Below are 72,089 nucleotides of genomic sequence, written 5' to 3'. Positions count from 1 at the left end.
GTAAGCCAAACTATTGTTATGCTAGCTTGTTGAATCATAATCATATCATCAGCAACGATGGAGAATTTTAACTGACCTCATCCACAAAAATGACACTAGGTGCAATTTTGCTTGCAAGTGAGAACACAGCTTTCACATATTTTTCTCCCTCGCCAAACCACTGTTACAGTTACACGTAAGAAAATATTGTACTACAAAGAGAGCAATCTGGATGAGTATCTGTTATGGGAAAACCTTAGAGGCAATGCTTGACATTGATATGTTGATGAAGTTAGCACCAGCCTCTGTTGCAACAGCTTTAGCAAGCATGGTCTTCCCCGTACCAGGTGGACCAAAAAGTAATATTCCTTTGCATGGCTGGTGCAAAATAAACAATCAGAACAACATTTGAACACAAAGGAAAAAATGACTGAGAAAATAATATGATCCAGCAGTAATATTCCTTTACATTCAGTTTGAAGGTATTCTTGTTGATTTTTCAATTAAATTTGTATTAACTAGAAACTACAAGGAATAACTGCTGCACGCACACGAAGCCAATTATATACAAAAAAACTCACAAACGTATAATACATAAAAGTCAAAATAAAATAATAATGTTAGAAAGCTCAAAATAATTGTGATAATGGACAAAGAACATGTATGGGCAACAGGCAAAAGAGAGGGAGAGATCTTACTTCAAAAGGAAAATGGCAAAATAAAGAGACATTGTTACAGGTGGAAACAGATGACTCAGAGAAGGAACATGTAGAGAGTATTTCAACAAATAGTAAGCAAACTTTTGAAGCTCTGAGAATGTCTCTTACCTTCATAAGTTGTCCCTTGGAGAACAACTCTGGCCTTTGTAATGGAAGCATCACTAATTCCTTCAAAGTGTCCTTGACATTCTCTAGCGCTCCAATGTCGTCAAAGGTAACACCTATCTCATTTGGAGGGATAACATCACTAAGAAGCCTTTTTCAAATTCATTCTCCGTGGCAACATCCTAAGAATGACAAAGGATGTATGTAAGTCACATGCACCATTAACATGATAAGGGCCAGAGCCCAAATAATATTTCATTACCAATACTTTACTCCTGGCTTAGTATCAATCTTAAAGGTCAAGCCCAAGCTCAGCCTGACTCACCTTGAGTGATTTCTTTGTGTTCTTTTTCTTATGGTCATTTTGCATGCTTTCCAACAAATCAACCCCATGCTGAAGGCTGAAATATAACAATTGCAGTAAAATAAACATCACAAACCAAAGAACTTTTTAGCACAACAGTGTGAAGTGTACAAGGTTTTAGAAGAAACCTTTCACCAGAAAGAGCAACAATCGCATCCTTTCCAGGAGTTGGAACAGTACAATTCATAACTTCATGACTCAAAGTGTAACCAACTATTTTATCAACACCTGGAAACAAACATAGTAGACATATGATGCTACATGGAGTTATACAGGAAAGAAACAACATGTAGGATTGTACTCACATTCGTTTGTAAGAGTTCGATCTTTAACACATAGTGTTGTCTCTACATCAGCACATTCCAGACCATGGCGAGTTAGAAACTGCATCCGATTGCAAGAAGATATTAGTGAAATACGAGCCATTAATTAATATATAGTACTCCCTCCGATCCATAATAAGTGTCGGGGTTTTGTTCAAATTAGCTCAAATTTGAACTAAACCCCCAACACTTATTATGGACCGGAGGGAGTACATTATAGATAACTAAAATCACTTACAGATTGAACTTTTGAAATGTTAGCCTTTGCCTTCAGAATTTCGACATCACGATCTAATAGTTGTTTCCACCGTGATAATTCCAAGTCATCCTGTAGCATGTATTCAGAGTTAAACACATGGAGAGGACACTGCAATATAGATATCATTCTTGATTAAACAAAACGACAAACCTGCGGTGGCTGTATTGTCACTTTACTAGGGAAAACCTTAGTGACATGCTTCGCAGTCTTCACTGCTTCTTTGTTTTTATCATTCACTCGGCCAAAGCCATCCTGCATTGACATACATCAGACTGCAATAACAAAATGTGCAGTGTAATCAAAGCAGTGCATTTAAGACAGAAGCCATAGTTTAATTGATAAAAAGGTCCAGTAAGAAAAATAATACAGGATGCAGTGTAATAAGAAATACAGATATATATCAGAAATATATTTTTCAGTATCATAAGCTGACAATGTGGTGTAGTACTACAGTAAAATATGAATATAAGTGGGCAGAATCAGCCATCTTCTGTGTCTACATCTCATTATCAAGTTTGTTTCTTCCCCTGGTAATTCCTACAAAATCTCCTAATTTACTGTGTAGCAACCAGATGGCCAAGATCTGAATATAAATGATTATAGTAGTGCAACAAGGTACTTTCAGCAAAATCAGAAAGGGCACCTGGAGCGCAAGGTCAAGTATGGCTGCTTGGCTGTACTGGAACTTAAGGAAAGGAGACCCACTGTTCAGCTGTATATATATAAACAACTTGTTTGTTAGCTAAATGGAAATGAATGTATACTTCATAGTTATGGATTGGGGTATAGATTATTATATTTCTAGTAAGTACCTTGTCTTTCCGAGTGTCTGCCTGGGTCTGAGACCCAATAATAAAAACACCCTCTGGAAAACTTTCAAGCTTACTCTTTAGACCATGATACGAGTAACTGTTCCCACACACTTTTTCAACGTCCTTCAGAAATAGGATAAGAGGACCATGCTCGCGTTCTTCACAAACAAACTGTATCAAAATCCAAGTAAGTAATAGGGACAAAGTAAAAAATACTGAGAAAGTAAGGGTGGGAAGTACGTACCTCAAATATTACATCAAATGGATGTTTAGCTCTCTCTTCCCATCCTGGACCATCAAGGCACAAATAATCGACTGGAAATACAGATAAACATAAATAAGTGGTCAAGAAAACTAACAATATATGGCAAATATCACAGTTTATGATCTAGCTATAAATTATTAAGTAGATAGAAGCAGCAGGTGGAAGAAACTCGCCTGAACAGAAGAAACCGTGATCAACCTCACAACTGCCCCCAAGATCAATGCCGCCAGCAATCGGTTGGTCGAATCTGACTCCAACTTTTGAGGATGCATTTTCCTCAAAAGAAAGTCGCACTTCACCCTGTGAACCATAATCGGGAGCTCTGCAGATTGCATGATTTATCGCAAATCATTAGTAGATGAACGTGAAATATGCAAATGGCAACGTCGAGAGATGTCGTTTGAAAACAAAGGGAAGGAATGCTAACATAAAATACGTAATAGGTAATAATTCAGAAAAGCCATATACTACTGCGACCACTAGTCCAACACACATCATCACAGGTTAGACCAATAAGAAGAAACTCAAACCAGTGTGGTTCTTTTGTTCCATATAAAAGAGTTCGGGATGGTTTTTCATGATTATTTCATCAGCAAGCCCGTTTGGAATCCTGCATCCAAACAGGGCTAAATCACTTCTCTTTAGCAACTTATGTTCATTGTATGTTTCAAAATAGTTTTTGAAGATATGCACGATACAAATAATTTTTCGTCTGTAGACTCTCCTACTAAGAACTGCTTATACCATGAAAGGTACTCGTTTTTTTTCGAGAAAAGGCAAAGGACTTTGCGTTTCATTTCATTGAAAAGATAGTTTGGTTTACATCCTCCTAGGAGGCAGATTACAGGTTTGGAGGTTTAAAACATCAGTGCACATCCCAAGTGGGTGGCAGAATTACCCTTAACCCTGGCACCTGCCCGAGCCCAAAGTCTGATTTCTTCCTTGATGTTATGTGTCAGGACTTGTATGGAGGCTGGGCTCCCTCAAAGACGCAAGCGTTTCTGTGCTTCCAGGTCATCCAAGGGATGAGTAGGGTGGCAGAAGCTAGGCCTTTGCGAAGCGGCGTGGGCCTTTGCGAAAGGTACTCAGAGTAATCGATATAATAATAAATTAAAAACATCTAGAACATTCACATGTATCTCACCCTATCAATGGAATGAATGGGTGCAAATTAAAAAATCCAATATTAAGGCATGGGTCACACCTTGGTCCTTCAAGGATCTTTGTTGATTGCGAAGAACCAATGTATCTCACTCTATCACCTGACAAAACATCAGAAACATTTTACTGCTATATAAGGTGGTTCCATTACCATAATGAAATGTTATGAAAACAAATACTGGAGTCCTTTTGCATGTTATAATATACCAAGGAAAAATATAATGCCACCATACCCAATTTGACAGTTACAACATCTAGACTTAAACTAAAGACAAAAGCCCAAAAAATAGTGATGGTAAGAATTCAGTGTCCATACAGAAGCTGTGACCATCTTACCTTTTTGTACACCACTGATTCCTTTGACTTCGATGACTGTCCCTGAAAAGATGAAATATATTCAAGTTCCAAATCATTGAATTTAAGAAATAACAAAGAAAAGTGAGGCAAGATGACCACCCCATCCCCGGCCCGGCCCACTTAGTGTTATCTGGCTGTTGTTTATTCATAGATATACAGTTACATTTAGAAAGTAGTTAATAAAATTTCTGCTTCATGCCTTCATCCCTTTTGCACGCAATTCATATGTAGCCGCTGAAGCAAGAATACACTTACAGCGGTGGAGTAATTTACACCAGAACCAGATAGATCTAAATTACATATCAATTTTCATTAAACATGAGGTGCGCTAAAATCAAAATGAAAGATGAAACTGTGTCATGGGCCATGCCAGGGGCAAAAGGCCTGAGGGACATCATACCAACAACCTGGGACGTGCACTAACCCCCCCCCCCTCTCTGTAAAATCAAGATTGTAACCTCTTAGGAGGCGTGTAACAAATTCTATCTTTTCAATGAAATGAAAATTTGTAACATGAGGTGTCAGCGTATAATTAACTAATGTTACCCCTTTTGTGTGGTCCACTCTTCCCTTTTGGGCTGAACTCCTACCTCTTTTCAATATATCAAGACAGAATTCTTTTTATTTTTCTCAAGAAAAATAAACAGTAGCAATACTGTGAATTTATTACAATCCTGCGGTATAGCTTATTTAAAAAATACTAACTCAAAGAAAAAAACATTTCAAGCTGTCAGATAATAACAGCGGCATTACATAGATAGTACTAGCATGATTGCAGAGAATGTTGAAGTAGAATAGCGCAGGCATATCTCTCATCTCACAAAAGGAAGACAAATGTGTCATCTCACAATCAGAACAGTATCTCTCTCAGATAGAATTAATTGTGCTTTCTTTAAGAAAAGCTGAGGTGGCTCTGTTCAATATAAGCATTGTAGCTATGGTTAAGAGGCTTACACCCAACAGCAACGATGAATCTACGACGAGCAGATTAGCATTGAAGTATTTGGTCAGAGACTTCACCAATGTTTCTTGGTATATCTCAGACCCTACAAAAAGGAAACTGTTTTAGTGAACACTCCAAGCATTTAGCGTTGAACAAAAATACAATATAACTAACAGCAATACCCGTAATTTCGTTGAGTAAAAATGATACCTGCTGGACCAGATAATAATACTCGTTGAGAAATGAAAGATATCTTTTTTGTCCACTGCATGGCATTCTTACAACACAAATTTACATGTGCCGGTGTCAGGAGAGAACTTTTGGTATTCTCACTGCAAGGATGAGAAGTTATTAAAGATAGTTCTTAACCCGAGGACCAATCAATCAACATGCAACAGGCCAATTAACTGGGAAAAAAGCAGGTTGTACTAGAGTTATCAGTACTCACGAGCTAAATGCACGTGTGTTGCTACAGACAAAATACATTGGACTATTAGATATCCAATAATCTGCTACTGATAAAATGATTTTACACTACTCAAAGACCCAGTGATCGTTCATGCGCTTGATATTATATGTTAGTGCTCCTTGCTTCTTAACTAATACTAACTATGGTAAATTTTATGCTAATTTAGGTGGCAAGCAGGACCACCAACTCAGCCATTTGCAGCAGATTTAATGGGTCATATCAGGAGGAGTAGAAGAGATCCACGCACCGCCGCCACCAATTGAAACATTTACAGGAGTAAAGATTAGTATATTCGATGGTCTTGCACTATAACTGATCATTCTGTCTACCATTATGTCACATCTTATACTACCTGAAAGACCATATGACTTTAAAAATGAGATTTTACAGATTTTTTTTGCAATTATTTTCCAAACTTTTTCAACAAGATATGAAGTCAAGGAATAGTATGTATCTTACTGGGACTCTGGGACTCTGGTGCCACTGGGAGTCATGCAGTCAGCAAGGAAAACAAATTTGCATCTCTAAATTAAGCTTCAAACTATTGCATACATCTCCAAATAAATAATGGCAAACGATATAACAAAAGAGCTGCTCTTTTCAAGAAGAGAGTTGTAGTCTATATACCTCAGGTAATATGGGAAACTATCAAATGACTCTGATATATCACTTGCGCTAACAATTGCATTCTTCAGATCTTCTTTTAATAGTTCATGTTGAGCAAATGGTACATTTTCTTCAGAAGAAAACTGGCCCTGCTCCTCCATTGTTTTACATAAACTGCTGACTATCTCTGTATCTAATGAACAAAAAAGAGCCATTCTTTTAGACTCGTTTTTCTCTTGATGCATAAGAAGAAATAAAAGGTACCCAGATTTGAGGAAAACAATAGAAAATCCTCTTATGTTTGCTATTCCGTCCATATCACAAATAGATAACATTTTGGACATTGACGTAGTCTTGAAGATTGACTTTCACCACTAACTTCTACTATAATATATACTGTATAAACCACAGAAAAAATATTACATTATGAGTATATTTTTCGGCACAAATCTAAACATATGATTTACACTTTCCAAATCTAACTATTTGAAACAATATTTATAGTAAAAATTTCAAACGTTTTGACTCAATACATGTCCAAATCGTTATCTATTTGTAATATGGAGGGAGTAGCATCTCCTGTTATCTTGAATGCTATAAATGCTATGAACTTAACATATCACAAGTTCGAATTATGGCCTTAGGGAAGAAATGAAGTTGTCTCACCATGAGGAACTAATGGAGGGCGGCCATTTCCAAAACTAAATGGCACTGATAACTTGGTCCTTTTACATGATAACTGATCCAGTGTGCCTCCGATAACTGGATACTGCCCTTGCGGAAACACACACGAAGATGACAAGGCCGATGTGCTTGATTTTTCTTCTGGAAGCTGCTGAAATATCTGCCAACATGTTAAGGAGCTTCCACATCTGAAATGCATACTTATCCAGACAAGGTGTTTAGTTGCATTGCTAACCCCACATTTGCAAAATTTTCACATGGAGTCCCAAGTTAGCTCTCCACTCTTCCATGTGGGCAATGTTAGCATGTCCTATTTTTTCCAGTGTAGTTCACTATATAGTCCTAAATAAATATATAACTAAATACAATGCATTGAGCAATAATTATACTTTGTAGAAAACACACATTCATCTTATACTCTCCAGGCAAAGACCTAACATAGCCAGCCTTAATTAATAAAGCAAAGTAGCAAAACATCCAGACATGCCGCTAGTCACCAATAGGAGCAATACAAAGGTATTAAGTAGTTAGTGACAAAAAAAAGGATACGTAAGCATGCCTCCCAAGCGAACTAAAAATAACTTCATCGCCTCCAGTCAAGGTAACCTTAGAAGGCCTGTCTAAGGCCTTCCCATTTACATGGACAGCTTTGGATACAAAGACTTCAAGGGCAGCTCCCTCTGGTAAACAGGTGAAAATTGATAGTCAAAACCTCAAAACAATTAGTTCACGAAGAACAGAGTATCAGTATAGTAAACAAAAAAAAAAAAGAATGCAGCCTTACCCTAACATGCTTCAGTTTGCAAACAAGTGCTCCAGGATATGAGTCGGTCAGTTTCAAATCATGTTTGCCACCGTGGCCAACAGTAAAATGGGTAGAATAAATAGGGATCGACGGATGCTGAACAGCACAAAGAAAATATAATCATGAGCAAAGACAATGATTGAAAATTAGCAGACTACATTACTAATACTACAGAACTAAGTGGAGAATCAGAAAAATGGTAAGGTAGACTCCCTGGTTACGAAAAAAGATGTCAACATCTTTTTCAAAAGAAAATTAACTGTGAAATGTTATTATTTAAAGTAACAGTGATATACAAAAGCAAGAAAAAAGTCATCCAATCTGGTTGTCACTCAGAATGATAAAGAAAGAGATTAGAGCGCACTGATATGGTCCAAATCAACTTCCATGAAATTTCAGAGTAAGGTAAGAGATGTCTCTACTTGAAACCACAAAAAAGAAGTGCTCAAGATTTTAGAAAATGAGATGATTACACAACAGTAGTAATGGCAACGATTAGCATCATAACATGATGTCTGCCTAGTACACTAAAACTAGAGCAGGCAAACAATAGCGAACATGTAGTTACAAATGCATAGACTGGATATACTGAAGATAAACAAATATCAGGATGATGATTTTAAAACTGTGAAATGCCATTACTAGTTTACTAGTGCAAGATCGCAGAACCCACATTCAAGAACCAGGATGCTTGCTGAACTCTGACACAAAGGCATTATACATGTCGTCGACCGGATAATGACAAGAACGAGATAATGTACAGAGCCAGCACAGTAGCTAAACGAGAATAACTGCTCTATGACACTAGTTTCAGCTCGGCGAGCACATGATGGTTCAGAGTTGCCAGGTAAAGAGTCTGTGCATGATACGAAATGGAACTCACAGTGAAGCTACGCGGTCAATTGTGCAGTTCAATAGGAGGCTACAGCAGTTGAATTGCCCCGTTGGTTCTATAACTTGGTTATAATTGCTATAATGCTGTCACCAAATAGAACTGTAGAAATGCTCCGACACATCAACGGCGTTGTCCCAAACAAACAACATTCATTACCTGAACAGATTGGGAAATCAGTCTTCCCCAGGCCAAAGTCCGTCCACTGGCTTTATGCTTCGTCTTCCACTGCGCCATCTCCTCCGCGGTCGCCTCCTCTGGGGAGAGGAGGCGCCTGGGCGTCCTCTTCTTCCTCGCTGGACCAGCAACAAAACAGGGCAATCAGAAAACCGGCCCAAACCCTAGCGCCCCCGCGTCCGAACCGTGAACCCCGCGGGTAAGTGAGAGAAGACGAGGGGCACGCACCTCCGGTGGAATTGGACACCGTGGACGACGCCGGGACGGGCCGCCGGGTCGGGTCCGAGGCGCCGTCTACTACAAGGCCCGGTGCCTTGGTCGCCTCCGCCGCCGCCGCGTCGGTGGAGGGTTGCGCCGCCAGCGCCTTCTCGCCCTGGGCCTGCCACCGGAGTAATTAGTCAGATCAATCGGTTGCCCGCGCGGGCGGAAGCGGGATAGGGAGAGACGGGGGCGGGCGGGCGTCGAGACCTTGGCTCGCTTGCTGGGGCGGGTCCGGGGCCGGGAATCGGGCTTCGCCTGCCCCTGCGGGGCAGGGGCAGGGGCGGGCGCGGGGACGGGCGACTTGGCGGCCGCGAGCGCGTCGTCCGCGGCGGGGGGCGGCGGCGTGGAGGCGTCCTCCGAGGAGGAGGAGGCGGGCGGCGGGCGCTTCCTGGCGGAGCTCCGCCGCGTGTCGACCATCGCGGGCGCCCGCGGCGGTCAGGGCGAGGAGGGGCGAATCGTAATTTGGCGACGGTGCGGGGCGTGTGACGAGACGAGACGAGACCACGGGGGCTGGGTGCTTTGGTTTCCGTTTACGGATCGCGAGGTTGGTGGTGGTGGGGAGGGGGGGCAGCTTATTTATACGGCGCGGGCGTGTGGGGCCCGCTGGGGGAGCTGGCGGCCGCGTCAACGGGAGATTATTTACCGACGTTTTCACGCAAGGAAGGAAACGGCCGGCTGATCGGCAGGAGCCGAGCCGCAGCCTTTTCACCGCTTCAGCTTCTTTTTTTTTTCTCCCTTGATTGATTCTGGAAGCTGCCGACTCGCGAGGGAGGCGGCCGTGAGGAGACGAGACGTGTGCGGTGTGCGCCGTCGAGCGGCGCGACGCTGAGCTGTGCTGTGCTGTCGCGGGGTGGATGCGTGCGGTGGCTGTGGCCTGTGGTGGAGGGTACGTGCGGTGTAGAAACGGGGGCGTTTAGCTTGCGTCGGAATGGGTTTAGGATTAGGAAGTGTTTTGTTGTTTCTTTGGCGGCGTCTCCTCGTGTGATCTCTGCCTCTCCGGGGAGGAACGGATGGTTTTGGTTGATTTGGGACCAGGGTGCTAGGGAGAAATGCTCTTAGGGTATCTCCAGCGCATTCGTTTTGGATCGTTTCGGTGGCCGCGCGGACAGCGCCCCCCGCGCCTGCTTGTCTATTTGGATCATACGTTGCGTCCAACGCAGCGGCCACACATTGCCCATTTGGTCTATTTTTTGGGAAATTGGGCATTTGGCCACACATACTTATCAATAATATCAAAAAATATAAAAATATATCTAATAAATATAGAATAACAAATAGTATAAAATAATATCAAATAAAATGTAGCATGGTGAAGAAAACGAAATGTGCCATGGTTTGAACAAATACAAAAACTACAAATTGAGATTATCAACTCATTTTTTGCGCTCTAGGATCTCCTTCTGCCTCTTCTCGAACCAAGCTCTCTTCGGCTCACTCATGGTGGTCAAGTCGGCGTTCATGATCAGGTTGTCCTCGGCTTGCCGTTTCAGCTCAACTTCCTTCTCCTTCCACTCCACCTCTTTGGCTCTTGCCATTGCTATGAGCTCAATTTCTTTCTCTTTGAGCTCAATTTCCCTAGCCCTCGTCTTCGCCTTCACCTCTTCAATCTCAAGGTTCCTCTTTTGGACATCGAAGAAGTTCTTCCTGTCCTCTTCCTTCTCCCGGCGCCTCCTCTCATCCCTATTGTCCTCTTTCTCAGCATACATCTCCTTCAAGGTGCCAAACAAATTGCATGGCCGAAGCATCACGCTTCATGTCGGTCATGGTTGACTTGTGGCCTCGTGGACGACTTGCACGAGAAGCGGAGCTACCGCAAGGCTGGCCATCATCAAGGTCAATGACCGTGGGATCTTTGGCGGTCTTGTTGCCACTCAAGGTCGCCATGTACCCCTCGTACCCCTCCTGAAACTTGGGGGTGCCCTCGAGTTCCTTCCAGCAATGAGAGAAGGCAAAGGTCTTTCCTTCATTCGCCGTTTTGAAGAAATCTAAAGCTTGCCACACCTAGAGCAAAGCAAGACAACAATGACAAACATGTGTGCAAATAACGAAAGAACAAGTTGAGGTTAAGAACTATACCAAATCCTTTATGTCGATGCCGCTAACGGGAATTCGCTTCACGTGATCATAGGCCGCCCGGAATTTGTTGCATTCCGTTTGAATTGTTCCCCACATCTTTTGGAGAGACAACTCGCTGCGGTCGCTCTCAAATGGCTCCTGTCCGTACCTGCGATGTTCATGGAGGTATTGATAGATCCGGCGCCATAATGCGGTCCCCTTCTGCTCAACACCTGTCAATGCATCTTGCCCAATGGTCAACCATCCATCGACGAACATTTTGTCCTCCTGCGGCGTTGGTGGTGGTGGGGAGGAGGGCAGCTTATTTATACGGCGCGGGTGTGTGGGGCCCGCTGGGAGAGCTGGCGGCTGCGTCAACGGGAAATTATTTACCGACGTTTTCACGCAAGGAAGGAAACGGCCGGCTGATCGGCAGGAGGAGCCCCGCAGCCTTTTCACCGCTTCAGCTTCTTTTCCTTTTCTTTTATTTCTCCCTTGATTCTGGACGCTGTCGACTCGTGTGGTGGGGAGGTGGTTGTGGTGTGGGGTAGGTGCGGTGTAGAAATGGGGGCTTTTAGCTTGCGCCGGATAGGGTTTAGGATTAGGAAGTGTTTTGTTGTTTCTTTGGCGGCGTCTCCTCGTGTGATATCTGCCTCTGCGTGGAGGAACGGATGGTTTTGGTTGATTCAGGACTAGGGTACTAGGGGGAAATGCTCTTATCCCGTGCACGGAAGGTCACATGCATGTTTGTGTCATCGATTTCATGCTTTAAGATTCGTGCATCAGTGTTTCATCAAGTTTTATTGAGATTTATTGTGTTTCACTCTTGTCACACACAATGAAATGCAACGATACTTAATGAAATCATGCACGGGAGGTACTAGGCATCTCCTGCGGCCACACAAATGATCATGGTTGTTCGTTCGTACGGACAAGAGGCACCAATACACAGCCGAGCGGTTCAACGCGAATAGACCGATATATTCGCGACAATGTATTTGTCGTAAAGACCACCGAACCAGGAAAGCCAGAAATACATACTTTGCAACTTAAGCAGCAGATGTGGGCGATGGCGGCAGCAGCAACGTTCGGGTAATAGTCGTGTTTGGGAACACGTCATTGGACGACGTCGTGTGCCAATAGTCGCGCGTAAGCGCTCCCAAAAAAAACATGATTGTCCCTCACCCGTAAAGGTCTACTACGAGAATCATGGTTCTAGATGCCTACTGTCCCGCCTGTCGTAGCACATCGAAGGACGGGATGAGGAAAACGAAGAGGAGGTTGCTCATGTGTCTCGTACTAGCGGCTAGGGTTTGCGTCTGGGTTTATATAATGTTGAGAAGGTCGTACGGTGTAGCCTATGTCCGAGTCAACACAGCCACGATCCAGAAAATCTGGAACGAAACGGCTGCATTAACGGACGTCGTGTCGATGCCAGGCGGGCGGAGGAGGAGGAGGAGTGCGCGAGGTCTCTCTCTCTTCTCGCTCACTTACAAGATCGTACTACCACGGACCCCTTATAAACCACTCCACATCTCTCTCAACTAGCATGTGGGATTAAAATTTAGTTTTGCCTTTGCCAAATACGAATGGGCTAAAGAGAATTTCAAAATTTGTATAGGACTATGGGCTAAGGCCCAATGCCAAATTCCAACACATCAGTGGCGTTGGTGGTTCTTGATGTAGCAATGTGACATCACATGTATAATTCCTTTCGATGGAATATGTGGTACTCCTTGTAGTGCAAGGAGCTAGAGGTTCTTATTGAAGCAATGCTTGTGTGTTTTATTGTAGTCTCGATAATGTGGTTCCGTTCAACCGCCCTCCAACCTCCTTCCTCCCTGTCATGGTTTGTTCATGTGGCGTTGTCTATGACATAGCTCAGTTCTGGTTATCTTTTTTTTTTTTGTGTTTCGTTGTTGTGCTAGATTTTGTAGCATGTTATGTTGTATCTTGATTCGTCCAATTATTTGACATATGGTCCAAGTCGGCTATTGTCATCTAATAATAAGACATAGAGGGTGTCGAACTAGTGGTTTGATTCCTATGGGGTTGGAGATACAACCGCCATAGGGGCGGTGTGCAAGTAATCTATGGTATAGCACTCGGTATTTTCTTATGAACCGGTCCATGACTGCGGCTTTATCTTCAATCGAATGTTCATTTTCACTTCTTTTCTTTAAGAAGTGCATTTTCACTGAATTTTCTCACTTTCAATTCTTTAAGATTGCAAGTTTACCACGGTCTTTTTTTTTTCTTGAACATTTGTTTTACACTCGCTCTAAGCTAGTGTGGATCCAAAGAAGGGCCACTGCGGATCGAGGCTACCCGCGGTCGGCAGGCCGACTCGTTCCAATCGAAGGCCTTGCCTATAAGCACTCAAACGGCTGCATAAGGCCGAGCTGCAGGTATTTTGATTTCGATAGAAGGCCCAGCTATCATAGGAAGCCCTTGGTCTTTCGGTTTGGGCGGGCGGACCGAACAGTGAACGCCGGCCCAGGCCTGCCGTCGACCTCCGCCAGTGTGTACCCATGAGCTAGCATATTCAGCGCTCGAAAAAAAAACGTGATAGCATCGTCCGGTTGCTTACTTGCTTTGCCGTGCCGTGCCGTCGCCGCTGCCCACGCCATAGGATGAACTGAAAGCCGTGGCTCTGCCGTAGACGCCAGGGAGACCGGACGAGAGATCGATCCGTCCGCCGCCGGCGCATGCTTCAGGCACCGGCCGGCGCGCCGTGAAACATAAGCGCGGTCGCGTGGAGGCTATGCTCTGCAACACAGGCCTCGTCCGTGCACCACGCGCGCATGCAGAACGGCCTCACGGGTTGAGCGCAGCTCGACCGGTGACGGCGACAACTTCGACCTCGTGGGGCTGTGTACGTACGGTGGGTGTCGTCGCTCTGAAGGTGATGCGTGTGCAGTGAACAGAACAGGTTGATCGCGTGGGAGCTTATTCCGCCAAGAATACACTGACGGCTCAGTAACTTCGATCACACACGGACGCTAGGTACAGCTTGCGTGACAATGCGAGTGAGGCACGGAGAAGACGAGGGGCTTAGGTACAGCTTGCGTGACAATGCGAGTGAGGCACGTTTAAGACTCTGTTGTGCGCGTTTCGTAGCCTGGTTGATTTTGACCATTCTGTAGATTATGTGAGCTTTAGGCTAAAACAAAATGTGGACTTTGTTTGGCGGCTCGTGAAGATTTTTGTTGTTATGTGGATATTTAAGCTCAGGCTCTTTGGTTGCATGGTTTAAAGCCCATGGAGCAACCCAAAAGCAGGTGGATGTTGTTTGGTTATCACCATTATGCTGACTGATGAGTATGGAAACCTCTTCACACTATGGTGATGTTACTCAAACTAAAAAAAAAAAAAAAAGCACACATGTAAACATAGAAGTAATACGAAACGATCAGCACTAACATAGTTCAAACAGAAGACACTTCAGACACACATTAGTAAGCAACTACCAATTTTCTCTTCCATGATCCTCTTGGTAGCATCTCTATGATCCGGACACCTGGTCATTACCTCACAAATGTGATCGTGCAATGTATCTTTATGAACCATGGTACGAATGCCTTAGGGATTTGGCAGGTGCCCATGGTAGGCTCAAAGACCACACTCATTAGCTTCAGGCCATCCTCGTCATAGTACTGGCCAACGTTGGAAGGCCTTTTGCTTAAGTTCTCACCGGGAACCTCCACGTGAGCGCTGATATCCATTGCGTACACAAAAAATAATTGTAAATCAAGGCCTCGTGCAATCAGTCAAACTTAAAATCATGAAAGACCTCATATAAGCAATCACATGCAATGTCACGAATGATTCTATCAAATCAAGTACACTATGGACAATGAGAATTGTCTGTGCGACGCACAAGGTTTGATAGGATTATCGTGACACCAATATGGTGACACATTTTATTCATCGGCCATTGCATCTTACACAAGTCACAATTGGAAGCCTCGGCATCCACAAGCTAAGAGATGTCCTCCAAGATCAATGAGCACGCAATATCAATGTCTTTCTGCACGCCCCTAGGTATTGCTGGATCATCCTTAGCTCACATTGTGCTACTGAATTTAATCATGAGTCATTGCAAGAAAACAAAAGCCTAATGAACATATTTAGGCACTCATATTTACACTGGGCACACAAATCTTAGACATGGAGTTAGCAAACCTAATACATCACACCATTTGTGTATGTACAATGCTGATGGTTCGGTAGCTCCATCCTTTGATCATGTTATCCATGATTTAATCATCGACCAAATAAAAAATGGCATGTGATTAAGCAAAGTAGGGCTCACAAGAACATACCACGCGTGAATCACAGAGGTAGTACGCCACTTAGCAAGTACCAAACACTTGCTAAATGGTGATGATCCCAGTTGTACTAACATAGTGTTATCCTATAATCATAGGCATACAGATGAAGATAGCCAGCTTATGAGCAAGCAATGGATGAACGAGAAGACAATAGTCATCAAAACATGGGCATGCAAAAAACCCTACCTCCAACAATCTGCAACTGATTTGCAGTGAATCTGCCGTGCATGCGAGCAACATCTACTAGATCGAAATACAATATTACCTGACTACCAAAATCCAACATCTACTAGATCGAAATACAATATTACCTGACTACCAAAATCTCTACGCATCGCAAGAAATCGACAAATCTAACCTTACCCTATCATGCCCTAATAGATCTAGTCTGTGTGTTCGTTCAGATCCACGAAAAGGGAGCATCGGAGAAGATAGTGGTTGTGCTTACCGCCATTGCAAACGGCTGATTGAGGACGAGGACACGAGGTGTAGGTCGCCACAAAGTCCTCGCTCTTTCTCGGCCATGGCGGCGGTTGTTCGTCAGCAGCCATGACAGTAGTGCAACCGCCGCCGTAATATGACAGAAGAGTGGTGAGGGCCGGTGAGAAAGGGAAGAGTGAGAGGAAGAAGAGAGAGCAGTGATGCCATATATAAAGTGTGTTCCTAAAGGGACGGGACGTCGCCCGTCAACATATTTTTACCACGGCTAGAGGGCATCATACATATCTTTATGCAACACACACCTCTCAGAGAAGCTGGACCGGAATTCTCTTCTGGTGGTGTGCCTTTTCTCCCGATGAAAGCACACAGGGAATAGGCTGGTTGTTTCATCAGAATAGGCTGACGGCGACAGGTTCACTCCATCGACCCCGGAGGAAAACGACGAAGCAAAAGAGGGAGAACACTCCCCACGGTTCAGCTAAACCGTGGCCGGCCGCCAGCACTTTCGGGTGAAGGAGAGAGAACCTAATTACACTGGATTAAGACAGAGACGGCGACATCGAGAGCAACTTTGTACAAAAAGTATGCAAGGAGAATACAATGTTCAGCACATAAAGCAGAGCTAATAGTAGTAGAACATCACCATCATCATCCATGATCACATTATCTACGAGACTAAACCAGCGATACCACTACACACCTTCTTGTTGCACTGCCCAGTACGTAGCTTATTCAGTTGAGGCCACGAGCAATACAGTACAGACCTCGTTTATCAGGGCAGTGTAGGGGCACGGCGTTGCTACTAGATCAAGATCCATAGACTTGGCCGCCGGCGCGGGCTACTCGGCAGTCTCGGTTACTTCCACAGGCTTGGCCTCCGACGACCCTTCCCCGACGGTCTCGTTCACTTCCACAGGCTTGGCCTCCGGCGACCCCTCCCCGAACACCTTGGCGATGCGCTCGACGGGGATGGCCGGGAGGTACCGGGCTCCGGGGAGCCCGTGCTGCGCCGCGTAGACGATCACCCTGTTGTACTTCTCGCACCAGTAGGCGGCGGTGGGCACGGCGATCTGCGCCAGCTGCGGGAAGAGCGGCAGCCCGTTGAGCGCGCACCAGGTGGAGACGGCGAGGTGCTCCGCCGCCGGCTCGTAGCGCACGTACAGGTCCCTGGCCGCCGGCTCGATCCTCCCGTACGCGTCCTTGGCCACCGGCTCCACCTTGCCGTACACGGCGCGGGCCGCGCCGGTCACGCCCGACCGGCGCGCCTCGTCGACGATCTCCCTCGCCAGCTCCGGCGCCGCCTGGGCCGCCTCGTACGCTTTCGCTGACGCCGACTTGAGCGCCGACGGGAGGTGCCGGTCCAGCTCCTCCACCGTGCCGTCCACCTGCCATTGTCAGCGCGCAAGCAGTTCAGCAACAACAGGAAACTGAAAGACATGATGCTTGGTATTCGCCAAAATTGAAAAGACGTGATGCTTGGAATTTGCCAAAATTGAAAAGACAGGATGCTTGGAATTTGCCAAAATTGAAAAGACATGATGCTTGGGATTTAGTACTACTATAAGAACTACTGTTGCTGGATCGCCATGGCAAATACGAGTAGAATCGAAGATTTACTACTATAAGAACTACTGTTGCTGGATCGCCATGGCAAATACGAGTAGAATCGAAGACTCGAAGTTCTCCAAGAGCATGGTGTGATTCAGCACCTGACCATGCTTGGGTTTGCCAATTAATAAAGACAAACCATGGTTGGAATTTAGTTGTCACTTTGATCGATACGGCAAAGGAAATCAAATTTCTGCAAAAGAGCGTCGGCATGCGCTTCACAACCACTACCTCGGAGTCTCCGCCGAGTGCTAGCATATGCCGGAATCAGAGGAATCTCGAAAGCGAAACACGGGCAGATTCCGCGCACCAGCACAGGGGGCATTCTCCACCACACGGCTCAGCCACCAAACTAGTCCCTACCACAGAGAGCTTACGCACTGCAAAGCAAATCAGCGGCGCACCCAGGCCCCTTCCCGTGCTAGTACCGTGCGCACCATGGCACGCAGCTCCACCGGCGAGACAACCGCGCCGCGCGCGCGAAACGAGAGCGACCGTACCAACAACTGATCGACCCTACCGCGGGCGGAGAAGGAAGGAGTGGGGTTCTTCGAGCGGGTCGTACCTTGCGGTCGACGAAGGCGAGGAGGTCGAGGGGGATGCCGCGGAAGCGGGCGTAGACGGGGCCGGCGACGCCCCTGACGGCGGAGTCGACGGCGTCGACGCCGGGGCGGAGCGGGCCGGCGTGGTCCCTGGCGAGCGCGTAGAGGCCCGCGACGCACAGCGCCGCCTGCGCCGCCGCCGCGCGCACGAACTCCAGCCGCCTCAGCCTCGGCCTCTCCTGCAAGCAAACCCAAATTCCGGACCGAATCAGCACCAAATCGAGCCGAGAAGCAAGGGAGGGGAAGGGGGAGGGGTCGCTCCGCGACTCACCTGCGTGCTGGGCTCCGCCATGGCTCCCGAACCACTCGCGAATCGGACGGGGGGCTTCTAGAACCTGGTGGGCGGTTGGAGACGGCTTTTTTTTCCCTTTGCTGCTCCGCTGAAACGAGAACGAAATGACTCGAATGACGGGGGTCTGGGGCGGGCCCCTATATAGGCGGGGATGGGCGTCGCTGGGCCGTGCGATGGCGGGCGCGTTCGATCGGGACCGTTCGTTGTTGGCCGGGTGCCAGAAGAGTCTGGGTTACGGAGCGGGCCCGGCACGTACGTACGTTGGTTCTAGTTGGCGTGAGGGGCACGTGGATGTGGTGAGGGGACACGTCGCTACCGGCGGTATTTCTTTTCCTCGTCCCGTGTGCCGGTTGCGCCGTGACCAGGGAAGATGATGGTCCGGGTTTGGAGTTTTGTAGGTACTGCTTTGGAGGATGGACGGCTGTGGTGGCCGGAGTCCGGCGCCGTGGAGCGTGGGCTACGCCGGTGATGTCATCCGATCGATTCATAGGTATATTTTTTAATTTTTTATTATTATTATTATTATTATAAGCTTCTTCTACCACCTAGCGATGACTACAAGCACTTGAACAAGATGAAGACATATCACCGTTCTCGTCCTTTCTCACTCTCACTGGAGCCAGCCAAAGCTTATTGTAGTAGGTTCCAAAAAGCTAGCCCACAAGAGTACGCAGTCGATAAAGAGAAGCGTATATCAGAAAGACCATCAACCAAAAAAAAGTGAGGTCCACAAGAGACACCTCCACCTGCTCTTCGACGACATTGGAAGCATCGCCAAAACGGGGGCTAGGCGGGGAGGATTTTATTCCATCTACAATGAACTGCAGCCACGACTACCTGGTAGGACACAAAATCTGAATTGTGAAAAACTTAAAAAAATGGAGCCCTTCGTTCCACATTTTCTACCTCTATATCTATCTCTCAGGTATTTAAGTTTTGCAGAACCCCACAGATATACAAAAAAGAAATGTTATCCCACTACGACCAAACAGAACCACCAACCGACAAAGACAAGGATTCATCGCATCTCCATGACCCCAAGACCACAGGAGGCGAGGCAGATCGGTGGCACCGCTGACAGGAGGTAGAAAACCCCATCGCATGGTCTCCTGAGAGCCGGGAACTAAGGGGTTTGGACTTTGCATGTGATGTATAGTGGTCGTCCGCTTCCCTCTCCGCTTGAACGCTAAGAGTCTCTCCACCAGTAGACCCTATAGCAACCTCTATAGGGCTATTTAGGCCGCTACATGTTTTTGAGCCACACCGTGGCTCTCGTAAATCGTCGGCAGTAATCTGAGCCCAATAAAATGGCAGCCACTCTTGTGCAAGCCCCTATGGGCAGGGTGTCGAACGGGGTGCACCGACACTCCCCGCCACACAGGATTTCAAGGGTATGGCCAACCTAGAAGTGAGAGAAACAAGGGGCCATCATTTTTAATGACCATGTGGATAAGTTCGGTCCCCATCTTCATATGACGCGCTAGTTCCAAAGGTGAGCGTGTAGAGTGATGTGACGGGAAGCCACCCCTCGCTAGACGCGGCTACCCACACGATGATGACAAAGCTTCCGCGTCATCTTCAATGCGCACATTGACCTCCTCTATTAAAGTCGGCCTCCTCGGTGCGCCCGTCTCACCATTCGTACCATCACCTATTAACCCATCGCCAAAAATCCTAGCCACCGCCTCCAACTTCCCAACGATGGCGCATAACCACGAAGATGGTGGTAGCGGCATGTCGGCGATGAGGGCAAGTTCGAGCACCGACAGTGCAACCTCAATCTGGAAGAGGCAACAGTGCTGCATAGAGCTTGCCTCCATGCGCTACCGGATTATAGGTTGCCCCACGGCTACCACATGTCAAACAGCGGCTATGCCATTCCGCAGTTGCTGGAGGGGGGAGAGCTCCACTCCTGCATCGTGCAACGTCAGGTGAGCTGTCCCCAGCGGCATTATCATCCGGGAGACGCACGCATCGTGACTCTTCTTTGGCGTCGGCGCTCCTTCACCTAACGAAGGAGAAGGCAGCGAAGGAGGAGCCTCCTTCTCCTTCATAGTTGTGCGGGCGCCTATACTCCGAAAGCCCAAAGGAGAAGCTCGTTCTTCCCCCACCGGTGCCAAAGAAAGAGAAGGCCTAGTGGGAGTTCGAGATAGAGCTTCAGGCAACGTACTGTGCGCCGGATGACCCCGAAGACGCGTCGGGACATGCGGCATTCATGAGCCGCTCCTTCAACGTCGTCCCGATGGCCGCGAACGGTTCACGAGTAGTGGTCGGCAACGAACATCGGGTACGTCATCGACCTCGAGGAGGAGGCTCCCGTACAAGCGCCAGCTCCGGCGACCCCTGCCGAGGACGCCATCTTTGACGAGGGGTGGAGCACCGACAACAACGACAGCGGCGATGGCGATGGCGCGAACAACATGGACGACATCGCCTTTTTACCGGCAGTTAGTTTTTTATGTTTTAGGTTTAAATACCGTAAACTTTCTACAAATTTGAACGAGCTTCGGCGTCCTTTAAATTTATGAAGTTTTTTTTAAATATAGTTTCTTGGGCCGCCGTATTAGGGTCGCTGGTGTGAAAAACCCCTTCCTATATGTAAGAACGTTGCACTGGCATCTCAAATAAGAAACTGCTGGCGCACTGCTGACGTCTATTTAAAACGTGCCCGTAAAGATGTTGTAAGCTCAGATTATGTAGAAATATGACCCGCCCGACAATGCAAAGCTTATGTGCTAGCTAATAATGGTGAAACCAGCTTCGGCCGTCCAGCCTACCCAGAAAAATCAAAGAACAAGATATCGGGAGGAGGGATATTCCGGCGCCGGCAGTTTGATCCGCCGATACAGCGGGTCGTGTACATATGCCACAGAGCAGCTACAGTTCGTAAGCTACGGTATGTAATCCTGTCTCTTCATTTTTCATCCAACGGCCAAAAATAAAAAGGTATGATACTGTTCATCCAGCACTGGATCTCAGTCCGCACAGTTGTGCCCCTGCTCACGTAGTCACGTGTGTTAGATTGGATCCAGACATCCAGCACGTCGTGCGGGAACCAGATCTTTGCCACCCTGTAGAACGTAGATCAAAGGGGAGTAATCGACATATCGCGATGGTTCCACTAATTAAAGCCTCTGGTTCCAGCGAATGATGCTACAGAAACTACCAAAGCTAACCTGGAAGTGTCAGATTCTGCCGAAGAACAAATGAACTCCTACATATCGGATCCGCCACAACTGAAGCATATGGGCCATGTGAAATTAGACGCATGCCTAATCGAGAAGCTAATACCAAAGAGTTCAGGGTTGCTCGTGTTAGAGCACCCGTTGATTTGCTCCTGCAGCACCGCGGCCGACTAACCCGATTGCTGCCGCGGCAGCACTTAGTGTATGAAATCGTTGCCGCGGCAAGCCGCTCCCTAAATTCCTTAAGCTTCCAAACTACCTTCCCATTACTAATTTTAGAAGTCTAAAGAAATGTGGGGGCAACTTACGGGGACAACTAAGTGAGGGCAACCCGTGGAGAAGACAACAAAACCAGCATTTGGAAGAATTCACTTCCCTGTGTAGACAAGCAGTTTCAGACTAAAAGTTCAGACTAAAATGGAACTCCAGAAATAACCAAAGTTCAGATAAGCAGTTTCAGACTAAAAATCCTTTAGTTAATATATCAACAAATTTCGAAGAGCTCGGCACATGCAGGATACACAACTCATCGTTGGCAATCGTTCACATGCAAAGCGAATATCAATCTCGACATATTTGCACATTGAAGTTGGAGTGGGTTGGCATAAAGCTAGACTGCACTGACATTATCATAGTAGGCATTTCTACCTCACTGTAAAGGACAATAAACATGACAAGCTTGCATAAAGTAGCAGGATACAGCAACACCATTGGCAACCAGACAATACTCCCCTTAATCTTTTGTGTTGAACTTGTCAATGTGTGCAACTCAGAATGGTAGCAGGGCCTGATGTCTCAAGTTAGAGGCATGAGGGAGACCACACGTGAAGGGGGGTGAAGTATGCTCTATCTTTTCCACCAGCATAGTAGTTTGGATCAAATGAGAAGTGAACGAATAATGGTGAACAAGGCCGAAGTTTCTGTGGCATAATAGTTTCCACTAGATCTATTACAATCCACTTGGACCTCCTTTTCAAATTCCTACGCATGATGAACAAGGGCGAGGTTTCTAGTGGCATAATAGTTTCCTAATTATACCTTCTCATGTTGTTGGACTTTGATTTGACTATGTTTATTATGAATTTTGTGTTTTTTCTGTTCCTTTGAACCAAACTACTTAGTTTACGGAATTTATGTGTTTCTCAAACTTCTGTTTTGTAACTGCATTTCTATTATGTTCACATGTTTTTCCTACTTTTGCATTCTTGGAATCCTACGGACCAAACTGACCCTGGTGAAAAGTCGGGCTATTTTCTTTCCATAAAATAAGTAGCAAGGCTACACTTGAAATCGACGACCCAGTTTGATGGCGCTCTTTTGTTTATTTCCAAGAGATTTTGATATAGCTAGCTAGTACGTATATACTCCCTCTGTCCCAAAATGTAAGGCGCATAAGGATTAATTAAAAGTCAACATTTTTAAGTTTGACTAAGTTTATACTCAAAAATATAAATATTTACAATACTAAACCAACATGAATAGATTCACCATAAAGTGTATTTTCTTAATATGATATTGTAGATATAAATATATTGTTCTAAGTCTTTGGTCAAAGTTAGTAAATTTTGACTTTTGAGCAATCCTTAGACGCCTTACATTTTGTGATAGAGCACCATAAAGTAGTATGTTACCGTCCATATTTCTTAAATTTTGCCTTATGAATACACACAACCAGTTTTCAAATTAAGGAGCCCTTCATAATCACCCTTTCTGCAAACTATACATTACAACTTGTCAGTAAAATTATAATCAAGGGCGACATGTAGATAGAATGGACGAAGTAGCATGCATTACTGTATGTTGTATGGCATTCCTCCATTCCTTATACCAAATCACTGGCGCTATAAAAATTACCGGAGCATGCATGACCGAGATGTGCATATGTAAGTAGATAGCTGCCTCAAACTCACAACACTAAACTGCCTTAGCTTCTTAGCTTAATTACTCTTGACCCACCCACTATAGAACCAACCTGTTTATTTTTTACAAAGTTTGGTCTAAGGTTGTTACAGTTCTTTTAAAGTAGACCAAGTCACCCTCACTGCGATTAACACAAAGCCCGTCTTTATCTCTTGAGTAGCATGCCCATGCTTGTTCGCCTCGAATGAACAGCAATATTCAGCGGGGATGCATGAGTCTGCGGCTACCTTGAACTTTAATTCCATCTGAGCATCCTTCTGTACAGCAACCACAGACCTCTTTAAGCCACGTGACTCAACAATAGCACCATCAAAGAGCCGGATTTCTTCATGTAACCCACTGGTAAAACAACCAAGACGCATACTGAAACTGGTTTGCACTTGTGATATGACAACTTCGATAGTCGACTCAACAGCAAAGCTAAGACGTGATGCGCCTACGTCAATTGCGCCACAATCTCCTTGGATGCGTAATGTGAATGGGCTGCAATTACTTGTTTCCATGGGATCTAAATGTGATACACCATCAATCAGTTGTAGATCTTCTTTCTCGTGTTCGGCTGTCTTGATCTTCATGTCATATTCAATTAGAATAGGACTAATAAATTGAATCCCCCGCTTAGGACCAGGCATGTTGATGAGATAACCCTACAAAATTAAATAAAGTAGGAAAATCCATACTTCCGTTATGATGTTTCACTTGTAGCAATATTTAGACTTCAGCTAAAGGCATGTTTTATAACTGATAGCCAAGACTTTTTATAACATATCAAACAAACATAACAGTGTTATAGAGGGAAATCAGCCCCAGCTATTTATTTGATTTCAATCCAAATACTTAACTAAATAAACCTGTAAGAAATAAAAAGAGAAAAGAATGTAGTGGTGGGATCATTCATGCTATCCATGTTCATATTCCTATAAATAAATGAAATCAATTTCGTGAGGTTTACTTGGTAGCAACCAAGAGTCCAGAAATATTCTATTTGATTTTGTTTGGACTACTTGATACTTAGTATCACAATTTAGATATGTTTTTAAAAGATAATTGGAGACATGTATTGATGTGCACACCTGCTCCATGATGATGGGATTATCCCTGGTAAAGTTGACGATATAATTAAGTGATGTATCCGGATAATCCCGTACTGCTATGTATCCATACAACTCAATTGACCCGCGCTCCGCAGGAATTTTAGCCAACCTTAACGACAAAATTTGGAACATGTGACGACTTGAGTGTGACGCGCATTGTCCATTGTACATGAAGCAATCTGTGGGATCTGAAAACATCATTGCCTCCAGTTGAGCTTCATAGAAAAATACGAGTTAATTTGATCAGAATTGTAAATCGATAAAAGGCAACAATGTTTGTCATACGAAAAGTTTTTTTTTTCGCGGGCACGCGAAAGTCGTGCTATATCTTTATAGAAGGGAGCAACATGAATTACAAGAGACCAAAAGGGGGATGCGAACATCTACCCTTGGCCAACCCACGCACACCACCCCCAAAAACTAAAGGACCTACTCTCGCAACATGACTCTCCGCTCCACTCCCCTCGCAGCCCACCAGAGGCTGAACTCCTCTAGGATCCTATCGATAATCTGCTCCGTGGATAGCTGCCTCTCTAAGTTCCCAAAAACACGGATCCTATCGATAATCATACGAAAAATAAACATGAGGTTTAAGGATGCCATTGTCCTATCGGAAATTTTCCCTCTCATGTAAGTGGAAAGTGTCGATGTTCTTTTTAGTAGTAGGAATTTTGCTCCCTTGAGAAGCTGTTCTTCTAGGAAAACTCAAAAGGAGGGTAATCTCAGGAGTTCAAGTTTGATCATGTTTGCTCTGTACAAACAAGGAATTAATCCAACATATGTTCTTCCAGTGTGTGGTCTCTGATAGAAAGTGGGCTAAAATCATAGAAAGTGGTTCGGTTTGGGATTAGTAATAAGAAACAAGAAATCCATCCACCATATGTCCAGTACAACAACTGTCCGGTTTTGCTCTGGAAACATAGAAACCATTTGTGCTTTCAGAATGGCACTTTCTGTCCCTGATTTGGTTACATGTCTCCCTACTACCAAGCTATCAAACCCCTGACTAGATTTCCTTTATATGCAACAACGCACCGCCATCAATTAATGAAAGCAAACAGAGTAAAGCAAATTTAACATCAAGATTTCAGGAGAGAATATATACATCAGTTGACCCTATAGCTTGAAAAATGCTCTAATAACAAATAAAAAATAGGAAAAGAGATAGATCACTTACTCTCATTACGTTCAGCAATATGATAGCTTCTTTTCCAGTTTTCTGTGCCGGTGTATATGGAACCGTCACGATGGCTGCTATTGGGTAATATATCAATTAAGGGCACGTCGTCGACGGGGTTATCAAGTGTCTCTGCAGCCCAGCTCTCTTTGCCAGCACTGCCTAGTTCGCAACCAGTAATGTCCACGGTTTCTCCTGATGTACTACCAGGTTTAAGCGACGCGTCTGGTTTATGCAAGTCCTCGCCTTTTACTCCACTGCTGCTGGCCATGTTCCGTGATCCATTAGGAAATCTACATGAGAAGGGAATTTTAGTATCCGACACAAATAAGATATGGTCGTCAGTCAGGACTGAAATCTTCTTGGTTTAATGTATGTATAAGCCTGAAAACGGATTCTATTTTTCTCTGTTCTGGGAGTCATCTGGGATCAACATAAGAATGGTACAGAAAGACCCACACTTCTTCACAATCCAGATCGCAGTCTACAAACTATAGCATGAGAACTCACCGGGAAACACGACGGGTAGGTGGGGGATTGGCTGCAGCAAAGCATGGAGAAACCCGTCGCGCGAGCACTGATGGCATGAAAGAGAGGAGAGGTCGAGAGGTAGAGGCGAGGCGGTGCATTGAGGGAGGGAGGCAGGAAAAAGGTTGGGGAAACGAGGAAATCGAGCGTGAGAGGATTTGCATCTACACCATCTCGTTAATTTCTAGAGGACATCGAGGGCGAATCCTATTCACCGCTCATAGCGGGAGCGATTCGCTCCCGCCTGAGCGGTCGGGCGAGCTGGGCCGGCCCATTAACATGACTGGATTTTTACCGATTTCTACTGGTTCTTTTGTGTCTGCCTGAACGTTTTTTCCTTTCGGTTTTGTTGTTTTTTTACCGATTTTTACTGGTTCTTTTGTGTCTGTTTTCTGTGGGTTTTTTTTGTTATACTTCTTTTGCTTTTTTCTTCCGGTTTTTCTGAAACTTTTTCAAAATTGAACATTTTTTAAGTTTGAACTTTTTTGTAGATTCGAACATAATGTGAACTTTTTTTAAGCTTGAACTTTTTTATTATTTGAACAATTTTCAAATTTGAACTTTTTCAGATTTGAACATTTTTTAGTCAAAACATTTTTCAAGTTTGAACTTTTTTATATTTGAACAATTTTCAGATTTGAACATTTTTTAGATTTGAACAATTTTCAAATTTGAAGTTTTTCAGATTTGAACATTTTTTAGTCAAAACTTTTTTCAAGTTTGAACTTTTTTATATTTGAACAATTTTCAGATTTGAACATTTTTTAGATTTGAACAATTTTCAAATTTGAAAAATATAAATATATTTTCCAGAAAATAAACTGTAGACTTTTTAAGATTTAAACATTTTTAAAATTTGAACAGATTTGGCGTTTTACAAATTTCAATATTTTTAAATCTATTTTTTTGAGATAAATTTTTAAATCTAAATATGAAAGAAGAAAAAAGAGAGAGAAAACCGTACCTGTTATTGGGTTACTGCCGGTTCGGCCCATGAAGCGATGCCTCAGGCGGAGCGTCGCTCTCTCCCGCAAAGAGCGGGATATAGGCGCTCCCGGAATCGAGCATGAGAGCCTACCGAGCGGCCCGAGTGGCCCAGCAATAAGCGGCCCAGAGCAGACACGTCCAGGCAGCCTGCTTATCGTTGAGGACGGACAGAGAGGAGATCGCCGGAGGCCTAGCTGTGTTAATGCAATCTTATTGCTGAGCCAAACTAGAATTCGCTGCTAATTTTATGCTGCCAAGGCTGCTGAACGCTGATGTTAGCTCAAGGCTGCTCAATCCCCCACATGCCTTTCCAGCGGTAGCGGCGCCAGAGATGATGTGCTGGGTATTCATTTTCAACATGTGTATTCATTTTGTCAAATTCCTCATGTATATGCCAAAAAAATTCCTGATTTATGAAGAAATTCTAAGGTTTTGTCAAAATCTTGGTTATTCAGCTGCATACGCAAGAATACTCCTGACGCCGCCTCTGCTTTCCAGCTACAGGACTGCCTAAAACACAGTCGCGCACATTCAACTACCATCGCGAGTTTCCACATATATTCAGCCGGTAATCTGAAGTAATGTCTCACAACTTGATGGATGAATTTTACCCTAAAAACTGCCGGTAACGCGCACTTTTGGCTCTCAGGTGCACGCGCATCCTATATTGAAAATATGTCAGCAATTTACTAAAAGAGAATGTGTCCTAAATTAAATGGGTATGGAATATATGCAAACATGTGTAGCCTACACAAAAAAAATAACAGATATACTATTCACAATATAGTAGTAGACACGTACTATTCATAATATAGCAAAAATCTATTTTCTCTTTTTTATGTAGGTCACATAAATTCGAATTTTTCCTTGAAAATTGACACGAGTAAGTAGCATGGTGACATGTACTCGTCCGCGAATTATTTCAAAAAAAATGACACATGTAAATAAGGTTATTTGAATGTTTTGAATATCAGAGTATGGTGCACCCGAATGCACCACCATATATTCGCTGATAACATGTGCTAGTAACCGGTGCTTCATTTCATGTGTACTGCAGTTGCGAAAAATGTTTGGACATGTTCAGAAAGTTCATGCTGCTAGTATATGCATGACATAGGGAAAAAAAAACAGAGACATGACATGAATTTCTCAGCAAGACTCGCCTTTTAATTGTGAAGTTCAAGCGAGCGACTGCCGACTATCATTCTAACAACATTCAACTCACGAGCGACATTATTTTTTTTCATTTTTTGATTAAGCAAAGACGTTACAACAGATTTAAAAAAATGCAACCAACAACTCAGAATAATAGAATTATACATAAGAACATACAACCTTCTTCCCTGTTAGATGCCTTCTACCTCCAATTTCACGTCTGATCAGATACTCTTATTGTTTTCTGACATTAAATAACCAGGCAACCGCAAGCACAATTAGCTGCAGCGCTGCACAACTTTGACACAATGATCTACCACCACACTGGACGCGATGTTAGCCATTGGGAGCTACACATGGGAACATCCAGCAGAAGCATATTGTTGTACGGACCTGAGCTCGTTGCAGGAAGCAAAGCATGCACCTCACGTTTCCTCCCTATCGAGTGAAAGCTGCAGTCTCTCTCTCCTGTTCTACTGTGATGCCAGGGCTTAGCCCATCTTGCATCTGCTGTTCAGATCCCTGTTTGCAGTATAAATGTTAGATGCAGTAACATAGAAGAAATACAATTTTCAAGGTTTACATGGAAACAGAACAAGTTTGAAGGTTTGAATAACAGATTATGTGCCTTGGCAGCAAATGTGCTAATGTTCAACCACTTGACCAATGACCATTAAGCCTGTTCATGGTTTGGTGTCAAACCTGCTAAACCATGAGCCCAGACCGCACCAAACCAGATACACAGTTTATACCAGGTTGAACTGGTTTCGGGATTAAAACTGGGAGCACAAAACTGCTAGCTGGTTTGAGGCGGGCTGAACCAACAGAAACCATTCAACCCCTAGGCACTAGGCACACAAACCGCCAGGTCCAGGTGCAGCTCGCCTTGAGGGTCGCCATCAACAGCGCTGAGATGCTTGCTCGAATGGTACCGCCTGCAGATTCCGGCCACTGTCGGATTCCGGTCGCCTCCATCCCGACCACCGCTGTCCCGGCCGCCGCCCGTCTCTCTTCCGGCCACCGCTGTTCCCCCCGTCAGCCGCCACCTCCCGTCCAATTCAGGCTGCCGCCCGTCTGATTTCGGCAAGCGCTGTCCCAGCTGCTGTCTCAGCTGTTCGCCGCCGCCGCGGAAATCTTCACAGCTCTCTTCTGGCCGTCCGCCGCCGCCCAGCTCCCGCCCCGGTTCCGAAACCGTACACACCGTCAAACCAGCCCGCACCAACCCATTCTATCACATCCTAATTAAACGGTGTAAACCAAACCAATCCAATTAAACCTGCTACTGACGGGCTGGTTTGAGAAACCTGTCTAAACCATTTTAAACCGGGAATGCCCAGGTTTAATGACCATGCTCGAATCCCAAAAGGAATTAATGGGCAGGTGTCTTGGGTCATGCTGCTCATTTGCTTAGCCAAACATTATCCTATTCTAGTGGTGTCAATATTCTGACAGACGTACATGCCTAGTGTTTTCAATGTTATTTCAGAAACAGAGGTACATGCCATATGGTGATATTTCTAGTGTACTCAATGTTCTGTATGAAACAGATATTGTACAAATAATTACGGCATACCACATAAAGATAACTGTTCAAAACGATGCGCGCCCATCCAACACATAAATAGAAAAAATACGAACTTACTTGAGCCTGCAAAGATGATAGTGGCTGCTGTTGGTCTTGTGGCATATATTGCTGAGGTTGAGACATCCTGTAATACGGCTCCTTAAGTTCAAGTTTTGCTGTGGATGTCTGAAGGATGCCGCCTTGCTCCGCACCCACACCCCACATTTTGGCTTCAAGAAAGAATCAGAAAGGCACAAGAACCATGAGTTTCAAAAATTCAAAAGCAATAGGTAGTAGTGACATCAAAAGAAGAAAAGGTCGTCCAACCTGACAGTGTTAAGTATATTGTGTAGCTTTGTGCACTATGGGCGACAAGATGAAGTCGCCCTGTTATTTCTTGGCCAGCCATAACGTACAATGGCTGCGCAAGTACGCATCGCAACTGGTACCAGTGAGTTGTAGGGGAACCTGGAGCAGTGGTAAGCCATCTTTGCACAGTGCTACATTACAAATACCATACTTTTAATCCCAGAGAAATGAATAAGGATATTGAAGATGGTATAAGTTGAAGGGCAGAACAAATCAATACTACACAGAAATGTTCTGACCTTCCATTGAACAATACATCAAACCAACAAGCTAGCCCATGCACCCTAGTGCCAACAGAGGATACAAAACTTAGAGGAATATCAATTTCGTAAAGGTCCTCTTCCTGAAAAAGAAAAATAATGATCCACATTTTGCACAAACCAAAACAACTTCAAGAAAATTGGCATGTAACTTCAATCTCATCTCCAGGAGTGTATACCTTCATTTTAGTGAAATCAAGAGTATGATATGTGGGTGGAGAAATCAATAATCTTGGATCAAACGCATCCACCACAGGCTGCACAAGAATTGCAAAATATTTAGATTTGTCAATATGAAACAGTCACTCGCATGAGCACACATTCTTGGGTCATATATGAAGTACACAAATAACAGTCAGAGTAGCAATAACATGCTTCAACTGTATCAGAACCAAGCAACAACAAAAAAGTAGCCAGATTTGTTCATCTCAGTTAGTAACTTTGTGAAATCCACAAGAAACTAAACGCAATTAAATTTACCAATTAACTGGTTAGAAACAGAAAGAAAAACATTTCAGCACTTGTTACAATAATGCTCTATTGTTATCATACTATGTGCCCAAAAACAGGGAGTGGAGTAGTAGGTTCTTTCCAACCAAAGATGAGGCAGGGTAAGGATCTGCTCTAAACGATCCAAGATGAAGGCAAAACTAATGATCAACTACAAACAGGACCAAATAGGACTAGTTACTAGTGACACTCTGAATGTCGCTGCAGTTCCAGGGTAAACCATAGGGCAGGATGACACATGCTACAGAGGTAGCTGAACAGAATATTACAGACAACATAAATTAACCATTCGATTATCAGTTTACCATAGCTAGCTGCAGACAAGTTGAGATGCAAAGCTACTAAGTGATAAGGTCAAATAGGGTTCACCTGTGAAAAATATCCGTCGAACGCGGAACTATGCAAGGGTGTAAGATCAACACCAAAAAAGTTATGCTGCTGCCAAAAGAGAGCCTGCAAGTACATAAACTCAAAATAAGACCGCAGAAATGAGAGATACCTGCACTAAAACAACAGACTTGCACCAGGTTATACTCTTTGAATAAAAATGGATGCAAACAGAAAGTAAGCCATATGCACTCCTGCAGAGATGGTAGCTAGCACTCACTCAACATAGAAATATAAGGCACAACACCTTCTAAGATTTATCTTTGACCAGCAATTAGTTCAACCAATATTTGAATTATGTGAAACAAAATGGATACTACTGGAAAGAGCAAGATGAGAACGAATTCAGCAGCAGCATTTCATATCATGGATTACATATTGAACTAATTATTGGTCAAAGTTAAATCTTGGAAAGTGTGGCATCTCATATTTTAAATGGAGGGATTACCTATTAAAAAACCATTGTTTTATTACGTTAGTTCACATTTTAAAATTCACGGGTGTGGGCACATGCTGATCACAGTGCAGCATCATGACATAACAAATCATGGACAAGCTAAGGATTCTTGGCATTCGTACTCCCTCCATTTTGTTAGAGTAGTTTATATAACTGTGTATTTTCCTTATTGTAAGAGGGTTTTCTGTATATTCACTACACTTGAACCTGCATATATTCTGACCCTAACCTCCAGGAAATACAATACGAGTAAAATTGTTTGACAAAAAAATATAGTAAAAAATAGTACGGAGTACAATGTTCTCCACAAACACTGTCTCTCTCCCTCGCTCTCATATGATTTTTGATTGTGTCCGTTCTTCCAACTTTTGTCTCGCACGATGCGCCTGCCAGCAGGTTCCGCAGGCGGTGTTTGCCGCTGTACGCCTGTACCTTTACTCCTACAATGGCTTCTGACATGCACCTTCTATCAATGCTCGCCTACATGACAGGGTGCCATCTTCGCTGGCTTCTGCAGATAGTGGTGGCCGCTCTACATCCTCTTGTGGCATCTATATGCCACTCTACGTCGACTCCTCTGACAGCTTCCGCATGCAATGGTGCCCCCCACTCTACATTGAATCCCTTTCGCGGCTTCCTCAGGCTGCTCAACTTCGACTCCCCTCATGGCTTACACATGCCGCTCTCCGTTGACTATTCTCTCGGCTTTTGCATGCCAATATATGTCGACTCGTCTAGCGGTTTATACATGTGGCAGTGGTTGCTCTACGTCGACTCCTCTGGAGTTTTCCACAGGAGGTGATAACTGATATTTATTTCCTGACACAGCTTATAGCTCTCCAAACTCAGTTTTTGACCGATGGGTGGGTGGGTGTTAGAGTAGTTTATATTGATGTGTATTTTCCCCACTGTATGAGTGGTTTTCTACATATTCACCACACTTGTATGTGTATATTCTGGCCCTTGGCCTCTAGGAAATACACTTGTAAGTCTGCACTTCCACCAAGGCACCGAATGAAAAAGACAATAATGCCTATTTTCCATTCATTGACTAGCCTAATAACTCTTTCTGGGTGTTAGTTGCTCATTAGTGCACCATGCACCTTACACTTGAGACATGCTAAGGATTCCATTGGGAAGGTAAATCACCAGTGACTTGGTAGAATACTATTATCAGGAACGGGGTGTATAAAGAAAAGAGAAAAACTTGGTTTGATGGCAAGTACTTTGGAAGAATATGAAAGGTAGCATAGCAAGTATTGTAGAGTACTTAAGACCCAGATGTTTTTGCATGACCATTTTTGGACACTGGATGGGGGACAAAAAAAACTTTGCATTATTTTAGCATATAGAAACAAAAGACTAACATGCTGTTGGACATGTTTGTAATTTTAAATATAAACAACATGCTGTTGGACATGCTTGGGATTCCTGTGATTAGCTAGTTACATATAAACACACACAGACCCGCACATTCCTCTCTTCTCTCGGACAGGGTATGAAGCTAAATCGAGGAACCACCCTATATTGCCTTTTGGTTTAATGAGGCCCTCCACAGGGCCACCTCACACGTAGATACACAAGACTGACAACATAAGCCTCATGATGTGTACTGTTCCATCTTATATTATCCATAACAATAACACAAAGTAAATTCCCCACCAAAAGTAGAACTCGGCAATTATGTTTTAGTTTGGTAAATTAATGCAGTGCGATTAATAAAGCTTCAGAAAAAAGCACTTGACAGGATACAACTAGCAAATGACAGTACCTTGTTTGCCATTTCAACATAAAGGTATTCATCAGAAAACGGAGCCATGTGAATCCTACAAATGTTCAATAAGTCGAGCAGCAGTGAGTAACTTTTAAATAGATTAAAAACAATAACTGCAAGCTTGTCAACTTAGAAATTTCAGGCTGAGTCAAACAGCTTATAAAATGATTCAACTCCAGAACTACATATTATTTAAATATATTCCAATCCGTCCCAAAGAATGTATTAGAACTCTCAAATAAAATTAACTCGATGTGAAGTTCAACTTCCATTGGCTGTATGATGATTCCAGAATATAGATGTTGTCAAACTGAATGCATGTACAATGTGACCAACTCTTTTATTTTGCTGATAAATTATTGGTACTGCGAACTAGCATCCACAGCATTTCCAACAATGTTCTTAATTCCAACCAGCTGTTAGCCTGTATGTAATCTTGCCATGGTGTGACCTGCACCTATAGGTTGTGTGCAGGCTGTAGTGTGAATAGCACACATAAGTTGTGTGCTTGCTGTGTGTGAACAAGGCACATGAGTTGTGTCCTGTGTGTGTGAACAGTGCACATAGGTTGTGTATTGAATAGATAGGCAGGCTCTGTCGCCGCATGCAGCTGGCTGTGACAACTTCCCTGAGGGAGATTATGTACATTGGCGTTCACCCGTGGCTGGGTTCGCACTGCACCTGCACGGACCAGACCAAGCTGCAATGTGTTTGCAGCTGTCTCTAGGTTGGGCTTGTCAGGTTTGCAGGCTGTGAACTGAAAAGTAGAAGCACAGTTGATTTTGACTTGCTCCAGAATTCAGTGAACCTGCCACAGTCAGTTTGTGGCAAGTAGGTTCATGGAGCAAGCTGAGCTTGTGTATAAATAGGTCCTAGCATAGGTTGCTGAGGGCAAGCATTAGTTGCTAAGTTAAGTAGGCATTTGTTACTGAGTAGTGTAGCATTCGTTGATGCAAAAGCTTATAGAAGAAGGCATCTGTTGCCTGAAACTTTTGTATGTTCTCCACTTCTCTGTAGTGCTAGTCCCTCATTTTCTGCTTTTACTCAAGAGAGAACAGGGAGAAGAGAGAACGGAGGGAGAATACTAACACCAGCCAGACACACTAGACAAAACCATATGAACCAATGCACCAGCCAGCCGGGCTTTGATCTTTGAGCAAGGCAGGTATCAGAGCACTATTTTGTAAGATTGCGCAAGAATGCAAAATAGTGTGAACCCCCTTAACATGCTCAGAAGCTGGGCCCTTTATTTGTTATTTTTTCTTATATAAATTAGTATCATATTTTGGAAATTATCTCTCGTTATTGTAATGTCTAGTTTTTTGGTTCAGGCCAGTGGGTCAAAGTTCTTGCCCAAGCCCAAACTGGGGTGTCCATGAGGCCACAAAGGATGATCAACCAATGCAAATGTCTCTTGTGCAACAAGAAATGTAAAACAACAATTAATTAAGTGCACAAGAAATAATGATACAAATCAATAGAAAATATATATAACCAAGCAGGTGGTAACTGGAGAGTGGAGGCTGATGCCATAAATAATTATTATCCAGACTTATGAAATCATAAGAAACATACCTTCCCGTCGTTGGAAACATTTTACCATCCGGAGCAAGGAATCTGTCCCTAGCTATAACGTAGGACTCTAGCATCCTCTCATTCACCAAAAGGGTTCCTACAAAACATTATTGTACCAAATAATAAATACAAACTTCAGAAACAAAAAATAATAATGAGTATACAAGTAATTGTTGGAGCACTAAGGGCCACTTCTTTCCGGCTTCTCCGGCGGCTGCTGGGAGAGGCTTCTCCCCACCAGCTTCTCCTAGAAGCACGAATTCCTCAGCACGGATTCCAAATTTGTTTTGGCTTATAATCTAGTTTGATCTAAACTAGAGTATAAGCCGAAACAAATTTGGAATCCGGGCTTCTGGGAGAAGCTGGTAGGAAGAAGCTTCCCCATAAGCCACCGTAGAAGCCAAAAAGAAGTGGGCCTAAGACTTCAACAAAAACATACAGACAAACAAAAACAACTGTGCTACAAACAATGGGGGGGCTATGTTGGAATAATCTTGACTATGGGCTTGTTTGATTGCTATACTAAGGTTGCCAACATTTGCCACAATTTTTTCATGGCTAAGGTTAAGTGACCAAATTGAGCACCACACCTTGCCACACTTTTCTGAGTCTGTGGGTTCATGGTTGCATGAAAAGAATCTTGCCACAAGTGTGACTACAAACCGAACGGGTGTCTAACTCGGTCTGTGGTGTGGCAAAGTGTGGAACCCTAGTATACCAACCAAACATACCCTATGTGTGTGTGTTAGTAGGACTTCCCGTGTTGTTCATGTCCTAGTATGTGTTTTGAGTCTAATTAGGTTAGGTTGGTTAAACTTCAACCAGATTAAAATAAACTGATGAATCAAACATATTGTAGGAAATTGTCTTCAAAATAGACTGCAATTCAAAACCAGTACATTTAGTATTAGTTTGAACTTTGAAACTATGATGTATTCTAGTACATTTAGTAATCTAGACTGGAGTTCCCGATGTAACAAGGGTATACAGATTAGCCTTGAACATCACTACAAGATAGAACATGGTAGGCATACAGATCAACAAAAGTATAGAACAGTCCAGAAAACTTAAAAGAGAACCATACCCATAGGCTCGGAAATCAGTATATCAGCTTTCTCTGGAAGTTCGACATCCTCAACTTTGCCTTTGATGATCTAATTAGGAGGGAGCGGGGCACAGTTTCATTTGAGTGAAAAGGGGGAATCTGAAAAGAGACGTATCCAAATCCAACCGATATGAAACAAACCGTGATTCGTTGTCCGAGCGATGGGTTCCCTGAAATAAGCCGCTGGGCATGTTCAACCATTTCAGATGCCTCAACTGCATACACGTGTTTGGCACCAGCCTGACAATAATGTGAAAAACAGCACATATTAAGTTATCAGACAATGAAGTGAAAGAACCAGTAAGAAGTTTAGAGCGCACCTGTGCCGCGAATAACGAAAGAATACCGCTACCAGCTCCAACATCAACCACAACCCGACCCTCAAAGTCGGATCGGTTTTCCATTACAGCAGCATAGTATGTCCCTGGAACGAAAGAATGCTGTTATATTTGTGCAGAAGGCAAGTTCCACGCCATGTTGATAACAGAATCAAATAAGCGAGAACTTCAATTCAAAATGTAGGTTAGCATTTCTTAAAGTTCATATACAATGGAATTTCAGTTAAGCGGGTAATTCAACAACAGGAAGAGATATTTACCTGTCCTCACAAAATCTTGCAACATATTTTGTTGATGTAATAGTTGGCCATAGTAGTGGAAATACATCTGTGCTGAAGATGCCTCAATTTTTGTATCAAATTTGCTTTTAGAAACCATTATTGATCCATTTTCCAAGGGTTCACCTGAAAGATAGGAAGCAATATAATACACATAAGGAACTATAGTTGTGTTTCCACCAAAGAAAAAAGAAGCATTGAATTCCGAGGCATGATTTCTGGCACAAGTTATTAGATGGACAAGTCATTGCTATTTCTCAGGTTCCACGCCGAACTAAAATCTACCACAGGTATACGTATTTTTAGTGCATCTACCAAAAAAAAACATGCAGTAGAATTCATCATGCACGGTTTAGATTCATTCACTAAATTACAGTTATCCTCCAATAGTAAAGCAATATGAGGTGTAAGTTCTACGAGTAAAAAAACGGTATGCTGCTATTTCATCGGATAATAATACATTTATATAGGATATGATATATCAAACCACTCTGTTGGTAATTATGTAGAATATAAAGGCACTTGTATTTGAGGGAAGCTACTGCGACCGTTATTTACTGGAGATTGAGAGATATAACTAATGTCATGTATGATGAGACTCTAAAGCTAACACTGAGAATTATCAGAAACAAGAAATGAAAGAACAAACCAGGTTTTCCACTAGTGATTTGTTGTTTCCATCGTTGAAAAGCTAGAGAGAAGGCTTTGCTCTCAGCTTCTGACCTAAGAACAACCTTAATTGCTCTTGAAAATAATTTCTGCCTCAAAGAATTGAGAGTTAACATGAAGTCATTCAGTATGTAATACAAGAAGGTTCTAATGTATAGCCCACATTAAGAAAAATGAAAAGGGTGGCAACAAGGAAGTGTTACACAGCAGGGATCCATCTTTACACCATGTCAAGGTAAAAATATAAAAAACTTTTCAGAGTTTTATTAGGCTCTATTTCAGGGTAGGAAGCACCAGAGTCCTTTGCAAACAGGGAAAAGGTGTCGAGAGTTGTTGCTTTTCTTATACAAATGTGAAGCTACATTAAAGAGGTACACTGCATGCTGAGATCAGAGTACAGTTTCATCTAGAACTGATTAAGTCACTACTGGAATAAAATGTGCCAGGAAATAGTGTTTTTCAAAATACAAAATGCAACACAAACTGCAATATTCATGTCATTATACAGAACTAGTATAGTACTATTTCCATCAAATTCACCAAACCTCCACTCAAGCATATTTACACGAAATTAACTGTTTCTCTACATCAGTAAGTCTGCATCAACTAATCCTCGGAACATAAAATTGGGCGAACTGAGCCGACACATCTTCAAAAGGGGAATATCCAGCAGAAGCACGAAACTAACATAAACCGAACAGAGCAACTGAAGAGTACCTCTTCCACGCCAGGCTTAGCCTCCGTCTCGCCGCTCACGCACAGCCACTCCGTCCGCCCCAGCTTAAATATCTGCGAAACCCAAAAATTACTCTCCAAACACAAAGCAATGGCACACACGCCTCCCCAAAACGCACGAATTCGGTTCCCACAGCTCCACTCTGCCCAAATCACAGAGATCGCGGCGAGCACCTGCGCGTCGGAGAGGGAGATGCCGATCTCCATCGCCTGGTCCGCCCCGGTCCTGACGAGGCTGAGGCGCGCCGCCCCGGAGGCGGCGTCCAGGCCGAACACGGCCTTGCCGCCGGCGCCGCCAGCCTCCTCCGAGGCGGCGGCGGCGTTGACGTCGGAGAAGGACACGTTGGGGAACATGTCCGCCGAAGCCATTGCGGCGGAGAGCTCGGGATCCCGGGGCGGCCTGAGGCTCCGAGCGCCGCGGCGGAGGGAAGGGCCTAGCTAGGGTTTTGGGGTGGGCGCTGGGGGCGGGAGGATTGGTGCGTGCTGTTTTTTACACCTCGTGCCCTTTTTTCCTCTGCGGGTTTTAATTCTGGCGGAGACGACGCGCACGCGCCGCCAGAGCCACGGCGACGCGGTGAATTCGACCTTATTCTTTTAACTTGTCGCTGACTAGTGGGGCCACGTTTGCACCAGAAATTCGGGGCCCGCGTGTCATTGAAGTGCATTTGTACTCCTTGCGTACGCCGAGCAGCTCTCCTCGCCGTGTACGGTCGTGACAAGGGTTTACTGGAGACTGGTGGGCCCACGGGTTTTTTGAGGTGCATGATGAGTGTGTCATTGCTCAGGCAGATCTGGTACTAACAACAAAATCAGTGAGAGTGGGCTTTCCGGGCCACCTGGATTTGCCCTTTGCAAGCCCAAATATATTTGGGCTACTGGGGCATTTCCTATTCGCCGCCTAGGTTATCAACGATGAGCTGAGTCCCGTTTACATGGCACCACATCGGTTTTTGAAACCCTCTGCAACTTTTTGTCCGGTTTTTTGCGGGTTTTCGTTGTTTCTCACCTGTTTTCCGAGATTTTCTGTGGGTTTTTTTTGTTTTTCCTTCTAATTTTTTTCTTGTATTTCCTTTTTCTCTTTGTTATGTTTTTTCCTTTCTGATTTTTTATGTCTTTTTTACTTTACCTTTTATGACTTTTAAAAAAAATCATATTTAATAAATGTTTGGATTTGAAAAACAACGGATTAAAAAATGTAAGATTCTATTTTTTGAAAATCATTAAAAATTGAAAAAAGATGAATTTGAAAGTATTCAAAATTAAAAGTTGTTCAATTTTCTAAAAAATGAAAACGGAAAAATAGAAAATGAAAACATGAAATAAAAAAGAAGAAGAAACGGGAAAATAAAACAATGCATGTTAATTGGGATGGATTTGGAGCGGCTCATGTAAAACTATTGCAAGCGGGAGCAAACCGTTCGACAATAAGCCACAAATATAGGCTCCCATAGAAGTACCCCTTTTATACACCGCTCACTGCGGCATATCACTCGTCCATCGCCTCAAGCGAACTATGGATGCATTGGCCTCTAAACTTGTCAATAGTTGCTTCTCATGAGGGGTTGTTGTTTTCGGCAATCCCCATATATCGCCAACAACATGCACCAATAATGCACACTCATGCGATTGCTCCACGTGGGCTAGCCCGTTTAGCAGGAGTTCCTTTCGGTCTTCTTTAGGTTTTCATCGGTTCTACTGGTTTTTAGCATACGGTTTTCTAGTGCGGTTGGGTTTTCTGAACTTTTTGAGTTTGAACTTTCTTAGATCTGAATATTTTTTAAATGTGAACATTTTTTAATATGAACATTTTTTTAATATGAAGAATTTTTATGTATAAATGTTTTTCAAGTTTGAACTTTTTACATATTTCAAGGTACCTGAAACCTTGGCAGAACACATCTTAGCTCTTATAGAGACAATTTAATTTTTCCTATTTCTGCCTCATGTAATTGGTGCTTGCACCAACTCTGTAAATATCTGTGGTAATGAATGAAATACCACAGTAGGAGCCTCTCCTACTGTGCTTTGTGTCAAAAAAAACTTTTTACATATTTGAATTTCTTATATATTTAAATATTTTTTAACTTGAACTTTAAATATGAACATTTTTCAATTCTTTGAAAACCAGAAGAAAAAAAGCCAAATAGAAACGACGCACATACGTACGCTAAAGAAACAAAGAGGCCGTAAAAATGGACTGCCCAAGAGAAGCTCCCTTTAGGCAGTGCGCCACAACCTACATTGTTGGCACTATATCCGCTACCCTTGTTTTTTGGTTTTCTTTGTTGTTTCACTCGATGTCTGGTTTATTGGTATATGTTCTTTTTCATATTTCAGTTTTCCTTTTTATTTTTTAGATTTTGGTTTCTACTTTTATGTGCATTTTTTGGTTGTCTTTTTATATTCTCATTTTGCAGAACATTTTTCTATGAACATGAAAAAAGTTTTATACTTTTATGTGAATAATTTTCATGAACCAGAAAATATAGGAACCAAATATTTTCAGAGCACATGAACATATTTTTAAAAACTATGAATACTAGTTGAATGTTCGTGCGTTGCTATGGCTCATTAACGTTTATAAAAATAAATTCTACATAAATAATTAAATATATATAAAAAAATGTGCACATTGTATTGAAAAATAAATATGTTTACAACCATTACACTTTGAATTTAAAAATAGTAATAATGATCATCACGGAAACTACTCAATTTTTGTGTAAAACATAAAATACACGTTATATCTATGTAAATATCTTTTGTTGGTGTATGACCCAAGAAGTATTTGGTCTCTTCCAAAAACGCCGCCTTAGGGCATGTGGTCTGTGATCTACAAACTTGAATATTTATCACAAGAAAAATGAAATATGGTAATGAGTTAACTGTCCAGAAAAACTCTCTCTATATGTACTCAATTGGTCATGCATACACGTTGGGTCTTTGTAGAATTTGGATGGAATACATTTGTATGCCATTCATAATGTGCAAAATGAGACATACTACGAAAGTGAAGTTTATGTATGGCCATGGACAACATGCATGGTAAATAAAGGAAAACATAATTCTAGGTGCGCATCTCCTTTGGTTTGGTAGTAGGTGAAGAATTTGCGGTTACTTCGATATTATTCTTCCATCAAGGCCTACGTGTGTTGATTATTTTGGATAGTTGACATATATAGTTGTTATCGCCAGATTTTAACTGGATCAAGAGATGGGCCGTGATTGAGATGAGCTTAGAGGATATGCACGTAAAATATTTCTGAATCGGCTTTGTACGAGATTTTGGGCTAGATTGCCCTTGTATTTGTACATTATGGTAGATTTTGTTAGAATTAAGAGATAGAGTTTAGCTCGTACACGGTTAGGTTTATTCCCAAATTAGAAAGTCCACGGACTATAAATATGTACCTAGGGTTATTGAGAAAGGAGGACGATCACGTTCACAACAAACCAATCTAGGCGCATCGCCACCCCTTGTTTCGAGAGTTTCTTCCGGGTAAGCGTGATGCTGCCTAGATCGCATCTTGCGATCTAGGCAGTATCTGTTTATTCGTTGCTTGGTGTTGCTCGTGCTGAAGCCTTGTTGATGGCGAGCAACACCGTTATCGTAGATGTTTTGGGGCTGACGTCGATACTTTTCTGATATACTTGCTTAGCTATGCTGCCCCTCAATATCTAGCTGCCTTTGCACCTATCTTGGATGTAAGGGCAGCATCTTGCTTAATCTTTATTTAGTAGATCTGATCTGTTATAGTTGTTCCTTGTTCTCCAAGGATTAGTTTGATATCCGCATGATTAGGCCTTGCAAACGGGTTGAACGATCCAGTAGTGCGTAAGGTATAGTTTGCTGATTCTAGAGGGATTATTCCGGGAATCGACTTTATGTTGGTTTTTAGGCCTCTTTAGGACTGATTTTCTATTATCTTACGTATCTGCCAGGCTCAACTACGTGTAGGATGTTCCGGTTATGCGGTGAAAACCCTAGACTGTCGTAGATTGATTTATCTTGGTTTTGATTAAGCAGGATCCCCATGTTATCGTAAATCCAACGTGAACCATGAGTCAATCGGCTCTTTGAGCCGATTCACATGGTAACCTAAGAGCCGATCGAGGCTCGTATTTAATGTTTACGTGTTTGCCATGCAGGAAACTAATCGAAGCAATCCATCACCTTCCTGACCAGGTATAGGTCAGGTGGCACGCCCTCGCATTAGCCAGGACGTGTGCCGGAGCTTTGCGGGCCGTCGCCCGAGGGACCAGGGCCCACCAGCAGTCCTGGGAGCCTCCCGGCTCTCCGTGTTGCTCGTCGGTGCTCGCCGGTGGGTTTTGGCGAGCAACACATTTCGGCACGCCCGGTGGGACATTTTACAAGCAACTACGTCAACATCTCGCAGCTGAGATGGCGGACGAACCGACCACGTACGCAGATCTGCTTGAGGAGCACAAGAAGAAATATGATGAGATTAAAGCCGTCTTCGAATCCGATCTCATCGGCTCTTTCACGAAGACCCGTTCACATGGCATTAGGTGGAAAGGGTTCTCACTCGAAGGCGCTCTCGATGAAGTAGATCTGTCTACCCCTTCAGAGGAACGCACCGGAGCTCGCGCCGGAAGTTAATTACATGGTGGCTCATTCTCTACACCGTCATTCCGAGAGCCCGGTGAACGCTTTCGAGCGCATTGCGGTTCGCGTGGTTCAGGAAATCATGAAGCATCGGTACTCTCCGTCGAGACCTGCCCTAGGGACTCACCAAGGAGAAATACCATTCCGGACCGGACCGCCGTCGCCATTCGCGCTTACGGCTCCGAGCCACGGGGTTCACCGGCGTACGTCGTCTACAAGGTTGGAGGCGATCCTGGCGACTGCCAATTCCTGTATGAGCCGCCTAAAGAAATCCCACATGGATACGTGTGCACATACGTGCCGGACTGTAATAACTTGGCGCACACGAACCAGATTGCGACGAGGAGGGATTTCGGAGCAGTACGCCGATAAACGAGCATGGCTAGCTAAATATGCCACCGGAACGAGTCATGAAAGCTCGGTCCCTGCAGCTCATACCATGGAACAAATCAGTACAATCTTGAGAGACCAGTTCGGCATCCTGCCAAAGAGGAAAACAATCGGCTATTCCAAGCCGTACCCCGACGAGTATGATTTGATCCCGCTGCCACCCAAGTATCGGCTCCCCGAATTCTCAAAATTCAATGGAGCAGAAGGGTCCAGCTCAATTGAGCACGTGAGCCGATATTTGGCACAGTTGGGCATGATTTCGGCATCAGACCCGTTACGTGTGAGGTTTTTTGCGCAATCTCTCACGGGATCAGCTTTTGGGTGGTACACCTCGTTGCCACCAAACTCAGTCCGAACGTGGAAGCAACTGGAAGAGCAGTTTCATGTTCAATATCACTCAGAAGCTACCGAGGCTGGCATTGCCGATCTAGCGCAGGTGCGGCAGAAGCGGGGAGAAACGGTGTCGGAATACATTCAACGTTTCATGACTGTCAGGAACCGATGTTATTCGGCTCGTTAAACTGAGAAAGAAGCAGTCGATCTGGCAGCATTGGGCCTCGCAACGCCGATCAAGGATCTGGCTTTCCAAGTAGAGTACGATTCATCGGCGCACATGGTCCAGAAATTAACATTGTATGAGCAGCGCCACCCGAATTGTACCAAGACAAGTTTAAGCGTCCGGTAGGCCTGGTCGAGACAGAAGAAGCCGAGGATTCCGAGAAGACCCGGAAGTAGCCGTGGCTGAATGGGCTCGGGGGGCAGCTCCCGTGTCCTGCAAATGGGTGAAACAAAAAGGGCCTGCAAAAGGGTTTGACTTCGATGTAAGCAAAGCTGAGCAGATATTCGATTTATTGCTTAAGGAAAAATAGCTGAAGTTACCCGAAGGCCATAAGATCCCTACGGCGCAAGAAATGAACGGGAGACCGTACTGCAAGTGGCATCACTCGTTCACCCATATCACCAATGACTACAAAGAGTTGCGTCGGCAGATCCAAACGGCGATAGAACAAGGCCGTTTGATCTTTGGGCAGTTTGCCATGAAAGTGGACACACACCCGTTCCCTGGTGTCAACATGGTGGAACTCAATCACTCCACGAGGCGTCGGCTAGATTTCTCATTCGACGTTAACATGGCAGGGCCTGTATACCACCATGGCAAGGATAAAGAAGAAAGTGGTCACTCCCGTAGCAAGGAAAAGGAGGAGGCTGGCCCACGCGACCGGCCCCGATATGATGACAGACGATACCTCACCGAGGAACAGGCGAGAAACGTGCGGTACCAACGTCCGCTCTCCGCGCATCTCCTTAACAAATATGAGCGTCAGTACGACCGACGTCGGCGGTATGACAGAGATGACGAAAGATATCATCGGTCTCACGTAGACAATGGAAGATATCGTCGGTATGATAGAGACGACGAAAGATATGAGCACCGCGCTAAGGGGAAGTCAAGGGAGCAGGAAGACATGGATAGACACTGGGACTGTCCTTTCTTTAAGCATTGCTGGGATTCAGGAATGAGCCGATTGCCTACGATCGACAACTGCCCGGAGTGTAGACAGCAGAAGAAGGACGCAGGTGAGGTTTCAGTTTTCAAGCGTCTAGGGCCTCTCCCACCTCAGAACAGGCGAGCGGAGTCATCTCAAGAGGAAGATTTTGAGGAGTCAAAAGATGAAGAAGAGGATAGATACCACCGGCCAAGGTGGTGCCCTGATGGACTCAGTCACTCCCAAAAGCGTAGGGTTCAGCGGCTACGTAGCTTGGAGCAAGCCGAGGCGCAATACCTGCACACGTTGAGGAAAGCGCGGCCCGATCCGGCCGTGAAAATTCAGCAAACTTTGGACGCGAAGAGTCGTCCACGAGAAGAAAGAATGGCGCCCCAAACAAGTAAAAGCCGATGCGGAGGCATCGGCTGGCACAAATATGGTGTTCATACTTCCCTCGGAGTTTTGTGCTCCAAGAACCGAAGAAGTGCCGATAGCGCAGTTTGACTGCGGCCCACAGCCAGTTATCTTTGAAAAGCCACGAGAGAAGAGCTACAAACATTTGAAGGCCCTGTACCTGAAAGGTTATATCAATGGGCAGCCTGTCGGCAAGATGCTGGTTGACACGGGAGCGACAGTCAATATAATGTCATACTCCATGCTACGGTGTTTGGGACGCTCTAACGCAGATCTGATCAAAACCAACGTCACACTAAGCGACTTTAACGGCCAAGCATCAGAAACGCAAGGCGTTCTGAACGTGGAGCTAACCGTGGGCCGAAAAACCATCCCTACATCATTCTTCATCATGGACAGCAAAAGCACGTATGCTGTCCTGCTAGCGAGGGATTGGATTCACGCCAACTGTTGCATTCCATCCACAATGCACCAATGCCTGATACAATGGGATGGAGATGAAGTGGAGGTCGTGCATGCAGATGACTCGATCGAGATCTCAATAGCTGGCATGAACATCTGGGACGCGGAAGACCAAGGGCCGCTCTCCGGAGTCGGTTTGGACGAGCCGTGAGCGTATCGAAGCTACAAAAAACGGGGTGAGGCTGGTCTTATCCACCGGCCTGACAAAGTAGCAATAGCAAAGTCACTGGACGTACGTGGCAAGGCCGATCCCTGCGATCGGCCCCAAAAAATAAAAAGCAATGATCTCACCTCAAGCATGTCACGTAGTCATAGTAGGGAGACTCCCTCCCGTAGTGGAGCACAAATAAGTTGTAAACCTTCGTTGAGCAATGCAATAAAAAAGGAGGCCGATTCCAGCAATCGGCCCAAAGTATCCTCGCCATACGTTTTGCCTGTGTTCAGCAGTGATCTAGCAGGCGACGGAAAGCTAGGGTATGGGTTTACATCGGCTGATGAGCTGGAAGAGATTGACATTGGTCCTGGGGATAAGCCACGACCAACATTTATCAGCAAAAAGTTAGATCCGCATCTGAGGAGCCTGATGTTAGCTTTGTTGAAAGAATACCGAGGCGAACGATCTCGCACAGATGGCGTCAGGCTACAAGGACGTAGCAGGTGGAGCCGATGTTCAGGCACAGTTCCTGGAATCGGATAACTGGAGAGCCGATATCTTCAATTACTGGCAAGATTCGGCTCGGGGGGCACCTAATATGGGATAACGGAAGTGAAATATGGGGGCCGATGCACGAAGACGGCCAGTAAAAAAAATACAAAATACAAGCACAGCCGATGCGCAGCCATCGACTTTAGAAGTACAAAAGCCGATGCACAGCCATCGACTCTAGAGGTTATGAGCAAGTATCAGGTTACATGGACAAGCTCTACTGAAGGAATGCCTCGAAGGCACTAAGGGCGTCAGCACGGACGCGATCCACTTCGGCGATCTCGGCCTCATCATCTTCATCCTTGCCCGTCACCAGTTGTTTGTTCAGGGCACGTATCTCTGCCAGCTCAGTCTTCAGGTGAGCTTTGAGGCCTTCTGCTTCCTCTTGGGAGCGGGCAATAAGAGCTTCCTTATCATGGATAAGTTGTTTGGTTGCCGGACCCTCTCTTCAAGGTCCTCCAATTCCTTTCGCAAGGTCTCAAGCTCGGCGGTGCTGACAGAGGTGTCAGTTTTGGCGTCCAAGGCCGCCTTTTTCTCATTGAGCCGCTGACATTTGTCTGCAATATCGGCCTTCAGCGGAAGTTGAGTGTGGCGTAGATCGATTCTCTGACGAGCTGACTTCACCCTTGATTTGTAGGCAGATAGAGTCACAACTGGCCAGAGTTTCACTTGCAACGTTACCGGGAGGTGGGGCTGGATTTCTTCAAGAATGCTCTTCACTTCCTCGGGTTCTTCGACCAACGTCTCGATCAAGGAGGAAAGCAGAGCTTTGAGACGCTGGAATTGACCAAGGATAGCGCCGGGTCCTGGTTCATTGCATACTGTAGAAGGAGCTGGTTCGATGGATTCAGGATCGAACGATAGCAAGCCCGAGAGGTCACAACCACGACAAACAACAAGAGCAGCGTCGGTATGCGGCAAAAGCGAAGGGCAAGCCAAATAAAGGGAGTATACCTCTCCTAAGACCGAGGGAACAGCCGATGATGAGGTGATCGGCTCTTGTGTTTCTGCTTGGGGCTTCGCCAAGTTGGCAACCTTGTCAACAACACCTTTAGAGGTTGCTACATCCAGGTCTGTGGAGGGCATCAGTACTTCCTCGACTTCCCCACTAGAAGTGGCATCAGTCTGCAAAGGAGATAGTTAGCCGATGTGAGCAGCAATGGATTGGCATAAAAGATGAGCCAGGGAGAGTTGGAGGGTAATTACATGTGAGGCCTCTTGGTTTGATGAAGGGGCTTGCGGTTCCTTTCGAGCTCTCTTGATGCATCGGCTCTTTGTGCGTAGACCACCCTGCCCCACTTTGGTTGGAGCTTGAAGGACGACGGAGTTCGAGAACCGGTCTTTTCTTGGAAGCCGATGGTGGCAAATGCCGGCGGCTCGCGTGGTGATCTTCCCAGAGTTGCCCGAGCTCGAATTCCCTCGACTGGATTGCGTTTCCTCGCTGGAGTCGTCTTCGGTGGAGGCCTATAAGAGAAGAGTTAGTAAGCCCCAGCATATTTACGGAAGCTCATAAGGGTAGATAGATCAGTCAAGGCCTTGATCAGCTTACATGCAAACTTTCTTGAGCTAGAGTAGGGTTTTGGCGCTTCAAGGTCTTCCTAGCAGCTACTTTCCTCACCGCTTGTTCTCGCCTTGATTGAGGCTCGGGGGCAGCTGGCCCGGAAGATACTCGCTCTTGGAAGCCGATTTGGGTGAAATCGGTCGGCTCTCGCATCACAACCTTTTTCAAGGGTGGGGAGTTTTTGCAGAAGAGGACCACCGGAGCCGGTGGGAGGAATGCGAAGGGGAGCCGTCATCATGTACGGGTTCCGGACCATCTTGTTGCTGCAAGGAGACAGAGCAAGGTTATAAAAATCATTGTAAGCCACTTCAAGAAAATTTGTGAGTAGTGGTACCTGTTCTGCAGGGATATCATATTCAGCATCAAGTTGTTTCAGCATCGGTCCCAGAGCTCTCCTGAAGGCATGAGTCTTCCACATTGACCACGAGGTCTCAAAACCATCGGTTGATGAGGTAAAAGAGAGGTTGTGAGGAACTGGGATGGCTAGAGCATCAAAGAAAGAGTAACACCTCTGACCGGTGAGGACATCGGGCAGCTCAGCTCTGCTCTCTGTTAAGTGGTGGAGGAAGAAATGGGGAGATACCTGCCCAAGACCAAACTGTCGGGCTGCTACGACCGGCTGATAAGACTCATAGCCAGGTTTGATGATCCTGTTTGAGGTGCTCATGCCAACTGGAAGGAAGCAGGGACGGATCATGATGGAATACAATTGCCGGGTGCTGGCGTCATCGGCAAAGCTGTCTAGCTCCGAAGGAGACTGGATTTTCAAAATTTTCAGACTCCGTATAAGGAAAGAAGAGAGGATTATCCAGGCCTTGGTAGAAAGTTCTGAACCACTCTGATGCTTCCTTGAAGGTCAGTTTACTACCTGGAAGGCTATATAGAGCTTGGCCGTAGTTAGTGCACCGGATTGGCTTCCCGTTAGTATCTGGAAAGGTGCAAGTGGCCAAAGGTGGAAAGTTAGGGACATGGTTCTGGAAATACAGCTGAGCCCATAGCTGAATAAACCACTAGGGACCTCCTGTTATGACTGTCTTTTGGGAAAGTAGGTTGACAGACATTAGTTGGAGATATCGATAGACCTCTCCAAGGAACAGTTTGCCAATGCCAAGCTGGGTGCCTCTGGCAAGTTCATAGGCCAAGGAAAGGTAATTTTTGGTTGGAGCAAGTGAAGGGCCACAGAATATGAAGTGTTCCAACCAGAAATTCAGGAAGGCCGTGTGTTCTTTCTCTGTTACAGGGCCTTTGTTTTTCATGTGGCGTCGAAGATAAGCACCCCAGTTTGTGCACTCTGTTTTGGAAGAGAGTTTGAAAGGGACCTTTGGCAGCATAAAAGCAGAGGGGCTGGGGGATGCAATGTCTAGACCAGTGATCATGGCCACATCTAGTAGAGTTGGTGTCATGGGGCCGTGGCCAAACATGAAGCAGTTCAGAGCATCTGACCAGAAGTAGCCGATGGTTTTTAGAAGATTTTCATGTTTCTCAAGAGGAGACAGGGATAAAGATAAAGCATCGGCTATTCCTGTGGTTTCCCATTTGGCTTGGTGGGTCTTGGATACTCTAATGTACCATGACACCCAATCTTCAGGAGGGTTAGGCCAGGCTCGTAAGCAGTCGGCCGAAGAAGTTAGATCTAAGTTCTGGTTCACGAAAGGAATTCTATTGGCCTCGCAAGAAATCAAATGGGCAGGACTCTCGGTAGTACGGGGGCCAAGGCAAAGAGAATTTGGAAGAGAAGGATGCGGAACAGAATGTCTGATACCTAAAATTAATGGTGAAATAAGGCATTAATTCAGGTGTTTGCTGTTAATTCTAACACTATGCTTGGATGATGAGGAGCAGTTAAGGATTACCTTCAGACCAGAGACCGTAGCGTTGGCGCTGGATGATTCCACCATCAGATTCGCTGCGGAGATGAATCTGCACGATTAGGGATCTGGGATTCGCGTGGCCGTGGGTTGAATCTGTTCGACGGGCGATTTGGGGATCTGAGTGTGGTCCTTCAGGCAAGGGTCGCAGGTTACCGTTTGAATAGGCAACTAAGTTTGGCCTTACTCACGTTTATGGTAAAGGACTGATGCGTTGCCATCGGCTCTTTGAGAGTTGACCTACTTTGATAATCGGCAAAATCAACATGGAAACATTTTCTTCATTGATAAAGGGGTTTTTTTACATGAAGAGCCGATTGCTCACAAAAGAAAGGTCTACTGCCTAGTCTACTACTACTAGTCCTACTCTAGTAGGCCCTAGTCTAGATGCCGGCGCCGTCGCCGCCGTCGCTGCCCTCGTCGTCGCCGTCGTAGCTGTCGTCGGCGCTGCTGCCGGCGAAGTCCTCGTCGCTGCTGCCGAAGCCGTCGGCAGGCGCTCCTTCTTCCTCCTCGTCGTCGTCGTCGTCCTCCTCCGACCCGGCGCGGAAGCGCTTCGCTGGTGGGTACTCGTCGGAGGAGTCATCCTCCGCTTCCTCCTCCTCGTCGAAAGAGGAGAAGTCGCCCCAGGAGAAGAGGTCGTCGTCGCTCTCCGCCTCCAATTCCCCGTCAACGAGGAACCGGAGGTCGTCCTCCCCGTCGGTCAAGGGCTCGTCGTCCCCTGACCCGACGGCGGTCAGGGGTTCGTCGTCTGACTCGACGGTGAAGTCCCAGTCCCTCTCGTCCCAATGCTCGGGAGCGCGGCGCTCGTACGCCGCTATCGGGTCGTACTCCGGCATCGGCTCGCTGGAGGAATCGGACTGGAAGGAAAGACCAGAGGAGGCAGAGGAGGAGGAGGCCATGGCTGCAGAGGAAGGGGTTGTTCGATTGCTAGTGCGGAGCAAGAGGATGAAGAGGCGAACTGCTCGATGCGGTTAAATAAAGGGGATATAGTGGAGATGATTCAATGCTGCGGCGGTTTCCGAGGATGTGGTGTCAAATCTGTCAAGTCGTGCAGTACATAGAAGTTGAGAAGGCAAGGCATCATGATGAAGGATACTGCAGCGGTTCTGCTCTGCCACCCGTGACCCGACGAAGAAAAAACAGAGTGGTTTTGGAAATATTATTGCCAAAACCAGGGGGCATGTGTTATCGCCAGATTTTAACCGGATCAAGAGATGGGCCGTGATTGAGATGAGCTTAGAGGATATTGATGTCTACGGGTGCTTCTATTCTTGTAGACAGTGTTGGGCCTCCAAGAGCAGAGGTTTGAAGAACAGCAGCAAATTTCCCTTAAGTGGATCACCCAAGGTTTATCGAACTCAGGGAGGAAGAGGTCAAAGATATCCCTCTCATGCAACCCTGCAACCACAAAGCAAGAAGTCTCTTGTGTCCCCAACACACCTAATAGGTGCACTAGTTCGGCGAAGAGATAGTGAAATACAGGTGGTATGAATAAGTATGAGCAGTAGTAACGGCGCCGTGAAAAGTGCTTGCTCGGCGTGCGGTTGATGGTAGTAAAATTGCAGGAAGTAAAGATGCGGTAAAACAAGTAAACAAGCAGCGATAGCGATATTTGGGAACAAGGCCTAGGGATCATACTTTCACTAGTGGACACTCTCAACTTTGATCACATAACGAGAATAAACAGATAGATGCTAGACTCTACACTCTCTTGTTGGATGATGAACACCACTAAGCGTGTAGGATTACACGAACCCTCAATGCCGGAGTTAACAAGCTCCACAATATTCAATGTTCATATTTAAATAACCTTAGAGTGCATGACAGATCAACATAACCAAACCAAGTACTAACATAGCATGCACACTGTCACCTTCACGCTACGAAAGGAGGCATAGATCACATCAATACCATCATAGCAATAGTTAACTTCATAATCTACAAGAGATCACAATCATAGCCTACGCCAAGTACTACACGATGCACACACTGTCACCATTACACCGTGCAGGAGGAATAAACTACTTTAATAACATCACTAGAGTAGCACACAGATAAATTGTGATAAAAAACACATTGCAATCATAAAGAGATATAAATAAGCACTTCACTATGCCATTCATAACAGTGAATAAGTATTCTGTGAAATATAGCCTAAGAGACCCACACGGTGCACACACTCGTCACCTTTACACACGTGGGACAAGGAGTCTCCGGAGATCACATAAGTAAAACCCACTTGACTAGCATAATGACATCTAGATTACAAGCATCATCATATGAATCTCAATCATGTAAGGCAGCCCATGAGATTATTGTATTGAAGTACATAGGAGAGAGATGAACCACATAGCTACCGGTACAGCCCCGAGCCTCGATGGAGAACTACTCCCTCCTCATGGGAGACAAGCAGCGGTGATGAAGATGGCGGTGGTGTCGATGGAGGAGCCTTCCGGGGCACTTCCCCGTCCCGGCGGTGTGCCGGAACGGAGACTCCTGTCCCCCGGATCTTGGCTTCGCGATGGCGGCGACTCGGAAGGTTTTCTCCGGTTTCGTCGAACGTCCTAGGGTTTTCGCGACGGAGACCTTAAGTAGGCGGAAGGGCAGCCTCGGAGGGGCCTGGTGGGCCCACACACTAGGGGGCGCGGCCCCCCTCCGGCCGCGCCGAGGTGGCGTGTGGGGCCCCCGGGCTTCCCTCCGGCGGCTCTCGGGTGTTCGGAAGCTTCGTCCAATTATAAGACTCGGGCGTTGATTTCGTCCAATTCCGAGAATATTTCCTTACTAGGATTTCGAAACCAAAAACAGCAGAAAACAGAGACCGGCCCTTCGGCATCTCGTCAATAGGTTAGTTCCGGAAAACGCATAAATATGACATAAAGTATGCATAAAACATGTAGATATCATCAATAATGTGGCATGGAACATAAGAAATTATCGATACGTCGGAGACGTATCAGCATCCCCAAGCTTAGTTCCTGCTCGTCCCGAGCAGGTAAACGATAACAAAGATAATTTCCGGAGTGACATGCCATCATAACCTTGATCATACTATTGTAAACATATGTAATGAATGCAGCGATCAAAACAATGGTAATGACATGAGTAAACAAATGAATCATAAAGCAAAGACTTCTCATGAATAGCACTTCAAGACAAGCATCAATAAGTCTTGCATAAGAGTTAACTCATAAAGCAATAAATCAAAGTAAAGGTATTGAAGCAACACAAAGGAAGATTAAGTTTCAGCGGTTGCTTTCAACTTATAACATGTATATCTCATGGATAATTGTCAACATAGAGTAATATAACAAGTGCAATATGCAAGTATGTAGGAATTAATGCACAGTTCAAACAAGTGTTTGCTTCTTGAGGTGGAGAGAAATAGGTGAACTGACTCAACATAAAAGTAAAAGAAAGGTCCTTCGCAGAGGAAAGCATCGATTGCTATATTTGTGCTAGAGCTTTTATTTTGAAAACAAGAAACAATTTTGTCAACGGTAGTAATAAAGCATATGTATCATGTAAATTATATCTTACAAGTTGCAAGCCTCATGCATAGTATACTAATAGTGCCCGCACCTTGTCCTAATTAGCTTGGACTACCGGGATCATCGCAATACACATGTTTTAACCAAGTGTCACAAAGGGGTACCTCCATGCCGCCTGTACAAAGGTCTAAGGAGAAAGCTCGCATTTTGGATTTCTCGCATTTGATTATTCTCAACTTAGACATCCATACCGGGACAACATGGACAACAGATAATGGACTCCTCTTTAATGCATAAGCATGTAGCAACAATTAGTGTTCTCATGTGAGATTGAGGATATATGTCCAAAACTGAAACTTCCACCATGATTCATGGCTTTAGTTAGCGGCCCAATGTTCTTCTCTAACAATATGCATGCTCTAACCATTAAAGTGGTAGATCTCCCTTACTTCGGACAAGACGGACATGCATAGCAACTCACATGATATTCAACAAAGAGTAGTTGATGGCGTCCCCAGGAACATGGTTATCGCATAACAAGCAACTTAATAAGAGATAAAGTGCATAAGTACATATTCAATACCACAATAGTTTTTAAGCTATTTGTCCCATGAGCTATATATTGTAAAGGTAAAGAATGGAAATTTAAAGGTAGCACTCAAGCAATTTACTTTGGAATGGCGGAGAAATACCATGTAGTAGGTAGGTATGGTGGACACAAATGGCATAGTGGTTGGCTCAAGGATTTTGGATGCATGAGAAGTATTCCCTCTCGATACAAGGTTTAGGCTAGCAAGGTTATTTGAAACAAACACAAGGATGAACCGGTGCAGCAAAACTCACATAAAAGACACATTGTAAACATTATAAGACTCTACACCGTCTTCCTTGTTGTTCAAACTCAATACTAGAAATTATCTAGACTTTAGAGAGACCAAACATGCAAACCAAATTTAGCAAGCTCTAGGTGTTTCTTCATTAATGGGTGCAAAGTATATGATGCAAGAGCTTAAACATGAGCACAACAATTGCCAAGTATCAAATTATTCAATACATTTTAGAATTACTACATGTAGCATTTCCCGATTCCAACCATATAACAATTTAACGAAGAAGATTCAACCTTCGCCATGAATATTATGAGTAAAGCCTAAGGACATATTTGTCCATATGCAACAGCGGAGCGTGTCTCTCTCCCACACAACGAATGCTAGGATCCATTTTATTCAAACAAAACAAAAACAAACCGACGCTCCAAGCAAAGCACATAAGATGTGATGGAATAAAAATATAGTTTCGGGGAGGAACTCTGATAATGTTGTCGATGAAGAAGGGGATGCCTTGGGCATCCCCAAGCTTAGACGCTTGAGTCTTCTTAAAATATGCAGGGGTGAACCACCGGGGCATCTCCAAGCTTAGAGCTTTCACTCTCCTTGATCATATTGCATCATTTCCCTCTCTTGATCCTTGAAAACTTCCTCCACACCAAACTCGAAACAACTCATTAGAGGGCTAGTGCATAATAAAAATTAACATGTTCAGAGGTGACACAATCATTCTTAACACTTCTGGACATTGCATAAAGCTACTGGACATTAATGGAACAAAGAAATTCATCCAACATAGCAAAAGAGGCAATGCGAAATAAAAAGGCAGAATCTGTCAAAACAGACTAGTCCGTAAAGATGGATTTTATTGTGGCACCAGACTTGCTCAAATGAAAATGCCCAAATTGAATGAAAGTTGCGTACATATCTGAGGATCACGCACGTAAATTGGCATATTTTTATGAGCTACCTACAGAGGGGAAGGTCGAAATTCGTGATAGCAAAGAAATCTGTTTCTGCGCAGTAATCCAAATCTAGTATGAACCTTACTATCAAAGACTTTACTTGGCACAACAATGCAACAAAACTAAGATAAGGAGAGGTTGCTACAGTAGTAACAACTTACAAGACTCAAATACAAAATAAAAGTACTGTAGCAAAATAAACACATGGGTTATCTCCCAAGAAGTGCTTTCTTTATAGCCATTAAGATGGGCTCAGCAGTTTTAATGATGCACTCGCAAGAGATAGTATTTGAAGCAAAAGAGAGCATCAAGAGGCAAATTCAAAACACATTTAATCCTAACATGCTTCCTATGAAAAGGAATCTTGTAAATAAACAAATTCATGAAGCATGATGCAACAAGCATAGAAAGATAAAACAAGTGTAACTTCAAAAATTTCAGCATATAGAGAGGTGTTTTAGTAACATGAAAATTTCTACAACCATATTTTCCTCTCTCATAATAATATCCAGTAGCATCATGAGCAAACTCAACAATATAAGTATCACATAGAACATTCTTATCATGAGTCTCATGCATAAAATTATTACTCTCCACATAAGCATAATCAATTTTATTAATTGTAGTGGGAGCAAATTCAACAAAGTAGCTATCATTATTATTCTCATCAAGTGTAGGAGGCATAGTATAATCATAATAAAATTTACTCTCCATAGTAGGCGGCACCAAAAGACCACTATCATTATAATCATCATAAATAGGAGGCAAAGTATCATCAAAGAAAAATTTCTCCTCAATGCTTGGGGGACTAAAAAGATCATGAAAACCAGCTTCCCCAAGCTTAGAACTTTCTATATCATTAGCAACAATGGTATTCAAAGTGTTCATACTAATATGTTCCATGGGTTTTTTTAATTTTCGGATCAAACCATCCATGTCTTAAATCAGGAAATAGAATAAGAAGCTCATTGTTGTCCATTATGCCAAACTAGTGTAAACAAGAAACAAAAAGATGCAATTGCAGGATCTAAAGGAAATAGCTTCGAGCACACACACAATGGCGCCAGAAAAGTACTTTACCTGGGACCGGAGTATGAGTGCCTTTTACCTTTCCTCCCCGCAACGGCGCCAGAAAAGTGCTTGATGTCTACGGGTGCTTCTATTCTTGTAGACAGTGTTGGGCCTCCAAGAGCGAGAGGTTTGTAGAACAGCGGCAAGTTTCCCTTAAGTGGATCACCCAAGGTTTATCGAACTCGGGGAGGAAGAGGTCAAAGATATCCCTCTCATGCAACCCTGCAACCACAAAGCAAGAAGTCTCTTGTGTCCCCAACACACCTAATAGGTGCACTAGTTCGGCGAAGAGATAGTGAAATACGGGTGGTATGAATAAGTATGAGCAGATGAGTAACGGCGCCGAAAAGTGCTTGCTGGCGTGCGGTTGATGGTAGTAAAATTGCGGGAAGTAAAGATGCGAGTAAAACAAGTAAACAAGCAGACGATAGCGATATTTGGGAACAAGGCCTAGGGATCATACTTTCACTAGTGGACACTCTCAACTTTGATCACATAACGGAATAAATAGATAGATGCTAGACTCTACACTCTCTTGTTGGATGATGAACACCACTAACTGTGTAGGATTACACGAACCCTCAATGCCGGAGTTAACAAGCTCCACAATATTCAATGTTCATATTTAAATAACCTTAGAGTGCATGACAGATCAACATAACCAAACCAAGTACTAACATAGCATGCACACTCGTCACCTTCACGCTACGAAAGGAGGCATAGATCACATCAATACCATCATAGCAATAGTTAACTTCATAATCTACAAGAGATCACAATCATAGCCTACGCCAAGTACTACACGATGCACACATCTGTCACCATTACACCGTGCAGGAGGAATAAACTACTTTAATAACATCACTAGAGTAGCACACAGATAAATTGTGATACAAAACACATTGCAATCATAAAGAGATATAAATAAGCACTTCACTATGCCATTCATAACGAGTGAATAAGTATTCCGTGAAATATAGCCTAAGAGACCCACACGGTGCACACACTGTCACCTTTACACACGTGGGACAAGGAGTCTCCGGAGATCACATAAGTAAAACCCACTTGACTAGCATAATGACATCTAGATTACAAGCATCATCATATGAATCTCAATCATGTGAGGCAGCTCATGAGACTATTGTATTAAAGTACATAGGAGAGAGATGAACCACATAGCTACCGGTAAAGCCCCGAGCCTCGATGGAGAACTACTCCCTCCTCATGGGAGACAGCAGCGGTGATGAAGATGGCGGTGGTGTCGATGGAGGAGCCTTCCGGGGCACTTCCCGTCCCGGCGGCGTGCCGAACAGAGACTCCTGTCCCCCGGATCTTGGCTTCGCGATGGCGGGGGCTCGGAAGGTTTTCTCGGGTTTCGTCGAACGTCCTAGGGTTTTCGCGACGGAGACCTTAAGTAGGCGGAAGGGCAGCCTCGGAGGGGGCCTGGTGGGCCCACACACTAGGGGGCGCGGCCCCCTCCGGCCGCGCCGGGGTGGCGTGTGGGGCCCCCGGGGCTTCCTCCGGCGGCTCTCGGGTGTTCCGGAAGCTTCGTCCAATTATAAGACTCGGGCGTTGATTTCGTCCAATTCGAGAATATTTCCTTACTAGGATTTCGAAACCAAAAACAGCAGAAAACGAGAGCCGGCCCTTCGGCATCTCGTCAATAGGTTAGTTCCGGAAAACGCATAAATATGACATAAAGTATGCATAAAACATGTAGATATCATCAATAATGTGGCATGGAACATAAGAAATTATCGATACGTCGGAGACGTATCAGATATGCACGTAAAATATTTCTGAATCGGCCTTGTACGAGAGTTTGGGCTAGATTGCCCTTGTATTTGTACATTATGGTAGATTTTGTTAGAATTAAGAGATAGAGTTTAGCTCGTACACGGTTAGGTTTATTCCCAAATTTGAAAGTCCACGGACTATAAATATGTACCTAGGGTTATTGAGAAAGGAGGACGATCACGTTCACAACAAACCAATCTAGGCGCATCGCCACCCCTTGTTTCGAGAGTTTCTTCCGGGTAAGCGTCATGCTGCCTAGATCGCATCTTGCGATCTAGGCAGTATCTGTTTATTCGTTGCTTGGTGTTGCTCGTGCTGAAGCCTTGTTGATGGCGAGCAACACCGTTATCGTAGATGTTTTGGGGCTGACGTCGATACTTTTCTGATATACTTGCTTAGCTATGCTGCCCCTCAATATCTAGCTGCCTTTGCACCTATCTTGGGTGTAAGGGCAGCATCTTGCTTAATCTTTATTTAGTAGATCTGATCTGTTATAGTTGTTCCTTGTTCTCCAAGGATTAATTTGATATCCGCATGATTAGGCCTTGCAAACGGGTTGAACGATCCAGTAGTGCGTAAGGTATAGTTTGCTGATCCTAGAGGGATTGTTCCGGGAATCGACTTTATGTTGGTTTTTAGGCATCTTTAGGACTGGTTTTCTATTATCTTACGTATCTGCCAGGCTCAACTACGTGTAGGATGTTCCGATTATGCGGTGAAAACCCTAGACTGTCGTAGATTGATTTATCTTGGTTTTGATTAAGCAGGATCCCCATGTTATCGTAAATCCAACGTGAACCATGGGTCAATCGGCTCTTTGAGCCGATTCACAGGGTAACCTAAGAGCCGATCGGGGCTCGTATTTAATGTTTACGTGTTTGCCATGCAGGAAACTAATCGAAGCAATCCATCACCTTCCTGACTAGGTATAGGTCAGGTGGCACGCCCTCGCATTAGCCAGGACGTGTGCCGGAGCTTTGCGGGCCGTCGCCCGAGGGACCAGGGCCCACCAGCAGTCCTGGGAGCCTCCCGGCTCTCCGTGTTGCTCGTCGGTGCTCGCCGGTGGGTTTTGGCAGGCAACAATAGTCTACTAGTTCAATACCCGTGCGTTGCTACGTGCTCCTAGCTTTTTTAAAATCTCATTATACATGTAAACACAATACAATAGGCATGAAAATTCATGCGTATAGAAGTAGATATCCATATAGTTTTTAAAAAAATGATGCTAGTTTGTTTTAAATGTAGTTTCAAAATTTTGTATCCAAATAATTATTTCGTTTCATCTAGTATTAATTTTTAATTAGTTAACCTATCAGAAATCATTGTACTTACCATTTAGTGCTAGATCTTATGTGCATCCATTTTGCGGTGCCCACCAATTTATCACAAAGAATCATGAAACCATTTATCATTTTGCATAAACAATTGAGTTCTTTTTGACAATAAGCTATTCACAATTCCATTGTGTAAACCTGAAAGTTTATATAAACATAATTTCAATCCTATAGAACCATGGATCATTCTATATTTGAAAATACCTCTTTGAAAGATGAGGTCCCTGTCTTACTCCATGTACAAATAACAAAATACATTGATAAAAAAGTAGGATGTTTTTTCAGGCTTGCAATTCTTAAATCACACGAGGAGGAAACATAAGATGGGTCCATTTAGAGGTAGAACAATAGCAGTCTTACATTTGCTTCTATTTTCTGGGCATATGAAATGATCCAGCTTATTGAATTATCAAGAACAAGGTTTGTGGCCAAAACCAACATAACCATTTCTCATCATGTGTTTATTATATCAAGAGCTCTTGGCTTGAATTGAGTCTTCCAAAACTCTTCAATTCTTCACACCGATGACGCCTAAAACAAATGTGGATCACCTATTTTAATAGGTCAGTTTATCTTAATTTTTGTTTGCTGAATTTTTTTAAGGCATCTAAATTTCCGAACACCACTACTCTTTAAAAATAAACATACATTTTAGAATTTGGACCAATATCTCCTTTAATCCCATTAAAAAAATAACAGGATATCCAATGGATATCTCTGCAACCTTCCGGTGAGAGTAGGCCTCCAACTGAGCACTATATGAAGCTATATCTAAGACTCTTCGATCTGCCAAGTAGTGAATATGTTATCAATTTCAACTCTACATAATTTGCAAATTAAATATGCACAAATTTTGCATGCTACCTATATATTTTCATAAAAATGAGTAGAAGAATTATTCTAGTAATTACTAATTATCATTTATTTAGCTAATTGGAATGAAAAAGTTAAAATGTGGCTTCTGTAAATCTGTCTATTTCACACATCACAAGTTATTCATTAGTAGACCCAAGGAATTGAAGTTCAGCACGAAACAACAACGTCTAATACATGAATATAATAAGGGACAAAACACAATGTGGTGTCATACATCACCATAACTAAAAAGTATCGGTACCAACAACTTATTTTGTTATGGATCCAGTTGGGATGATAGTTTACCCTATGCGGAATTTTCTTACAACAATAGTTACCAAGCTAGCATTGAAATGTCACCATTTGAAGCTTTGTATGGGAGAAAGTGTACCACACCACTGATGTGGAGTGGAGTAGGAGAAAGAAGCTTCTTTGGACCGGATATTATCCAAGAAGCAGAAGAAAAGGTTAGACTGATCAAGGATAGATTGAAGATAGCACAGTCTAGACAGAAGAGCTATGCTGATAACAAGCGTAGGGATGTTTCGTTTGAAATAGGCAATAGAGTTTATCTCAGAGTATCACCTCTTCGAGGTCTCAAGAGATTTGGAATCAAGGGAATGTTAGCCCCTAGATTTATTGGACCTTTCAAGATCTTATCTCGTAAAGAAAAAGTGGCTTATGAGATTGAACTGCCAGAGATTCTTTCAGTAGTACATAATGTGTTCCATGTCAGTCAGCTGAAGAAATGTCACCCGGAGATGTTAGAAACCCCGTTGAAGGATACAGTACCTCTCGAGGAAGTTCAACTGGAGAGTGACCTGAAGATCTTATTTTGTTAACAAAACTCTACACCAAAAAATAGGAAGTAGACCATATGCCACACCTTTGGAAAACTTGAGCAAACAAAAGAACTGAGTTTAAGAGGCAGAAATTTTGTTTTCCAAGAACAAAACATAGGTTGACCATTTTTACTAAAAAGAGTTGGTCAAATATTTTAAATAAACAAAAGTTTTGGTACAACATTTCATGTGATACACACATATTACTAACAGAAACAAATATGCATGAACAGAGACCAGCAATATTTGTCCTAGATGGCCAGGAACAAAACAAGGTCAATACAATTGGATTCATCCAAAATATTAAACTTACAATTTTTAAAATTACAAACACTAAACAGAATGCAGTGATCATGTTTAATGCACTAAAATTCTTACAAAAATCCTAGAAATATGAGGTTAGTGGCATTGGAAAGCTAATGAAATTTCTGACCTAACGCAACTTGTTTCACTCGATTTGGATTCGTAGAACTTGAGTTATTGACGTTTGAAGTTCTCTGGTTTTTATCACTTTTTAACAAAATTTCAAACTAATACAAAATGGGCGGGAAACTGTGGGCCGCGCGGAATTTGAAACGTGGGCCGGCCCAGTAGAGAATTCCAGGTGGAGGAAGGAAAAGTAAACAAAAGGAAAACAAAAAGGGAGAGGGGCCCCGGGGTGGGCCAGGCCGTTGCATGGACAACGTGGCCTTTAGGCCATGCAGCCTGTGGACGCGGATTAGACGGCCTCTGGGCGCGTCTTCGTCCTCGTCTCGCCATGCAGGCTCGCGGCGGACGGAGGAAAAACGAGCGGGCGGCAGAGGGCTTACCGAGGGAGGCGGCGGTCGACGGCGGAGCTCCGGCGGGCGGTGGTGGGCCGAGGGTTTCCAGGCGCGGGCTCGGAGGTGTCCTCCTCGGCTGCAGCTGCTCCTCCCGGCGTTCTATGCTTGCAGCACCTCCCGGATAACGGTGACGGCGGCGGCTACGGTGGTCCTGGGCGGTCTGAGGTAAGTGGATGCTTTCGTTCCCGTCCGTCTGATCTTGATCTAATGGTGTAGATTAGATCCCAATACCGAATCAGTACGGACCAATCAGATAGATCCGCGTGTCAGCACAGTCAACATCTAGTCAGTGTACCCAGTCAAATCTAGTCAAACTCGTTTTTAAATTTGAATTTAAATGTCAGATTGCATGTCCAACTTGTAAAATCGATATAAAATCATACAGAGGTCCAAATTTTGTAAAGTTTATATCGTTGGAAAGATTATAACATGTATAACACTTTTATGCAATAATAATGTATAGGTTATGTGGTAAATTTCGTCTCATAAATCAAATAGGGAAATGAACTCTTTTACACTATAAAATTTGTATAAAATAATCCACTGGTCCAAATTTTATGATTTTATAGTCTCTGGAATCCTTATAACATGTAGATCACCATGGAACCAGAGAGGTTAAATTTTGATACGTGCACAAACTTGCTATTGTAAATCTTATTCAAATCAATATTTTTACTATAATTCAAATTCTATAAACTATTTTTGAATAATTCCAATTGCTCTACTCTTGTATTACTGTACCCTATTCAGGGGTGTCAAGTTTATATTTTTGCTAAACATAAATCTTGAAGTAGCTAATTAATGTGGTTGTATATGTTAAGTAAACCTTTAACAAATTTAATTTTTAATCAAGCTAAAATTCCAGAAAACTTTAATAACATGGTCCATATCAGAGAGCACTTAATACAACATTTTCACACTACCTCTATGTGTGAAATTAAGTGGTGCATATCATGCATGCATACATGTCTCTGATTGTTCATCTTGAATGCTTGTTTATTTTTGCTTTGTTTACTTGTTAGATTGTGAAGGAGATCAGGGTTACGCTTGTGATTGCTGTGCGTGTGCCGGTTGCTTTGATCAAGGCAAGTGACATTCAAATCGTATCTATTTTTTTATGCATTAGTGTTTTAAACTAGTATGCATGATAGGATTTTGATTTCAAAAGTAAAAGTATTATGATGTGCTTATCAATCCCAGTATTGTGTAGGCACTCCTGGACCCTTGCTAGGATACTTAGTTTGCCTAGCAACATCAAAATGCCAATGTTGTTTCAATTTATTCTGGATTGTCAGTATTGGGAATGAAAATTAACAACCTTAATGAAACACCTAGGTAGTATGGTTGAAACCTTCTTCTGAAAGATCTTGTCTCATTCTTCTCTTGGGAAGGGTGGGTCGTTAGGTGAAAGTGCACAACCACTCAAGAGTTAAACCTAAGATCTTAGCCGTGTCCCTGGTTATGAACAATTTGAGCTCCTAGGCAAGGAATGTATGGAAGAATCTCATCATCTTTTCTGAATGTGTTAAAACTTGAATAGCAACTATATACAAGTACATGGGAGATGTAACCATGATACTGTTTATGACATCTTTACAAGATTTATAAAAGGTTTTGTTTAAAATTAAAACTATAGGATAAAATTGGCTTTGTGCAAATTAGCCTAAGACTCCACTAGCCATCATGTAGTTAGCCTTTTCACAATTGCCACCAAATAAGTGTCATTTGCCACTACATCATTGTACTGACCTCCATTCATGGGGCTGCATATTTAAACGTGCAGGTTCATCTGAAGAAGAATACTAGGTAGGATCTCGAGTCTACATTCCAACATGTCTGCCTGTGGTGCATGAAGATGATAGAGGCTCATTGAAGTTTTACTTTTTCGTTGTGTTTGCTTTGAATAATTTTATTTAAGCTAGTCCAAGTGACTATGCAGTTTGTAAGACTTTATTTTATCTCCTAAGGATTTACGAGGTAGTGATTTTGATACTATTGCTATGATTACTACACTTGAAATGTGTGTGCTATCAGTGATCCCAGGAATAGCACTATACACAAGTATCTTACCTTTATTAAAAGGTAGGATGCTACACCTCCCTCATGTAGAACCAGAACTTTTGCCAATCCACCCACGCCTTCTTCGGCATATCAGAGTCGATGAATGATTCACCGGCATTCACCTAGAAGGTGATGCTGCCGATGACGAATAGAGACCTCTTCAGCTTCTTGCGCGACACTCGCTCGTGGAAGATTGTCAGCTAGAGGGGGAAGTACGGTGTGCATCCTAGATAGCACTCGCAGAGCAGTGGTGGAGCTGCCATGCAACAATTGGGTTCATCTGAACCCAATAAAATTATTCAAAACTTCATTGTATTAATATGTGATATTGATAATTATTGGAAGATTATAGATCCACACCAAGAGCTGAACCCGATGAATTTTGCCTCTAGCTTCACCCCTGTCGCAGAGGGTTACGAAATAGGCTGATTTCTGAAGGATTTGTGTTTCCATATCCAAGATTTAGATGTTGTAGACGGAAACATCCAAATCTAATGGGCCCACCGTATATCCATTACCCCCACTACGCACGAGAATCGAGGAAACACCTCGGTCAACGCGCAAGGATCAGTCATTTCCTAACTAACCGCGCAGATATATATAGGGTGGGCCCATTAGGTCACGTCCTGTCAATCGAGCTGCCGCAGATGCCACATCAATGATGAGGTTATCGAGGTTATCGACTCCCTTTGACGAAACATTCGAATAAAATTGACATCTGAATGAATCTATTACTTTTGGTTACTCAACTTGAGTCTACGCACGTTTGCAAAAATCCGTCCCTAGACTCGGGGGCTACTCCTATTGGGAGCGCTGGACGCGCACCCGATAAACTAGCGAAAGCATCAATAATCAGATGAATTCAAAAGATAACGGACCCGAAGGTTCTAGCAAAATCCATGATCAAGCCCGGGGACTTGATTCTGTGTAGGGTAAAGTTGTTTTGCCATCGGCAGTTAACCAACATCGATTTATCGAGTAAGGCTGGGCTTGTTACTTTTATCCCTTGCGTACAACCAAAATTGCATGACTTCGCCTGGAGTCTTAGAAGACCCGATATATTAAAAGTATATATCGGATGATAAAGGAAGCTCAGAACGTGTCAACAGCAAAATCTTCGAGTAGTTGAACTTGAGTCTACGCACGGTTGCAAACATCCGTCCCTAGACTCTGGGGCTACTCCCATCGGGAGCGCTGGACGCGCACCCGTGATGCGCGTAAATGACACGTCCGTTGGGAACCCCAAGAGGAAGGTGTGATGCGCACAGCAGCAAGTTTTCCCTCAGTAAGAAACCAAGGTTATCGAACCAGTAGGAGTCAAGAAGCACGTCGAAGGTTGATGGCGGCGGGATGTAGTGCGGCACAACACCAGGGATTCGGCGCCAACGTGGAACACTGCACAACACAACCAAAGTACTTTGCCCCAACGAAACAGAGTGAGGTTGTCAATCTCACCGGCTTGCTGTAACAAAGGATTAGATGTATAGTATGGATGATGATTGTTTGCGGAAAACGAGTAGAACAAGTATTGCAGTAGATTGTATTCGATGTAAAAGAATGGACCGGGGTCCACGAGTTCACTAGAGGTGTCTCTCCCATAAGATAAATAGCATGTTGGGTGAACAAATTACGGTTGGGCAATTGACAAATAGAGAGGGCATGACCATGCACATACATGATATGATGAGTATAGTGAGATTTAATTGGGCATTACGACAAAGTACATAGACCGCTATCCAAGCATGCATCTTTGCCTAAAAAGTCCACCTTCGAGGTTATCATCCGAACCCTTCCGAGTATTAAGTTGCAAACAACGAGACAATTGCATTAAGTATGGTGCGTAATGTAATCAATAACTACATCCTCGGACATAGCATCAATGTTTTATCCCTAGTGGCAACAACACATCCACAACCTTAGAACTTTCGTCACTCGTCCTGCATTTAATGGAGGCATGAACCCACTATCGAGCATAAATACTCCCTCTTGGAGTTAAGAGTAAAAACTTGGCTAGAGCCTCTACTAATAACGGAGAGCATGCAAGATCATAAACAACACATAGGTAATAGATTGATAATCAACATAACATAGTATTCTCTATCCATCGGATCCCAACAAACACAACATATAGCATTACGGATAGATGATCTTGATCATGTTAGGCAGCTCACAAGATCCGACAATGAAGCACATAAGGAGAAGACGACCATCTAGCTACTGCTATGGACCCATAGTCCAGGGGTGAACTACTCACTCATCACTCCGGAGGCGACCATGGCGGTGAAGAGTCCTCCGGGAGATGATTCCACTCACCGGCAGGGTGCCGGAGGCGATCTCCTGAATCCCCTGAGATGGGATTGGCGGCGGCGTCTCTGGAAGGTTTTCCGTATCGTGGCTCTCGGCATGCGGGGGTTTCGCGACGAAGACTATATGTAGGCGGAAGGGCAGGTAAGGGGCGTCACGAGGGGCCCACACACCGGGGCCGCGCGGCCAAGGCCCGAGCCGCGCCGCCCTGTTGTGTGGCCACCTCGTGGCCCCACTTCGTAAGTCCTCCGGTCTTCTGGAAGCTTCGTGGAAAAATAGGCCCCTGGGCGTTGATTTCGTCCAATTCCGACAATATTTCCTTACTAGGATTTCTGAAACCAAAAACAGCAGAAAACAGCAACTGGCTCTTCGGCATCTCGTTAATAGGTTAGTGCCGGAAAATGCATAAATATGACATAAAGTATGCATAAAACATGTAGATATCATCAATAATGTGGCATGGAACATAAAAAATTATCGATACGTCGGAGACGTATCGGCATCCCCAAGCTTAGTTCCTGCTCGTCCCGAGCGTGTAAACGATAACAAAGATAATTTCCGGAGTGACATGCCATCATAACCTTGATCATACTATTGTAAGCATATGTAATGAATGCAGCGATCAAAACAATGGTAATGACATGAGTAAACAAATGAATCATAAAGCAAAGACTTTTCATGAATAGTACTTTCAAGACAAGCATCAATAAGTCTTGCATAAGAGTTAACTCATAAAGCAATAAATCAAAGTAAAGGTATTGAAGCAACACAAAGGAAGATTAAGTTTCAGCGGTTGCTTTCAACTTATAACATGTATATCTCATGGATATTGTCAATGTAAAGTAATATAACAAGTGCAATATGCAAGTATGTAGGAATCAATGCACAGTTCACACAAGTGTTTGCTTCTTGAGGTGGAGAGATATAGGTGAACTGACTCAACATAAAAGTAAAAAAGAAAGGCCCTTCGCAGAGGGAAGCATTGATTGCTATATTTGTGCTAGAGCTTTGGTTTTGAAAACAAGAAACAATTTTGTCAACGGTAGTAATAAAGCATATGTGTTATGTAAATTATATCTTACAAGTTGCAAGCCTCATGCATAGTATACTAATAGTGCCCGCACCTTGTCCTAATTAGCTTGGATTACCGGGATTGTCATCGCAATACACATGTTTTAACCAAGTGTCACAAAGGGGTACCTCTATGCCGCATGTACAAAGGTCTAAGGAGAAAGCTCGCATTGGATTTCTCGCTTTTGATTATTCTCAACTTAGACATCCATACCGGGACAACATAGACAACGAGATAATGGACTCCTCTTTAATGCATAAGCATGTAGCAACAATTAATGTTCTCATATGATATTGAGGATATATGTCCAAAACTGAAACTTTCACCATGGATCATGGCTTTAGTTAGCGGCCCAATGTTCTTCTCTAACATTATGCATGCTCTAACCATTAAATGAGTGGTAAATCTCCCTTACTTCAGACAAGATGAACATGCATAGCAACTCACATGATATTCAACAAAGAGTAGTTGATGGCGTCCCCAGGAACATGGTTATCGCACAACAAGCAACTTAATAAGAGATAAAGTGCATAAGTACATATTCAATACCACAATAGTTTTTAAGCTATTTGTCCCATGAGCTATATATTGCAAAGGTAAAGAATGGAAATTTTAAAGGTAGCACTAAAGCAATTTACTTTGGAATGGCGGAGAAATACCATGTAGGAGGTAGGTATGGTGGACACAAATGGCATAGTGGTTGGCTCAAGGATTTTGGATGCATGAGAAGTATTCCCTCTCGATACAAGGTTTAGGCTAGCAAGGTTATTTGAAACAAACACAAGGATGAACCGGTGCAGCAAAACTCACATAAAAGACATATTGTAAACATTATAAGACTCTACACCGTCTTCCTCGTTGTTCAAACTCAATACTAGAAATTATCTAGACTTTAGAGAGATCAATTATGCAAACCAAATTTTAGCAAGCTCTACGTATTTCCTCATTAATGGGTGCAAAGTATATGATGCAAGAGCTTAAACATGAGCACAACAATTTCCAAGTATCAAATTATTCAAGACATTTTAGAATTACTACATGTAGCATTTCCCGATTCCAACCATATAACAATTTAACGAAGAAGATTCAACCTTCGCCATGAATACTATGAGTAAAGCCTAAGGACATATTTGTCCATATGCAACAGCGGAGCGTGTCTCTATCCCACACAATGAATGCTTGGATCCATTTTATTCAAACAAAAACAAACCGACGCTCCAAGCAAAGCACATAAGATGTGATGGAAAAAAAATATAGTTTCAGGGGAGGAACCTGATAATGTTGTCGATGAAGAAGGGGATGCCTTGGGCATCCCCAAGCTTAGACGCTTGAGTCTTCTTGAAATATGCAGGGGTGAACCACCGGGGCATACCCAATCTTAGAGCTTTCACTCTCCTTGATCATATTGTATCATCCTCCTCTCTTGATCCTTGAAATCTTCCTCCACACCAAACTCAAAACAACTCATTAGAGGGTTAGTGCACAATTAAAATTTACATGTTCGGAGGTGACATAATCATTCTTAACACTTCGGACATTGCACAAAGCTACTGAAAGTCAATGGAATAGAAAAATCCATCAAGCATATCAAAACAGGCAATGCGAAATAAAAGGCAGAATCAGTCAAAACGGAACAGTTCGTAAAGACGAATTTTATTGAGGCACCAGACTTGCTCAGATGAAAATGCTCAAATTGAATGAAAGTTGCGTACATATCTGAGGATCACTCACGTAAATTGGCATAATTTTCTGAGTTACCTACAGAGAATTAGGCCCAGATTCGTGACAACAAAGAAATCTGTTTCTGCGCAAGTAATCCAAATCTAGTATGAACCTTACTATCAAAGACTTTACTTGGCACAACAATGCACAAAACTAAGATAAGGAGAGGTTGCTACAGTAGTAAACAACTTCCAAGACTCAAATATAAAATAAAAGTACTGTAGTAAAAACATGGGTTGTCTCCCATAAGCGCTTTTCTTTAACGCCTTTCAGCTAGGCGCAGAAAGTGTATATCAAGTGTTATCAAGAGATGATGTATTAACATTACCTTGGGCTTTACCCTTACCTTTCTTGTTCTTTTTTCTTACTCTTTGATTTAGGGAATATATGTCTACCCCCGGGTGTAGAGGTGAATTTTAGGGTGCCTTCTCCCATATCTATGACTGCTCCCAATAGTTTCAGCAGGGATCTTTCGAGTGTGATTTGTCCTGTTCCTTGTGGAGCTCTCCAGCAGCTGAATCCAATAGGTTCCGCGAAGAAAAGTTCAGTCCTGCATAAAAGATTTGGATGATCATCCAAGTAGTCAGTCCATGGGTTGGGCAATTTTTAACCAAAGATTTCAGTCTTTCCCAAGCTTGTGCAACATGCTCATTATCCAATTGTTTAAAATTCATTATGCTACTCCTCAAAGATATAATTTTAGCAGGGGGATAATATCTATCAATAAAAGCATCCTTGCATTTAGTCCATGAATCAATACTATTCTTAGGAAGAGATAGCAACCAATCTTTAGCTCTTCCTCTTAATGAGAAAGGAAACAATTTTAATTTTATAATGTCACCATCTACATCTTTATAATTTTGCATTTCACACAATTCAACAAAATTATTGAGATGGGCAAGCAAGCATCATCGAACTAACACTGGAAAATTGCTCTCGCATAACAAGATTCAAGTAAAGCGGGTTTAATTTCAAAGAATTCTGCTGTAGTAGCAGAGTGGAGCAATAGGTGTGCATAAGAAATCATTATTATTTGTGGTTGTGAAGTCACACAACTTAGTATTTTCAGGAGTACCCATTTTAGCAGTAGTAAATAAAGCAAACTAAATAAAGTAAATGCAAGTAACTAATTTTTTTGTGTTTTTAATATAGAGAACAAGACAGTAAATAAAGTAAAGCTAGCAACTAATTTTTTTGTGTTTTGATATAATGCAGCAAATAAAGTAGTAAATAAAATAAAGCAAGACAAAAACAAAGTAAAGAGATTGGATTGTGGAGACTCCCCTTGCGAGCGTGTCTTGATCTCCCCGGCAACGGCGCCGGAAAACAGCTTGTCTGGCGTGTAGTTGACGTGGGAGTTAGAAATCTTTGTGGTGTAACTTTTCTTCGGGTCCCCGGCAACGGCGCCGAAAACGAGTCTTGATGCGCGTAGATGACACGTCCGTTGGGAACCCCAAGAGGAAGGTGTGATGCGCACGGCAGCAAGTTTTCCCTCGATAAGAAACCAAGGTTATCGAACCGAGTAGGGAGTCAAGAAGCACGTCGAAGGTTGATGGCGGCGGGATGTAGTGCGGCGCAACACCGGGGATTCCGGCGCCAACGTGGAACCTGCACAACACAACCAAAGTACTTTGCCCCAACGAAACAGATGAGGTTGTCAATCTCATCGGCTTGCTGTAACAAAGGATTAGATGTATAGTGTGGATGATGATTGTTTGCGAGAAAATAGTAGAACAAGTATTGCAGTAGATTGTATTCGATGTAAAAGAATGGACCGGGGTCCACAGTTCACTAGAGGTGTCTCTCCCATAAGATAAATAGCATGTTGGGTGAACAAATTACAGTTGGGCAATTTACAAATAGAGAGGGCATGACCATGCACATACATGATATGATGAGTATAGTGAGATTTAATTGGGCATTACGACAAAGTACATAGACCGCTATCCAGCATGCATCTATGCCTAAAAAGTCCACCTTCAGGTTATCATCCGAACCCCTTCCAGTATTAAGTTGCAAACAACGGACAATTGCATTAAGTATGGTGCGTAATGTAATCAATAACTACATCCTCGGACATAGCATCAATGTTTTATCCCTAGTGGCAACGAGCACATCCACAACCTTAAAACTTTCACATCACTGTCCCGGATTTAATGGAGGCATGAACCCACTATCGAGCATAAATACTCCCTCTTGGAGTTAAGAGTAAAAACTTGGCCGAGCCTCTACTAATAACGGAGAGCATGCAAGATCATAAACAACACATAGGTAATAAATTGATAATCAACATAACATAGTATTCTCTATCCATCGGATCCCAACAAACACAACATATAGCATTACAGATAGATGATCTTGATCATGTTAGGCAGCTCACAAGATCCGACAATGAAGTACATAAGGAGAAGACGACCATCTAGCTGCTGCTATGGACCCATAGTCCAGGGGTGAACTACTCACTCATCACTCCGGAGGCGACCATGGCGGTGAAGAGTCCTCCGGGAGATGATTCCCCTCTCCGGCGGGGTGCCGGAGGCGATCTCCCGACTCCCCGAGATGGGATTGGCGGCGGCGACGTATCCGGAAGGTTTTCCGTATCGTGGCTCTCGGTACTGGGGGTTTCGCGACGAAGACTATATGTAGGCGGAAGGGCGGGTAAAGGGGCGTCACGAGGGGCCCACACACCAGGGCCGCGCGGCCAAGGCCCGAGCCGCGCCGCCTCGTTGTGTCGCCACCTCGTGGCCCCACTTCGTAAGTCCTCCGGTCTTCCGGAAGCTTCGTGGAAAAATAGGCCCCCGGGCGTTGATTTCGTCCAATTCCGAGAATATTTCC

The 72,089-nt window shown here is 43.8% G+C and overlaps 3 protein-coding genes, 1 long non-coding RNA gene and 1 pseudogene across 4 annotated transcripts; all 5 read right to left on the bottom strand.

Moving 5' to 3' along the window:
• LOC124670369 overlaps positions 1–7,136 on the bottom strand; it is an 8,597-nt pseudogene extending 1,461 nt beyond the window's left edge.
• Positions 7,137–7,836: 700 nt separating this feature from the next.
• Positions 7,837–9,237, bottom strand: LOC124670370. The gene is made up of 3 exons (XR_006992513.1): positions 9,149–9,237; positions 8,903–9,039; positions 7,837–7,947 (listed from the first exon to the last, which is right to left on the bottom strand). It is a non-coding gene; the product is annotated as an uncharacterized LOC124670370 (long non-coding RNA).
• Positions 9,238–16,728: 7,491 nt separating this feature from the next.
• On the bottom strand, positions 16,729–18,612 carry LOC124677017 (REF/SRPP-like protein At3g05500). The gene is made up of 3 exons (XM_047213021.1): positions 18,493–18,612; positions 18,185–18,400; positions 16,729–17,396 (listed from the first exon to the last, which is right to left on the bottom strand). Exons 1-3 carry the CDS (start codon positions 18,511–18,513, stop codon positions 16,851–16,853), a joined length of 783 nt encoding a protein of 260 aa, XP_047068977.1. The 5' UTR covers positions 18,514–18,612; the 3' UTR covers positions 16,729–16,850.
• A 5,092-nt stretch (positions 18,613–23,704) lies between these two features.
• Positions 23,705–26,160, bottom strand: LOC124672969. Its single transcript, XM_047209115.1, has 3 exons — positions 25,890–26,160; positions 24,692–24,927; positions 23,705–24,265 (listed from the first exon to the last, which is right to left on the bottom strand). Exons 1-3 carry the CDS (start codon positions 26,158–26,160, stop codon positions 23,705–23,707), a joined length of 1,068 nt encoding a protein of 355 aa, XP_047065071.1.
• Positions 26,161–28,681: 2,521 nt separating this feature from the next.
• LOC124674177 (probable histone-arginine methyltransferase CARM1) lies at positions 28,682–39,003 on the bottom strand. Its single transcript, XM_047210214.1, has 15 exons — positions 38,755–39,003; positions 38,563–38,634; positions 37,826–37,934; positions 37,159–37,302; positions 36,881–36,984; positions 36,702–36,800; positions 36,540–36,609; positions 35,456–35,552; positions 33,878–33,932; positions 31,632–31,715; positions 30,932–31,009; positions 30,732–30,835; positions 30,451–30,623; positions 30,202–30,353; positions 28,682–29,081 (listed from the first exon to the last, which is right to left on the bottom strand). Exons 1-15 carry the CDS (start codon positions 38,947–38,949, stop codon positions 28,998–29,000), a joined length of 1,620 nt encoding a protein of 539 aa, XP_047066170.1. The 5' UTR covers positions 38,950–39,003; the 3' UTR covers positions 28,682–28,997.
• Between the last annotated feature and the right edge of the window lie 33,086 nt (positions 39,004–72,089).

This window comes from Lolium rigidum, chromosome 7 (assembly GCF_022539505.1).
Source record: "Lolium rigidum isolate FL_2022 chromosome 7, APGP_CSIRO_Lrig_0.1, whole genome shotgun sequence".
Lineage (NCBI taxonomy): Eukaryota > Viridiplantae > Streptophyta > Magnoliopsida > Poales > Poaceae > Lolium > Lolium rigidum.
The sequence above is the reverse complement of the archived record's forward strand: the minus strand, read 5'-3'. Positions and strand labels throughout refer to the sequence as shown.

Coding starts and splice junctions, on each gene's coding strand:
- LOC124677017 (XM_047213021.1), bottom strand. CDS start 18,513: ATGGCGGAGCCCAGCACGCAG. Junction 18,401..18,492: donor TGGCGGAGCCCAGCACGCAG/GTGAGTCGCGGA, acceptor GTTTGCTTGCAG/GAGAGGCCGAGGCTGAGGCG. Junction 17,397..18,184: donor TCGCCTTCGTCGACCGCAAG/GTACGACCCGCT, acceptor TGACAATGGCAG/GTGGACGGCACGGTGGAGGA.
- LOC124672969 (XM_047209115.1), bottom strand. CDS start 26,160: ATGGCCAGCAGCAGTGGAGTAAAAGGCGAGGACTTGCATAAACCAGAC. Junction 24,928..25,889: donor TATTGCTGAACGTAATGAGA/GTAAGTGATCTA, acceptor TTTTCTATGAAG/CTCAACTGGAGGCAATGATG. Junction 24,266..24,691: donor ATCCCATCATCATGGAGCAG/GTGTGCACATCA, acceptor TTAATTTTGTAG/GGTTATCTCATCAACATGCC.
- LOC124674177 (XM_047210214.1), bottom strand. CDS start 38,949: ATGGCTTCGGCGGACATGTTCCCCAACGTGTCCTTCTCCGACGTCAAC. Junction 37,935..38,562: donor CTAAGCCTGGCGTGGAAGAG/GTACTCTTCAGT, acceptor TCTTTGAGGCAG/AAATTATTTTCAAGAGCAAT. Junction 36,985..37,158: donor GCAAGATTTTGTGAGGACAG/GTAAATATCTCT, acceptor CTTTCGTTCCAG/GGACATACTATGCTGCTGTA.